Source organism: Lissotriton vulgaris, chromosome 1_1 (assembly GCF_964263255.1).
Source record: "Lissotriton vulgaris chromosome 1_1, aLisVul1.2, whole genome shotgun sequence".
Classification (NCBI taxonomy): domain Eukaryota; kingdom Metazoa; phylum Chordata; class Amphibia; order Caudata; family Salamandridae; genus Lissotriton; species Lissotriton vulgaris.
The window spans coordinates 1248804228-1248876316 of NC_141685.1; positions in this window are offsets into that span (position 1 = coordinate 1248804228).

Here is a 72089-nt window from a genome sequence, read left to right on the forward strand (position 1 = left end):
ATAGTAATGTAAGTGATTAGGAGTGGTTAAGAAAATTCATGCCCTAGTACGGTTACACTCCGAAGAATAAAAACGTGTAATACTGAGCTCTGTGTGTGGAGTGACCATTTACACGTATCCAGGCTGGGGAGAACACTACAATCGCTAATGCCTTTTCGGACCATATTATGGTCTCGATAGAAATTCATTCAGGGATTGATTTAAGCTTCAGGTACAGATGGCAGATTGATAGAATATTACTGGCTGATCAGGTCTGGGGAGAAAAATTTGAGTCCTAATCACTGAATTTGTTCAAAGAAATCCGGACACGGTTCCAAATTTCTCAGTTTGTGAGGCCTTTAAAGCCACATTTAGGGTGTGGACGATTTCTGGTGAAGCAAAAAAAAATAGAGATGGCTCAATGAAAATTCAGCAACTCCATGTGCCCTTGCAAAAGGCCTCTGGATCCATAAAGAGCAATAGAGACAACCAAGTTAGACAATGACAGGGTGTTGACAAGGCCTGGCGGAATGGCAAAGATTTTTAATGGCTGAAGAAATATGTAACACCAAAACTTTTCAACAGAAGGTTTATTAAGTAAAACAACAAAGTAGGAGACTCGTGGGGTGGTCCACTGTGTGTAAAACTTTTAATAACAACATCCATACTAATATTGATCCATCTACTAAGATCCAAACAAGCAGTAATGGAGAGATAGCACTGGTGTCTTACCAAAACTTTAATGATTTGTGTGAAAAAGTATACCTAGTCCCCCAGATAGAGTTGAGAAATATCTTAGCTCCTTCATGTTTCCTGAATTATCACAATCAGATCCGCATTCTCATGAAAAAAATATTGTATTCTGAGGTTGAGACATCTTTAAAGGCCATTGCAAATGCAGAGGAATGTGGGAGCGATGGAGTGCCTATAGATGTTTATAAGGAATGTTCTCTGCAACTTCTTCCTTTTTTAACAAAGCTGTTTAATCAAATTATGGAGGATGAAGAGGTTCCTAAATCCTTTACTAAAGCACTGATAGTAGGTTTCCTGAAAAAAGACAGATCCCCTCTTGATGTCAACTCATATAGAGCAATCATTTTTATTAAACTCTGATTATAAGCGTTTTACTAAAGGGATGGCGACACAACTAATGCCTGTGGCACAACACAATAATACAGAAAGATCACAATGGATTTATACTAGGCAGATCAATGGCAGCAAACATAAACTACCTGATTCAGGCAATTGACTATTTTTCCAGCAATAATTTAAAAGTGACTGCAATTTTAATTGACATGAGAAAGCCTTTGGTCTAATTAAGTGGGAAGCATTATTTGCAATTAATTTCCCTAGGAAATTTTAATAATGCTCCAGAATATTTACTGAAGCACCAAGGCTAAAATTATGATAATACCAAAGACAGTGGCGTAATGTCTATTAGAAGGGGTACTCCAAAAGATAGAGAGTGGCCCTACTCACCAAAGGTACAGGACTCAAAAGTGACACTAAGTCAGAAAAAGCTCCCTTTGGGAAACCACAGTTGCATACTCGGACAGTCAATTCTCAATCAAAATTCATTCACATAAAAACTATAGCAGTCGCCAAAGGACAGTACATAAATGCTTTATTCACCAGGTGAATGCTAATCGTTAAAAATTCAATTAATCAATTGAATACCCTAAACAAGGATTAATAAAAAATCATAAGTTAAAATATAATTTGACAATTAGAAATTTCGTACAATGCACATCAAACTGGTTTGTGTACAGAATATTGCACAATTTAATAGGTTAACATTACTATTTCATTCACAGTTAAAAACATGTTATATACATAAAAAACATTTATTCAAAACCATCACTGAAAATTTACATCAATCTGATACAAACGAAGACCAGTAAGCAACGCGTTTCGGTGGCAATGACCGGTCCAAACCACCTTCTTCAGGCTTTATATAAAAACGTGTCCAGGAACTTTAACATCGTGGTTACAGCGTGTGGACATCACACAAAGAGGGAAGCAAATCTCTTTCTCCTTCTTATTCACAACCGGCCAACCGGTCATGGTCTAACATTCAGAAAAAAACTCCTCACTGAATGGATATTCTGGTTTTATCAGTTTGTGGTCAATTTTTGATCCAAAGAAACTGACCTCATTTGCTGATCCTGTTGTCAAGCAGAATTCTTATTCATTTAATTTGCATGTGGACAACGTATGCTACCTCTCGTCAAAATATTTTCTTCTTTATTTGAGGGATTGACGTCGGGATAGAAAATCTCCGTATCTCCAGATAGAATCACCAACCTGTAGTACAAGGTTGGTGATTCTATCTAGGGGGATAAAACCCGAATATCCATTTCGTGAGGAGTTTTTTTCTGAATGTTGGACCGTGATCCTTGCTTAGGGTATACAATTGATTAATTGAATTTTTAACGATTGCCATTCATCTGGTAAATAAAGCATTTATGTCCTGTCCTTTGGCGACTGCTATAGTTTTTATGTGAATGAATTTTGATTGAGAATTGACTGTCCCAGTATGCAACTGTGGTTTCCCAATGGGAGCTTTTTCTGACTTAGTATTAGAAGGGGTACTCCAGGATTGTCCAACATCTCCGCATTTGTTTACTTTCTTTATGGAACCCTTAGCAGTTAAGTTACAAAATGGGCCTCTGATTAATACCCTATTAGAGGTATTGTTGAAAATTAAACTCATTGCAAATGATAATATTATATATATTAAACAGGAAAAAAATAATATGCAAAGAGCGCAAAATATAACTCAGGAATTTATTGCGGTGGTAGGTGTCTATAAAATCAGCCACTAATAATTTAGAAGTCTTGCTGTTTCAGGCAGAAGTGAGTGATATCCCTCAATGTTCACGACGAAAGCCGGCTTTGAATAATCCAGTACGTTATTTGGGTATCTTTGCCACTTCATATTTTACAGATCTGTTCCATTTAAACTATTTAGTTATGCTGAGGAAAGTAAAGAATTTGTTTCATAAATGGGGCTTACTTCCACTATCAACAATATGTCAAGTTTCCCTGATTAAAATGTTGATTCTACCTTTATTTTTGCTATCTTGATAATTTTCCAATTTAATTGAATAGTTCATATTTTCACAAATAAACTCTCTTCTTTAGTAAGTTTATTTGGAAAGATAACACCCGAGAGTTTGTTTGGGAGTACTGCAACTTGTTCAGGAAAAGGGGGGACTAGCACTACCTCACTAGCAGGATCATTACCTTGCTTCTTTCTTAGATATTGTGGTCTGAATAATCCATCCCTACAAGCTTTCTGATTTTCTTCTGATCCAAATGATTAAAGAATGGGAAATATATTCACGGGCCTTTTTGAAAGTCGCTAAGATACTGAACAAAAACTAGATATAAAGCGGTTCATAATATGACCATTTGTGGCAAACTGTTTTTTAAGATATGGAACATACCATGCATTCATAGCATTTAAGGAGTGTAGGTATATGGGATTAAAGATTTCTGGCACTCTTCTAGAAAAATTAAACACCTGAGGTGTTTGCCTGGTTGGTGATTTCTTTGTAAATCGGAGGCTGAAATATTGGGCTGAAGATGAACTAAAGCTACATCTCGGGCAGAAAGCTCAATCCCTTTTCTATTGTTTTTTTACAAGTAAACAGCTTTCTGAAAAACAAATGTTCAATATTAAATGAGGGTACTTGTATGCTGATGAAGATAGTCATTAAGAACAGACTAGTAGGGGTTGGGAATTGGTATAGAGCTTTACAACAGAATTCAAAAGAAATCCTGACTCTTAACATCCTAGAGAGAATCTCCAAAAGAACTGGGTGTAATATTACTTTGGAGGAATGGCTATCAATTGAGAAATGGGGCATAACACTCTTTGAGCAGCAAGCATTTGGAGAATGGCTTTTTTATCTAAATGGCTTGAGTACTGCACTCCTAGCATTCTCCACAAGATAAATCCTGCAGTACCGGTCCAGTGCTTTAGGGGATTGGCCCATATGTTCTTTACCTGTCTAATACTCTACACCTTCTGGCATCGGACTTTCCGTGGATTAAGCAAAATAGTGGGAGTGAATGTTCAGCATGATACCACTTTGGCCCTGTTTGGTTTGTAGAGCAGACTAAACAAGCTCTTGCCTAGCCAATAGGTCTCGCCTTTGGGACCTTATAAGTATTTAGTCATGCAGCACATTATCCTGGGTGCCAGAACAATTACTGTTCTTGAGAGTGAAACCTTTGACACGAATAGACATATTATAACACAGCATTGAAAAGTACTTATTTTGGTCTGCAGCCCCTGTTCCATTACTCAGGTGGCTTAGGGGAGACAATGAATACCATAAAATGGTTGTGCGCTAGGCCTCAGCAAAATTTGAATAATATGTGGAAATTACACAAAATGCAGCAAAATTAAGCGATGTGGTGTAATAGTGCAATATTGGGCATTTCACCTAACAGGCATAGCAAGAAATGGCAGAAGTTACAGGAGGCTACGCTCCCATAAATAGATTTTCGACCAGGTCTGTTGTGCACCCAAATAAAAGAAGAGGGCCTGAAAACTTTTCATACTATTTTTTTAGGATTATAGTCGAGTGTACAGATAGATTTTTTTTGTTATTTTCAAAAGTGTACTGGAAGAGGTTTTATAGAAGTGAACAGAGCAACATTAGGAATAGGGGTGCCAGTTGGAAGATGACAGACAGCAGCAATTTGTGACAGGGCGGTCTGGAAAGAGAAGACAGACAGGGAAAAGGAGCGTGGCCCCCAAAGTAGCGAACGGCCTTAAACTAAGCAGGTGGTAAGTGTCTGGATTATCCACGTGTCTCAGATGTCTGTGATGTATGGCTTCTGCAGATATGGACATGGTGTTAACAGTGGGTGGGGACAGTATCTGACACCTAACGTGAAAAGAAAAGGAGGAGAGGTAAGAATCCTTATGACCTCTGTGTAAAGTTAATTGAGACAACGTTAATCCTTTTCAAGGGAAAAGTGCTGAGCGATACTCTTGCTGAAGGGATGTCCGACTTGCAGAATCATATCTAAGTTTGCGAAGTGAACATGATGTTAAGAAAATATCAGGATGGGAAATTGTACAGATGGTTGGGTCAATTACGGGGGAGTTCAGAAAAAGAAAGAAAACAAGCGCGGCCATGTAGCGCACTCTTGTGGAGGTGGTGTGTGTCCCTTGTCCGGGGTGGAGGAGACGCATCTTCTAATGAAAGCTGCAAGAAAACCTGACCCAAAACAGATGGCTTATGCACGCCGCTGCTGGCTCCTGAGAGCAAAACTTTCTGGGAGTAAACATTTCCTGAAAAGCTGGAACATCCACACGCCTTTGGCCAATTGCGTGCTAAAGCCAGACGCAAAGGCCAATAGCGTGTGAGCACCAGACGCACAAGCTTGTGGAAAAGCTGAATTGATTCCAAGAGGCCGATTTCCTAGAGCAGCACATGCACACTGAGCTAGGCTCGACCTAAAAATTTAATGGGGCAGATCAGAGTTTTATTTTCTACCCATGGCTGTAGCATGCTCTGTAGTACCACAAGGCTGGAAGTCAACAATATCTCCTACAATAGACCATTAGGTCAATACAATGTCTAGGTTTAGAAAGTTTGAATATCAGTATGCTTAACGGAATAAGAGCTTAACTAGATTTTATTCAATTTGGGGAGATTTTGACCTGGACGAATCTTGAGCACTCTAAGTCATAATTAATAAATAGTTGCAATGTAATACGCTCTATATGATCCCTTGCCTTTGAAAGAAGTCATATAAGAAGTGGGAGGTTAATAAAAATAATTGTAAATAATATTTAATATAACCATGATTTGTTTTTAGGCACTCCTTTTTATTACTATGAGCATATCGCACTTTAATAATGCAAGTTGTTTTAAAGGTATTTAATAGCAGGTTGAATGTAAAAAGATATTCTGCATTTGTTAGCTGTATTGCCTGATGTTTTATTACAAATGTATTATTTATTGCTCTGTATCATTGAACGAGTATCAGTAGTGGATTAATGAATTCTGGACACTGAAGTTGATGAGTGACAAATGTTAATGTCCCTGGGGTGGCAGAAATTTAATTTTGTAAATGAATTATTACCGATATATATTGCTCCATAAATTTTTTTTAAAAATGGTACCCTACTCCTCAGAAGCCTGGAAACTCATTTGTGGAGTCCCACAGAGATCCTCCCTCAGCCACCCTTCTTCAATATCAACATGACGTTGCTGGCAGATGTTATCCATGTACACAACATCAACGTACTCATCTTTGCCAATGAGACAGAACCAATGTGATACCTCCAGGACAAACACACAATGATCATGATCGAAGTGGCCACCTCGATGTTCTCCAACTGTCTCAAACTTAACACGGACAACCAGAGGTAATCTTAGGAAAGGATGCCTCACCGTGGTACTCTGACTGGTGGCTCACGAACCTTGGATCCACTCCCCATAAACACTCCCCATAAACAAGCAAGAAACCTCTGGATCAATATATACAACAAGCTGGATATGTCAGCCCAGGTCAACACCATCTCCATGGCCAGCTTCCACACCTGGAAAAAGCTGAAAAAGATATTCAAGTGACTATCCAAGAATACCAGTAAAAGAGTCACCCAAGTACCCAAGTACTCATCACCAGCAGACTGGACTGTTGGAGCACCATCTTCCAAGGAATCACGAACCACCTCACAAAATGGCTTAAGACCATCCAAAACATTGCAGTCAAAGTTGCCCTAAACCTCCTACACTGACTCACATCAATCAATAAATCAGGATTTATAAAGCGCAACAAATCACCTGTGAGGGTCTCAAGGCACACCACACCTAAAAGAACTACACTTCCTCCCAATACATCAGAGTGCACAGTCCACCCTCCTCAACCACACACACAAACAACTACAAAACAGAGGCCCATCCTACCTGAACAATGGTGTGCCGTTCTACCAACCCTCCAGGCACTTCCACTCTGTCGGCTCTCACTAACACATGTTTCATGCACATACAAAAGCAAAGCAGGGGGTCTACCTTCTCATACATCACTCTTAAAGCATGTAACGATCTCCCACACAACAGCAGTGACTCCTCATCACTTCTTGAGTTTCACAAGAAGCTGAAGAACTTGCTGTTCCAGTTAAGCTACTTGAGGCAAGCCCCACAGACCTGCATAGGGGCAGGATACCCTCATGGGTGATACAGCACTATAAAAAATCAACATAACAGAACAGTTATGTCATGTTATTATTTTGGTTAAGCTTCCTGGGGCATCATGGGACTACAACTGCAGTAATGGAGGTAAACACAACTGGCATGTTATATGAAGGGAAAAGATTCAGCTTTCATCTGAGGGATACGCTGATCGTGGTACGTGTCTACTGGGGTCACCTAAGCATTTAAATATTACTTGAGGGTACGTCACAAGGGTCAAAACTCAATGGTCTGCTAAAGCTTACTTGAAAGCCTTGAGAAGCCTTTATGCAGGATGGGCACTATGCTACTTGATTCAGGAGTTGCCCACAATTCGGGTACAAATGTTCAACCACTCAGTAAGAGCAAAGGCATACGCCACTTTTTGTTCACCTTTACACCAATATCTGTGAATCGTAGCTAACTGTCACCATGCTGGGTATCTATACATTGAAGAGGCATGCCGGATATTATACTACTAACACCCGATTCAGTAGATTTTGGAAGTGTGCAAATCTTCTCAAGGGATAACTGGGGTAACAATATAACTTAATTTGTGCAATCTCACTACGAACATTAGATGTCTGACGCAGATAGCATCGTAGTCTATACATCTTCGAGTGGACTCCATGTTTGGTCATGAGTGGATAGCTTATTGGTCTAGTAAACTTTGCTTTGCTTTTTCAAATGGCTAAGCTTCCTATTCTTGGGCAATCCCACCTCCGGAGGATTTAAGTTTTACCCTTCTTTTGACTGATTGAATGTCTCCCTTCATTGCTGACGTCAGGGACTTTTTTTTTGTTTGAGCATCATTTTTATTTTAACACTCCATAGGGTGTATTTTGTAGTCCTATTCTCTCTCTATCTGTCTATATCTCTGACGTTTGCTCTGAGCAGAGAATATGCTTGCACTCCTTCCCTTGCTCCCCGTGGTCTTTCTCCATAACCACATCTTCCCCCTGCATCACCTTTTATCTCCTCCTCCATTCCTGCCTTTCACTCTTTCCCACACCACTCGTTTACGCTGCCTGCCGCTCCTCGTTATTTGCTTTGCCAAAACTGGATGCGTTTCAAACTGTGTCAGCACTGACAAAGTCAGTACTATGGTTGCAATCTTGAAAGTGTATTTTTTTATAGTCCTGGGTGGACCTTGTACAATTTCCTGCTGGAAAAATCAGGATATTCCGAAACAGGTGGAAAAGGCATGTTGCACTACTCACGTTGTGATTTAGCGCTGGTAGCCCATTCCTTGCTGAAAAATCAACGCAAAATAAATTCAAACTAAATGAAAGTAATTTCCTGCACTCTAAAGATGACCAAGTTTCATCTTCTTTGAAAGTATAGAAAATAAACGTCCAAATGGCCAGTCAATACTACTGGTTTACCAATGCTGGTTCCTTGTAACAAGCTGTTGAAGGGGAAAGCCACTGCCTAGGTAGGACAATAGTCACATCAGAGAGCCACTGGGACGTGTCAAGCCCTCTAGGCCAGCCTGCCTTTCACTCTTTCCCACACCACTCGTTTACGCTGACTGCCGCTCCTCGGTATTTGCTTTGCCAAAACTGGATGCTTTTCAAACTGTCAGCCCTAACAAAGTCAGTACTATGGTTGGCAATCTTGTGTATTTTTTATAGTCCTGGGTGGACCTTGTAGAATTTCCTGCTGGAAAATTCTGGATATTCCGAAACAGGTGGAAAAGGCATGTTGCACTATTCACGCTGTGATTTAGCGCTGTAGTCCTTTCCGTGCTGAAAAATCAACGCAAATGGCACACCGCTATTTTCAAGTGGATTTTGCTGCCATCCAAATAGAAAATATACCCTGGAAGCAGTCCTTTGACCACTAAAGCACGCAGCCATTGCAGTAAAAAATCTTGTGGGAACTCCTATCGCACTAGGGAACGCCATAAATAGTTCACCAACTCCCATTCTGAAGCTTTGCGTTGTTCCCATTGTCATTGTGTTCCTTGAATGAGATAGAAATTCTTCCATGCGGTTATTGGTGGAATTTGGCAGGAACTCCGCCTTATAAAAGTAATGCAGAGTCACCAAATTTCTCCCATTCCATAAACGGAATAAAAAATTGGGCTCGGCCTAATTTTTTACTGCCAAGATGGCTGCCAATTTGTGTGATGCAATGTGGCATGACTCAGCAGGGTGAAATAAATTCAAACTAAATGAAAGTAATTTCCTGCACTCTAAAGATGACCAAGTTTCATCTTCTTTGAAAGTGTAGAAAATAAACGTCCAAATGGCCAGCCAATACTACTGGTTTACCAATGCTGGTTCCATGTAACAAGCTGTTGAAGGGGAATGCCACTGCCTAGGTAGGACAATAGTCACATCAGAGAACCACTGGGATGTGTCAAGCCCTCTAGGCCAGAACTTATGGTAGTAGTCTACCAGCAGAGAGACAAGCCTGCCCACCTTCACTTTTACAGCACTTCTTGGGGCTGGTAAAAGGCTTGATGTGCAGAAAAGTGGTGGCCTCTTCATGGTCTACCTGGTAGTGTGGATCGTGACCGTGGTTCCCTCCAACCCCAGAGCCCGAATTAGTAAGAGTACTGTGCCCTGCTGAAAGCGTGGTATTTAACAACAAGGGGTGGTGATGGACAGAGTTTCTGAATTAAGCAGAATACTCTCACCCAGTCAAGAGATCAGGGCTAGATCCAACACCGTTTTTTAGCTCACTGCACCATCCCAGCTCAGAACCTGGCTATATGCAAATTAGTCTGTTCCTGTCCCAGTGCATGATGGGAACAGGGCAAACCAAACTACCAAGCCAATTCTTACACTGGGAAGGAAACAAGCTTCCGGGGACCGGTTTCTGACATTTCAGCCGTCGTCGGCCCGGCTTGCTTGAATCCTGATGGTGCAATGAGCAAGGGACTCACATTTGAGTATACCCTTCCACGCTTAGGGTGGACAAAATATTTAACAACAAGGGGTGGTGATGGACAGAGTTTCTGAATTAAACAGAATACTCTCACCCAGTCAAGAGATCAGGGCTAGATCCAACACCGTTTTTTAGCTCACTGCACCATCCCAGCTCAGAACCTGGCTATATGCAAATTAGTCTGTTCCTGTCCCAGTGCATGATGGGAACAGGGCAAACCAAACTACCAAGCCAATTCTTACACTGGGAAGGAAACAAGCTTCCGGGGACCGGTTTCTGGCATTTCAGCCGTCGTCGGCCCGGCTTGCTTGAATCCTCATGGTGCAATGAGCAAGGGACTCACATCTGAGTATACCCTTCCACGCTTAGGGTGGACAAAATATTTAACAACAAGGGGTGGTGATGGACAGAGTTTCTGAATTAAGCAGAATACTCTCACCCAGTCAAGAGATCAGGGCTAGATCCAACACCGTTTTTTAGCTCACTGCACCATCCCAGCTCAGAACCTGGCTATATGCAAATTAGTCTGTTCCTGTCCCAGTGCATGATGGGAACAGGGCAAACCAAACTACCAAGCCAATTCTTACACTGGGAAGGAAACAAGCTTCCGGGGACCGGTTTCTGGCATTTCAGCCGTCGTCGGCCCGGCTTGCTTGAATCCTGATGGTGCAATGAGCAAGGGACTCACATCTGAGTATACCCTTCCACGCTTAGGGTGGACAAAATATTTAACAACAAGGGGTGGTGATGGACAGAGTTTCTGAATTAAGCAGAATACTCTCACCCAGTCAAGAGATCAGGGCTAGATCCAACACCGTTTTTTAGCTCACTGCACCATCCCAGCTCAGAACCTGGCAATATGCAAATTAGTCTGTTCCTGTCCCAGTGCATGATGGGAACAGGGCAAACCAAACTACCAAGCCAATTCTTACACTGGGAAGGAAACAAGCTTCCGGGGACCGGTTTCTGGCATTTCAGCCGTCGTCGGCCCGGCTTGCTTGAATCCTGATGGTGCAATGAGCAAGGGACTCACATCTGAGTATACCCTTCCACGCTTAGGGTGGACAAAATATTTAACAACAAGGGGTGGTGATGGACAGAGTTTCTGAATTAAGCAGAATACTCTCACCTAGTCAAGAGATCAGGGCTAGATCCAACACCGTTTTTTAGCTCACTGCACCATCCCAGCTCAGAACCTGGCTATATGCAAATTAGTCTGTTCCTGTCCCAGTGCATGATGGGAACAGGGCAAACCAAACTACCAAGCCAATTCTTACACTGGGAAGGAAACAAGCTTCTGGGGACCGGTTTCTGGCATTTCAGCCGTCGTCGGCCCAGCTTGCTTGAATCCTTATGGTGCAATGAGCAAGGGACTCACAGCTGAAAGCGTGGCCGCCAGGGCCTGATGGCAAGAAAGCATTCACTATTAGGAAACTGGGAGGAGACAGTAGCTGTAACTTCAGTGGCTGGGGCTGGAAAGATACAGGCCCAAAACAGTTGATTGTGGGTGATGCTGTGCCACCAAATATGCATTTGTACCCACTGATGTATTCAATCCTGTGGGGAGCGGCACACACCCTAAGCTGAACACACCCAAGGGAACAAGCTAAAAATCTGATTCAGGTCCGAGTGATTAAGGGAGTGGGGAGTTAACCTACACTGGACACTCTAGAGCGGAGAAGGCACATGCCACTGGAGTTTCCCACTTGAGACACTGGGACGGTGTAGGCTGCTGAAGTCTAAAACTTGTGGGGTATAAATATCTGGCTTAGGTAGGATGAAGTCTCTGAGAGTATGACTTCTTCTACAAGACTGGGGGCTTTGACTCTCTAAAGAAAATTATAATTGGAAGAACAGGCCCAAAATAGCCAATTTTATAGCACAATTTCCAGATAAATTGGCTAAAATCCCAGAGGGTCTGAATTAAAAATTCCAACATTTTTGTGGTGCTACAAGCAAGCTTTTCCTTCCCCAGGGATGTTGGCACAAAAAAACCTTGAAACAGTTGTGGCAAAATGGTTGATGTTTCAGCATAATTGCTCTAAAATTGGCTGAAGAGTTGAAGCCAGTTAAAAAAAAATAGGATTGTAATTTTGCATGATTTACCATTTTCCAAAGTGTATACTGCATATTCATTTAATGTTTCCATTTTGCTTCCTCAGTGTAGAGCTCAGTTCTGTGTTACGACTGAGTTTCTTCTTGGAATGGGCAGGATGAAAAGTAATACAAATCTCACAATCACAGGCTAAAAGACACTAGAGCTAAGCAAATCTCGTAGGCTCATAAAGCAATGGCACTATTGAACTACCCAAACCTTACAGGATGAGACCAGTCACATCAATTGTATATATATATATATATATAGTTTGTACAAGCTTTATTCGAGAAGATTTCTCATAAAAGCACAGCATAAAAATTAAGCATGACAAGATAAAAGACATATCATTTAACAATTACAAATTCATATAGACAATTTTGTGCAAGCTCATACAATAGGACATAAAAGGTTACATATATAACAGGTTAAATTTGAATTTGATAAAACAATTAAAAACCTGATTAACTGGGCCCCCCCATAAATCGCCGCCTAATTGCCCAGGCCCACCCCAGGTATTTGGCTACCCCAATGACTATCGACTCCTGGGTTGATGTGCACAAAATTCTCAATGCCACTGCGCTGTCTCGTGTCCCAAGGTTTTTACATACAGGTGTAAGCCATACCCTCCTAGGTGATGAATAGGCTTTACAGACAAATAGAAAGTGGCCTAGGCTTTCCACAGCTGTTTCACATACTGGGCATGACACATAGGTCGACCTCTGCCAACCTGCAGTTAGTTTTTTTTAGAGGAATGGAACCAGATCTTAGCTGGAAGACTAGCTTCCTATCCATTGGGACCGTAATAGTGTCCCAGTAATTTTCTAAGATAGGATAAATTTTAGTCTCCAGGAAACGACCCGCCATAGAGTCAGACCTAGCACCTCTCAGCAGATTGTTGCCAACCCAATCCCAATATTGTGATTTAAGGGCTTCCTTACTTGGGAAGACTTCCCCCAGTGGATTAGTCCAGAGATTGGAAAACCCAATGTTAGTTAACATGGCCGTTAGGTTTATTAGCCACTTTATCTTGTGGAAATTATCTTCCCTGATTATCGAGAGGAAACTGTCAGCATATTGCCTAATCTCAGGAGTTGTCCAAAGACGTCTCCAATAGAGAACAGGGCGCAGTCGCGCTCTATCACTAATTGGCCGTCTACCCAACTCCAGGAATAACGGTATAAGGGGGGTACTCTGTGGGAGGCCTGTGATCCCTCTGAAAAACCTGTTTTCAGATGTCTGTAAAGACGAGAGGTTATCCCAGGCCCATAACTCTGCACCGTACAAGGTCGCGCCTAAGACCTTTGCATCGTAGACTATAAGGGCAGGTTTGATCGGTTTGGTTTTAGATTTTCGATGTTCCCCCCGCAATGCACCTGATAATTGTTGATGTTTTAGGGCCGTTTTTTCCAGATGATGAGACCAACCTGTACCCTCTGCTATCTGGACCCCTAGGTATGTAAACTCCTTGACAGTCTCTAACTTGCTGTTGTTCAGGGATACCTTAGGATACATTTTTCGGCGTGGGGAAAAGGCCATTAGTTTCGTCTTCCCCACATTAACTTCTAGGCCGTGCTCTTTGCAAAAAAACATCAAATATATTTAATGCACGTTGTAGCCCTGCAGGGGTTTTTGACATAATCAAGGTATCGTCAGCGAACATCAGGATAGGGACCCTGATGTCCGCTAACGAAGGAGCATCTACACTTGCCTCTAACATTCGCTCAACAATCCCGTTGATGAATAATGAAAAGAGTAAGGGTGCCATGGCACAGCCTTGTCGGACCCCCCTTTCCACCTGGAAGTCCGGTGTTGACTCACCATTCCCACCCCACTGTACTCTTGCGAAATTAGATTCATGCAAATGCATGATTAGGGTAAGCAGTTCAGCAGGAATCCCCAGTTTTTGCAGGACCAGCCATAACTTAAACCTAGGGACCAAGTCGAATGCCGCCCGCAGGTCGACAAATGCGACATACAGGCAGCCCCTACCAAGTAGAACCGTCTTCCACCGCAGTATGGTAAAGCGGAAGACCTGGTCAATTGTGCTGGTTGCTCACCTGAATCCTGCCTGATATGGGGAAAGAGCGTTGTTGTCGTCCACCCAATCCATAAGCTGATTTGTAACCATTTTCCGCATTACTTTTTGCACGGTTGCTATCAAACTTATGGGCCTGTAGTTAGCGGGGAGAGAACGATCTCCCTTTTTATAAATGGGAATAATGATTGCTCCTTTCCATAGCTCCGGAACCACCCCCCCTTTGGCTATGGCGTTTCCCAACAAAAAAATATACCTCTCCCATCTCTTCGTGTCATGTTTGAAGATATCCGGGGGTATCCCGTCTAACCCTGGTGCTCTCCCACAATGTACAGAGCTAATTGCATTCTCTACTTCTTTAAGGGAGAACATGTTATCAATAGCAAAGACTGGCAGTATACCCTCCCCCATCCTGGGATGCGTAACTTCAGCATATTGTGGTCTGAAGTACTCAACCCAGGCGTCTTCAGCTACGTTATTGTCAGGTCTTGCAGGGCTACCTCCTCTACCCCACTTGATGATTTTCCAAAAGAGCCTAGAATCCTTGCTGCTGCAAGCCCCCTTTAACTCGGCCCAATGGTCTTCATCCCATTTCTTCTTGGCCTGGTAAATGGCGAATTTATACAGTTTCCTAGCCACTCTAATTGCAACACTGTCCCTATTTCTGATTGCTTGGCCCAATTCCAATCGTGCAGATCTACACTGGCAATTGAACCACCTACCAACATCCAGGGTTTTTCTCCCTTTATTGGTTTTAGTCAGAAAACATGGTTTAAGGAGGGAAAATAAATTATTGTGGATATCTGTGATATCCCTAGCCCCGGGGGTTGTGGAATCTACCGCCTCCATGGCGGAAATTGCGTTGTCCACCTCAAGGTTAATGTAGGTCATTGTTTCATCATTTGCCAGTACCCTTGGCCATTTTAGCCTACGTCCATCATTGGCTATGACTGGGATCTGGTCATTCCTTGGATGCACTATTTTGGATCCAACGTTCCACCAACTATGGGTCACACAAAGGGGGTTATGGTCACTTTCTATTCTGGGCTTAATAGCCATATCAATAACCCCCTGCCACAACTGGAGACTACATAATACGTAATCAATTCTACTCCTGCTGTTGCCGTTATCAAAAGTACAACAGCCCTCCTGGTCCCCTGGAGTTCTCCCATTCAGGGCTCTTAAACCGTGCTCCATACAAATAGCGTTTAATAACAGGATGTCCTTTGTCCACCGCGTGACGGGATTTAAACGTAAAGGTGGTACTCCCCATAGAGTGTCCTCATCCTTCCCTATGGGATCATTTGTACAGTCAAGAGGTTAAAAAGTCCTATTAAGGTCCCCAGCTACTATTACCCTGTTATCTTGGGACTTAGCTTCTAAAGAGGCAGACAGCACCTCAAGAGTGGAAGAGTTAGCTGAGTTACTACCTCTTGCGTAAACATTATACAAGTCCATTAAAACCCCCTTTTCTGATGAAATTCTTAACAGTTGTAAATCACTAGTTCCCAAATCCAACATTTTGATAGTGATGTCCAAGTCCTGCTTTATCCATACAGTGAGTCCACCCATTGGTCGACCCCTCCTGCCTTTGGATGCTGGTATAGAGAAGTTTAGATAACCACAAAGAAAGACAGGGTCACAAGCCCAAGTTTCTTGGAAACAACAGACATCGAACCCATTAATGAATTCAACCCAAGATTGGGAGTCTGTCTTGCTACCCAACCCAGCAATATTCCAGGATAGAAACATACAGAGGCTATGCTTGATCCCACTGGAATTATTATTATTGGAACATGGTTGAGAAATCGTTGGGTTTTCAGTGTTGTTGGCGACCTTCGCGAAACCACCTTTGATGTCATCAACCATGTTTGCTATTGGTATAAATGATTCCCCAACACCAGCGTTAGTATTTGCTATTCCACCTCCACCCATCACAATAAGATTCCCCTTTCCAGCATTCCCAACAGTTGTGGTTGTACCAACAATAACATCATGATCTTCACAACTCCCCTTAAGATCATTGGTACTTCCTCCCATACTACTGCACAAGTGTTGTGGGGTTTGTCAACATCCCCATCCTTGATCCTGCCATCCGACAGGAGGATTATAATTCATACATGTAGTATAGTTTTGGTACAGTGGGGGTGGAGCTGGCGGGGGAATAATTTGCCACGGAAGGGTGGGGGGATTTATTGGTTCATTAAGCAAGCTAGTCAGTACACTGGTTGGACGGGGGTAAAAGAAGGTGAGATCGACAATTCCAATACCTCCCTTACTTGCACCCCATCCCTGTCTAGTTATCCATCCAGCCACCCTTGGATCTTGAAAATTAACCACAATACAATCCCCACCCAGACTTTTAGTTGTATACCCTATCCAATCTATTCTCCTTACCCCTAAGATAGCCCATCGACGTCTCCAGGAAGGGGTCAATTCTCCCTTAACCAGTGCATGATCTTGTTTTTAAGCATCTGGAAGGTTTCTCTCTGTCCTCCAGTTAATGGTGGAACATTTATAAGGACTGCCACGTAGGGGAAAGAATCTGGGGTAAGGTTCACTGGGGGTTTCCTATGTGGTGGCTTTATCAAGGGTGGTGGGATTGATTTAGTAGCTATAGGAACAGGGCGCAGTGCAGGTTTATTTGGAGCTAACTGGTTATTAATTGATTGGGTGGGTACTGTAACTTTGCCTGCTAGAGGACAAACACTACCCCCTGGCCCAACAACGGAGGGAGGAGTTGGTATTATTGTCGATTGACACCCCACAGACTGGACTGGATTTGCAGTGTTAGGAGGGTTTGGAGCAAGGGCTGAATGTACTAACTCAGTAGATTTGGGAGTTCTATTTACAATCGTACTACCTGGCTTGGGCGGGTTTGGAGCAGGGGCTGAATGTACTAATTCAGTATATTTGGGAGTTCTATTTACAATCGTACTACCTGGCTTGGGCGGTAATGGGGGATTAGTTTGCGACCTTCTTCCCTTATCCTGAGTAGCATGATTGGTATTACCCTGGTGCTTAATGCTTACATCCGCCCTAGCGTGGGTTTTGATCAATGTTTTTGTAGAATAAAAATTGTCTAACGTTGCCTGCTCGAAACGATCTAGTCGATCAGAGAGTTTAGCAATTCTATCCTCTATCGGGGAGAGAATTAATCTAAGCAATTTTTCTAGCTCAGGGATCAGGTTTACAAGCGGTGATAGCTTGTCATCAGTTGGTGGACCTACCTCAGGAGAAATGTTCTTACCAGGGACAGGGCTATCCAAAACAAGATTGCCATTATGGGCACTTTCTGTGCTACAACTTGCTTCAATGGTAACCTCTCTAGTACACATAGATTTATGCAACTTCCTATGCTTTTGTGGTGGTTTAACAACAAATTTACATTTTCTCGGTATGGTAGTCCTTTTCCTATTATATCCATGCTTGGATTGAGCCAAGACAACCTGAGCACCTGAAGCAGAAAGCAACGTAGAATCAATATGACTCCCACAGGGTGAGATCAGTTCAGTAACATTGTCCTTATTTGTTACATTTAAGGGTACATCGAATAACTCATTTACGGCTGGAAGATTTACTGAGGATAATGGTGTGACCAAGGCAGGATGTATTTGAGTAGGGTACTTGTCCGTAGAGTTTTTAAGTAGTTCGATGGATAATCTGCGCTCAGCGCGCTTCTCTGCCAGTGATATCTCTTTGTCAATGGATAAAGATGAGCGGTTGAAAAAGAATTTATCCAGTGGGCTAATTGCCAACGGTCCGGTCTCGACCGGTGGAGTTGTCAGAATGACACTACTCGTGGAGGCAGACATTGCTCAACTACACGACAACACAATATAGCACTTAGATGTGACTTACAGTAAGATGGTCCGTTAAGCAGATATCAAGGGGGTGGCCCAGCCCGGCCTCCTTCGGCCCCGGACGGCCACAGACGGTCCCGCCCTTGTCCCGGGCTTCTCACGGCGCTCCCGCGCACTCACGCGCAGCGTGGATTGTGGTCAGTATTAAACGCTATTAGTGCTTATTATTGGTTGGTGGACAGGGGGGCGTGGCCAGCGGGGAGAGCAGCCCAGGTGTGGAGAATGGGCGCGCAGGGGCTCCTGGAGACTGGAGTCCCTGCCTGTGCTCGCAGCCCCGCCGGCTCTCCTACCTGCCCGCGCCTCCTGTGCTAGCTTCGACAGACACAGCAGCCTCCGATTGACAAGGCGCTGCGGGACCCGCGAAGCGGGTCCGCCGAGGTCAGCAAAGTTCCGCTGATTTTAGAGCAGGGTTTCCTCTGGGCAGGTCGTTGTCATCCACTGAGCAGCTTGGCGGCAACAAGTGTTTAAAGGGGGTCCAAGGATCTGTGCAAGCAACCGGATTATCAATGGAGAAGCTCAATCCTTTGACAGCAGTAGGGAAAGATTTATTTATGTAGATGATGAAATACATCCACCCTACACCAGTCATGAAATGAAAGCCACAGCAGTAAATGTACCTTGGTACCAAACGAGAAAAAGCTGTAATAAGCCTCTGTATCCCAGCATAAATTATCTTTCAAATACAGCTTACTGTATGTTTTATAAAAGCAAATATTTCGCTTGAAACATCGTCTTGCCAGTTTCAGAAAATATTGATATTACACCATGACATGGCCAGTTTCCATTTTGCATAAATAGACGCAATATCTCCGAGTGGTAGCTTATCATTACTACAGAGAATAACAGCTTATCATTTCCACAACAAATAACATATTTTCCTTTAAATACGGTAAAAATATTTTTTCATTCCCAAACACTAACTTGTCATTTCCACAAGCACTAGTCATGCATAATTAGATTCTTTCATTATTTATTTAATTATCATCTTTGCCAGGGATGCCCATCATATTTCACGGATTTGTCCCAGCCTTATGCATTATTGTATCTTGGCCACCATTATGCAACATGTAGCCACAATTACATCAAAAAGATACACACAGAATGTCAAGGATAGGCATCATCATGCCATCCATGGACAGAAAGTCATCAACAGTGCCCACAAGGAGGGGCATCACAACTCCTCTGATAACCACTACAACTCACCCACCCCCTCAAATCCATAAATTCTACATAAATCTCACAGCCAGGCTCACATAGGTCACGCAGACATACACGTAAATACACACAGTCTTCCGTGCTGGGGTCTGTCCTTTATTTTTCCTGTCATCCTTTCGGTCTTTTTTAAAATTTTTCCCATGGGTCCTCTTTTATGTTATTGTTTTTTTAAATGTATTTGTCTTTATTTTCATTTTCGTTCTCACCTTTTCCCACTGCTGATCCCTTTTTCCTGCTGTCTTGTTTATGTTTTCCTGTCTCATTGCCCCTTGGTCACTTTCTCAGTTTTTCTCCCTGCTCCAATCTGTTTCTGCTAATCTCTTTGCTCATCGTACAGCCCACTCACACCCGCAGTTTACCACAATCTTTTTCACGTCACAAGTCAAATAAAATTAAATCTTTATTGTACCCATCCAAGATAGGCCATGTCAATTTCCAACACAGTAGGAGACACCTTCCCAATTAAAATACTCAATATACGTTAAAATTTCAAGATTTAAAAATACAGATAAGCAACAAATCTTCGTATTGATAAATTTCAAAATAAAACAAGAAATAATCTCAATATTTAAAAAATAATCATAAGCATATTAAAAATGAATTTAATTGGATACAAGCCATTCTAGGACCCCTAGAGTGCGAGAATCGCAAAAAAGTCACAACTCCTATGTGGCTACTCCTTCTCAATCGGAGTTTTCTGAAAGGAAATATGGGCAATATTCTCCAGTCTTATATCGTGGTCTTCCAAGCTGCGTAGATGTAATCTGAAACTGCAGGAAAGATTCTCTTGTCGCCTGTCGTCACACAAAAGCTTCTTTCTTCATTGCACAGTCTGATTTTATGTTCAAGGAAGAGCGGGCGTATATAGAAATTCCGGATCCCTACAGTACACTGACATAGCAACAGAAAGTAGGGGATTGTTTCCTGGCCTCCCAAAGAGAAGTGCAAAAAACACAGTTAATGGACAGAATGCAGAACAATTTATTTTTTGTATTTGTATTTATTTTATTTGTAAAGCGCTAACATTCATCCTGAAAGGACATCACGGCGCTGAATGTCTTACATTCACCCCAGTACAAGGATCTAGGCCTAAATCCATCGTTTTTTTGCTCTCCACACCACCCTAGGTCAGACACTGGCTATATGCAAATCGGCCATGACCCTGTGCCTCATGGGAACAGTCCAGCCCGAACTACCAAGCCATGTCTTTCCTATACCGGAATCAAGCATCCAAGGACCGGTTTCTGGCTATCAGCTTTCTTCAGCCTGGATAGCTTGTCTCCAGTGATGTGGAGAGCCTAGGACTCGCGTCTGAGCATACCCAGCCCACTCGGGGTGAACATTGCAAAAAACACAGTTGATGGACAGAATGCAGAACAATGTCTTACATTCACCCCAGTACAAGGATCCGGGCCTAAATCCATTGTTTCTTTGCTCTCCACACCACCCTAGGTCAGACACTGGCTATATGAAAATCAGCCTTGACCCTGTGCCTCATGGGAACAGTCCAGCCTGAACTACCAAGCCATGTCTTTCCTAGACCGGAATCAAGCATCCAAGGACCGGTTTCTGGCTATCAGCCTTCTTCAGCCTGGATAGCTTGACTCCAGTGATGTGGAGAGCCTGGGCCTCACGTCTGAGCATACCCAGCCCACTCGGGGTGAAAATTGCAAAAAAAAACAGTTGCTGGACAGAATGTAGAACAATGTCTTACATTCTCCCCTGTACAAGGATCTGGGCCTAAATCCATCGTTTTTTTGCTCTCCACACCACCCTAGGTCAGACACTGGCTATATGCAAATCAGCCTTGACCCTGTGCCTCATGGGAACAGTCCAGCCCGAACTACCAAGCCATGTCTTTCCTATACCGGAATCCAGCATCCAAGGACCGGTTTCCGGCTATCAGCCTTCCTCAGCCTGGATAGCTTGACTCCAGTGATGTGGAGAGTCTGGGACTCACGTCTGAGCAAACCCAGCCCACTCGGGGTGAAAATTGCAAAAAACACAGTTGATGGAGGGAATGCAGAACAATGTCTTACATTCACCCCAGTACAAGGATCTGGGCCTAAATCCATCGTTTTTTTGCTCTCCCTCACCCTAGGTCAGACACTGGCTATATGCAAATCACCCTTCACCCTGTGCCTCATGGGAACAGTCCAGCCCGAACTACCAAGCCATGTCTTTCCTAGACCGGAATCAAGCATCCAAGGACCGGTTTCTGGCTATCAGCCTTCTTCAGCCTGGATAGCTTGACTCCAGTGATGTGGAGAGCCTGGGACTCAGGTCTGAGCATACCCAGCCCACTCGGGGTGAAAATTGCAAAAAACACAGTTGATGGACAGGATGCAGAACAATGTCTTACATTCACCCCAGTACAAGGATCTGGGCCTAAATCCATCGTTTTTTTGCTCTCCACACCACCCTAGGTCAGACACTGGCTATATGCAAATCAGCCTTCACCCTGTGCCTCATGGGAACAGTCCAGCCCGAACTACCAAGCCATGTCTTTCCTAGACCGGAATCAAGCATCCAAATACTGGTTTCTGGCTATCAGCCTTCTTCAGCCTGGATAGCTTGACTCCAGTGATGTGGAGAGCCTGGGACTCACGTCTGAGCATACCCAGCCCACTCGGGGTGAAAATTGCAAAAAACACAGTTGATGGACAGAATGTAAAACAATGTCTTACATTCACCCCAGTACAAGGATCCGGGCCTAAATCCATCGTTTTTTTGCTCTCCACACCACCCTAGGTCAGACACTGGCTATATGCAAATCAGCCTTGACCCTGTGCCTCATGGGAAGAGTCCAGCCCGAAATACCAAGCCATGTCTTTCCTAGACCGGAATCAAGCATCCAAGCACCGGTTTCTGGCTATCAGCCTTCTTCAGCCTGGATAGCTTGACTCCAGTGATGTGGAGAGCTTGGGACTCACGTCTGAGCATACCCGGCCCACTCGGGGTGAAATTTGCAAAAAACACAGTTGATGGACAGAATGCAGAACAATGTCTTACATTCACCCCAGTACAAGGATATGGGCCTAAATCCATCATTTTTATGCTCTCCACACCACCCTAGGTCAGACACTGGCTATATGCAAATCAGCCTTGACCCTGTGCCTCATGGGAACAGTCCAGCCCGAACTACCAAGCCATGTCTTTCCTAGACCGGAATCAAGCATCCAAGGACCGGTTTCTAGCTATCAGCCTTCTTCAGCCTGGATAGCTTGACTCCAGTGATGTGGAGAGCCTGGGACTCACGTCTGAGCATACCCAGCCCACTCGGGGTGAAAATTGCAAAAAACACAGTTGATGGACAGAATGTAAAACAATGTCTTACATTCACCCCAGTACAAGGATCCGGGCCTAAATCCATCGTTTTTTTGCTCTCCACACCACCCTAGGTCAGACACTGGCTATATGCAAATCAGCCTTGACCCTGTGCCTCATGGGAAGAGTCCAGCCCGAAATACCAAGCCACGTCTTTCCTAGACCGGAATCAAGCATCCAAGCACCGGTTTCTGGCTATCAGCCTTCTTCAGCCTGGATAGCTTGACTCCAGTGATGTGGAGAGCTTGGGACTCACGTCTGAGCATACCCGGCCCACTCGGGGTGAAATTTGCAAAAAACACAGTTGATGGACAGAATGCAGAACAATGTCTTACATTCACCCCAGTACAAGGATATGGGCCTAAATCCATCATTTTTATGCTCTCCACACCACCCTAGGTCAGACACTGGCTATATGCAAATCAGCCTTGACCCTGTGCCTCATGGGAACAGTCCAGCCCGAACTACCAAGCCATGTCTTTCCTAGACCGGAATCAAGCATCCAAGGACCGGTTTCTAGCTATCAGCCTTCTTCAGCCTGGATAGCTTGACTCCAGTGATGTGGAGAGCCTGGGACTCACGTCTGAGCATACCCAGCCCACTCGAGGTGAAAATTGCAAAAAACACAGTTGATGGAAAGAATGCAGAACAATGTCTTACATTCACCCCAGTACAAGGATCTGGGCCTAAACCCATCGTTTGTTTGCTCTCCACACCACCCTAGGTCAGACCCTGGCTATTTGCAAATCAGCCTTGACCCTGTGCCTCATGGGAACAGTCCAGCCCGAACTACCAAGCCATGTCTTTCCTAGACCGGAATCAAGCATCCAAGGACCGGTTTCTGTCTATCAGCCTGGATAGCTTGACTCGAGTGATGTGCCAAAAAACGATAGATTTAGGCCCAGATATTTGTACTGGGGTAAACTGGGGTGAATGTAAGACATTCTGTCCATCAACTGTGTTTTTTGCAATTTTCACCCCGAGTGGGCTGGGTATGCTCAAACGTGAGCCCCAGGCTCTCCACACCACTGGAGTCAAGCTATACAGGCTGAAGAAGGCTGATAGCCAGAAACCGGTCCTTGGATGCTTGATTCCAGTCTAGGAAAGACATGGCTTGGAAGTTCGGGCTGGACTGTTTTCATGAGGCACAGGGTCAAGGCTGATTTGCATATAGCCATTGTCTGACCTAGGGTGGTGTGGAGTGCAAAAAAAAATGATGGATTTAGGCCCAGATCTTTGTACTGGGGTGAATGTAAGACATTGTTCTACATTCTGTCCATCAACTGTGTTTTTTTTTAATTTTCACCCAGAGTGGGCTGGGTATGCTCAGACGTGAGTCCCAGGCTCTCCACACCACTGGAGTCAAGCTATCCAGGCTGAAGAAGGCTGATAGCTAGAAACCGGTCCTTGGATGCTTAATCCCGGTCTAGGAAAGACATGGCTTGGTAGTTCGGGCTGGACTGTTCCCATGAGGCACAGGGTCAAGGCTGATTTGAATATAGCCATTGTCTTCCTAGGGTGGTGTGGAGTGGAAAAAAACGATGCATTTAGGCCCAGATCTTTGTACTGGGGTGAATGTAAGACATTGTTCTACATTCTGTCCATCAACTGTGTTTTTTGCAATTTTCACCCCGAGTGGGCTGGGTATGCTCAGACGTGAGTCCCAGGCTCTCCACACCACTGGAGTTAAGCTATCCAGGCTGAAGAAGGCTGATAGCCAGAAACCGGTCCTTGGATGCTTGATTCCGGTCTAGGAAAGACATGGCTTGGTAGTTCGGGCTGGACTGTTCCCATGAGGCACAGGGTCAAGGTTGATTTGCATATATTCATTGTCTGACCTAGGGTGGTGTTGAGTGCAAAAAAACGATGGATTTAGGCCCAGAGTCTTGTACTGGGGTGAATGTAAGACATTGTTCTACATTTTGTCCATCAACTGTGTTTTTTGCAATTTTCACCCTGAGTGGGCTGGGTATGCTCAGATGTGAGTCCCAGCTTCTCCACACCACTGGAGTCAATCTATCCAGGCTGAAGAAGGCTGATAGCCAGAAACCGGTCCTTGGATGCTTGATTCCGGTCTAGGAAAGACATGGCATGGTAGTTCGGGCTGGACTGTTCCCATGAGGCACAGGGTCAAGGCTGATTTGCATATAGCCATTGTCTGACCTAGGGTGGTGTGGAGTGCAAAAAAACGATGGATTTAGGCCCAGATCTTTGTACTGGGGTGAATGTAAGACATTGTTCTACATTCTGTCCATCAACTGTGTTTTTTGCAATTTTCACCCCGAGTGGGCTGGGTATGCTCAGAAGTGAGTCCCAGGCTCTCCACACCACTGGAGTCAAGCTATCCAGGCTGAAGAAGGCTGATAGCCAGAAACCGGTCCTTGGATTCTTGATTCCGGTCTAGGAAAGACATGGCTTGGTAGTTCGGGCTGGACTGTTCCCATGAGGCACAGGGTCAAGGCTGATTTGCATATAGCCATTGTCTGACCTAGGGTGGTGTGGAGTGCAAAAAACGATGGATGTAGGCCCAGATCTTTGCACTGGGGTGAAAGTAAGACATTGTTCTACATTCTGTCCATCAACTGTGTTTTTTGCAATTTTCACCCCGAGTGGGCTGGGTATGCTCAGACGTGAGTTCCAGGCTCTCCACACCACTGGAGTCAAGCTATCCAGGCTGAAGAAGGCTGATAGCCAGAAACCGGTCCTTGGATGCTTGATTCTGGTCTAGGAAAGACATGACTTGGTAGTTCGGGCTGGACTGTTCCCATGAGGCACAGGGTCAAGGCTGATTTGCATATAGCCATTGTCTGACCTAGGGTGGTGTGGAGTGCAAAAAAATGATGGATTTAGGCCCAGATCTTTGTACTGGGGTGAATGTAAGACATTGTTCTACGTACTGTCCATCAACTGTGTTTTTTGCAATTTTTACCCTGAGTGGGCTGGGTATGCTCAGATGTGAGTCCCAGGCTCTCCACACCACTGGAGTCAAGCTATCCAGGCTGAAGAAGGCTGATAGCCAGAAACCGGTCCTTGGATGCTTCATTCCGGTCTAGGAAAGACATGGCTTGGTAGTTCGGGCTGGACTGTTCCCATGAGGCACAGGGTCAAGGCTGATTTGCATATAGCCATTGTCTGACCTAGGGTGGTGTGGAGTGCAAAAAACGATGGATTTAGGCCCAGATCTTTGTACTGGGGTGAATGTAAGACATTGTTCTACATTCTGTCCATCAAATGTGTTTTTTCAATTTTCACCCGAGTGGGCTGGGTATGCTCAGACGTGAGTTCCAGGCTCTCCACACCACTGGAGTCAAGCTATCCAGGCTGAAGAAGGCTGATAGCCAGAAAGCGGTCCTTGGATGCTTGATTCCGGTCTAGGAAAGACATGGCTTGGTAGTTTGGGCTGGACTGTTCCTATGAGGCACAGGGTGAAGGCTGATTTGCATATAGCCATTGTCTGACCTAGGGTGTTGTGGAGTGCAAAAAAACGATAGATTTAGCCCCAGATCTTTGTACAGGGGTTAATGTAAGACATTGTTCTACATTCTGTCCATCAACTGTGTTGTTTGCAATTCCCAAAGAGAAGTGGCACAGATCGTCTCCCTAGACAGTTCTTTGACCATTTTTAATTGTTGATGCTAGCAGTGAGGTAAGGTTCCTAGACGAAATTTCCGACTAAGTAATCTTTTTTTCCGCTTTGAAGATTTCATCCACGAAAGGTTCAAAGCCTCAGTTTTGTTTATACCCCATATTTGTTTAGCATACCTTCAAATGCATGCCTTAGCGATTTACTTTACGAGCTTGTATTCGTTTCACATACTTCTCTCATTCTTGGTCCCCTCCCTCCCTCCCTTCTCACTCATTTCCCCAAGGCCTCTATATTCCACCCAGTAGTTCCACATTTTCTCCCATTTCCTTGAGCATCCTCTACTTTCGTAAACAACTTTTTCGGTTGTACAAAACCAATCTAGGTAGGACTTCCAGGGCGCTGTCTTCGGGGGAGGTTCCCTCCCCATGCTCTGGCTATATGCCTTTTAGCTTCCGTTGCTGCCAACACTAGCCAAATCTTCAGATACCTTTGCCAGGCCTGATCGTCTGTCACGCAGAGGATGTCTCACCTGGCATTTGTTGGGACCTCCTACCCCATGACGTCAGACATCACCTTTATCTCCTTACCCCAGAAATGGTGTTTGACTGGGCAAGCCCAGATAATATAGAAGAATGTGCTTTTCTGATTGCAAACTATGACACACAGGTCTCTCCATGTGTCTCAGGATGTATTCCAGACGGGAATAACTACTGTGCACCACCGAGTAAAAGGTGTATTGCCTCTCTCGGCGATTATGCAGACGCCACAGTTCTGTCAGTCACATGGCCTCTGCAAATTGCCCACAGAGGTTCCACCCCTCTCCCCCTAGTCACCTTCGATGCCCTATCCCTCTCAGGCTCCATGGCCGCATTCATGTCCCCTCCCAGTATTAGGATTCCCCGCGGGAGGTCAACGAGTAAGGTACCTATTACCGCCAGTGTGTCAGCATGCATGGCCGGTGGCACTAAAATCGAGACTACATTCAAAACCTTCCCCTCCCATGTCCCAGTGAGTGTCATGTACCTTCCCAATGGATCATGTTTGATCTCTTGTACTGCTAAGAGGAGGGTGTTCTTCATCAGTATTCCCACCTCTCTTGACCCTAACATGTAACCTGCATACGCCAACAGCTTATAACCATAGGTGTCTAGTGCTTTGTAATGGTTACCCTTCAGAATCATTTGTTGTAGAACACTAAGTCAGGGGAGTGTCTAAGTAAGCACTGCAGTACAATGATATGTTTGATGCGATTGCCCAACCTGTTGACATTCCAGGTCTGGATTTTCCACTTAGTGTCTCCCTAGCATCCTGTGTCCTTCTCAGGCCTTGGAGCTAGGACTTCCCTGTGGGGGTTGGCATCTTCTACTCTGACCATCGTATTGGCTGAGACCCCCCTGCTTGCATTGACCACTGTAAATATTTTGCAACTTGACAATTCTGGTATGTACAATAAACCAACACATTGTGGCTAAAACAACTCCACATTCCCTAACAACATATCCCCCATCCCTGCTACCCTGCTAGGCAGGCTTAACTAACTACCCACCTCACGAACTTGCAGAGCGCCCGTCGCTCCTTTAACTAGAATGTCTAACACGGGGTAGGCCGGTGCCTGGTAGTATAGATAAACATCCATGCCTGCCCCACCCCTTCAAACTTTTAGTCTCTTTGGTTTTTCTGTTGGTAGCAAATTATTTTGAAAGTGTCCCCCCTCCCCCTTTTGCAATGCATCCCCTAGTTGTTAAACTTTCCCCTTATTCATAAAGGATATAACTAGTTGCAATGTTTCAACACATCAACTGATCCTGACAGTTTTGGTTATTATTTGCTCTCTGTGTTCCAGTCTGCTTTGCACTGTCCCTTTAAATCATCTGTGTGCACTCTTCTGGCAGCAAGGTCTGACGTCTGTTCTTTCTGTTTTCCCCATCGCTGGCCTCGCTGAGAGCTGCGTCCCGCCGTCCGCCAGCCCTCTAACCACTCCCATGATTCCTCTGCTGTATTGAAATACCAGGTCTTTCCCTCCACTATGACCCTTCGCTTGGCTGGGAACAGCTTCATGTATTTGATTTCTTTACAGCGTAGCTCCCTCTCAACTGCCTTGAAAGTCCGCCTCTGCCTTTGGACCTGTAACGTGAAATCAGGGAAGAACCGAGTGGTTGCATTTTCGTATTGAAGATCTCCGTGCATCCGCGCCATTTGTAAAATAGCGTCTCTGAAATTGAGGATCCTTGCTATTAATGGTCTGGGTGGGGCACCTGGTTTTGGCCTGGGGATTGGGGCTCTATGTGCCCTCTCAATCGAGAAGTAGGTGGAGATTCTCTTTGGTTTTAGATGTTGTAATATTTGTTCTTTCAAAAACAGGTCCTTCCATACCTTCCAGGAGCCCCACCACTCTGATGTTATTTCTTCGTGCCCTCCCTTCCTGGTCCTCCTGTCATGCGGACAATATTTCTTGCTGTTTCGTAAGGTTCAATACCTGTTCCTCGAGGTGTTTCGTGCTGGTCTGTAGATGTTTTACCTCAGTCTCTGCTGCGTTAACTTTAGCAGAGATTTTGTTTAGGTCCATCCGCAAGAGGTTCACATCTAGCGTTTCCGCATCAAGCTTAGGTTCGATTGACCCTTTGAGATCTGCAATTGCTGCCATAATTGCACTTAAGGAGGATTCAGCAGTTTCGTCCGTTCGTTGCTTTAGCGCATTCATTACTGGTTTCAGGACTGCATACTTGTCAATTTTTTTCGTTTGAGTCCCTGCTTGGCTTTTAGGTTTCATTCGAGAGCCAGGCCACGCAGTAGTTTCTTACGCTCCATTGTTGCAAGATTCCGGGGTTTAGGTGCGCTTTCACCGTCACCATCTTCCCCCAGTAATTGCCTAAGTGAGCCTCTTGTCACGAATGGGGCTGATACTACCCTTTACAGCGGACTAAGCAGGCAGTCCGGTCAATCCGGGACCTAAGATTCTCCTCATTGTGGGCTGCGACTATTGTGGGCTGGCGCCTATTCCTAGGGTGAAGGGGATTCGTATTTACTGGGCGCCTAGGCCCTGCTGTGCCTAACTCTGGGGTACAGCCTCCGCTTCGCCTCTTCTAATGGGCTCCCAGGCAGGCATTCAAGCCTTTCTTTACTTTTCCGTTCAGGGACTTAATGCCTCCGCTCTCCTTCCACCCAGAGGTCCCCAACAAGCTCAATCCTCCTGTGGGCAATTCAGGAACTGCGCATCGCTCCCCTGCTGTCCCACGTAGGCTTTCTTTCCATGCTGTACCCCCTATCATAATAATAATATTAATAATAATAATAATAATAATAATAATAATAATAATAATAATAATAATAATATTAATCTGAGCTTATACAGCGCCTGGTTACACTAGCCAGTGTATCCCCGCGCTAGTCATTGGTCCCAAACCAAACAAACTGTTAAAGCCTCCCCAACCCACCCCAAGTGGACCTAACCCTTAGGGAATAAATAGGTTTTTAGTTCTTTACGGAAAACCACCTCTGAGGCTTGCACACGAAGCCTGTGGGGTAGGGCATTCCACCGACGGGCAGCCAAAAATCGGAAGGATCTCCCTCCCATTCTAGCTCTTCTGATTTTAGGAACCTGCACCAGGCCATCCTCCTGCGATCTCAGAAGTCGAGTCAGAGTCTAAGATGTTAATAGGTTGCGAAGGAAGCGAGGACCTTTCCCCTGCGCAATCCTGTGACTGACACAGAGGGCTTTAAACGAAACGAACAAGCTCCCTGATTAGCAGCCAGTGCAGCGATTCCAGGGCTTTTTTTGAGGCGGCTCTTTTAGGCAGCATCAACACCAGGCGGGCGGCAGCATTCTGGATATATTGTAGTCTCTGGAGGCATTTCACATTTGCTCCCAGATAGGGGACATTCCCATAGTCCAGCCTGGAAGGAACCAAAGCATGGACTAGGGCCTTCCTAGCTGTAACAGGGAGCAAATCCAGCGTCTTTGTAAGACTACAACCAAGAAAAAAAGATGATATACAATAAGGCCAGAAATGCGTACCACTCTTCCTGTATTACGGCCCGTGCCCTATATGTTGCTAACACTATAAATACCGCCGCAAACAAAGCAAAAATATTATTTAACACAGTAAAGGACCTTGCAGGTGCTCAAACAATTGCAACGACTCGTCCTTTAAATAAAAAAAAATGCCAGGACCTTGCCTTCTTTTTCAATGAAAAAATCAAAAAAATCATTCTTAACATCAATTCCATCTCTGATGGAAATGGCCCACAGGAAGACATCCCCGTGATATCGGACAAAATGAACATCTTAGAGCAATGGCCTCCTATAACCATGGACTCTCTAAAATCCTCCCTCAAGACCATCTCATCAGGTTCCCCTCGTGATCCAGTACCCGTTAGCGTCCTAAAACAGCTTGACACCACCTCCCTGACTATTATAGCAGACACTCTAAATTCCTCTCTCCAACTCTCCACAGTCCCATCACACTGGAAACACGCAATGGTAAACCCACTCCTGAAAAAACCCTCAGCTGACCCCGCTATTCTGACAAATTACCGGCCAATATCACTGCTTCCAGCCTTCTCCAAACTCCTGGAAAGGCACATACATTCTGCCCTCACTCTCTTCACCGAGGAAAACGACCTCCTTCATTCCACACAATCCGGCTTCAGAGCAGGATACTCCACGGAGACTGCTCTGCTAGGTGTTACGGAAAACATCAGGTAACTCCTGGATGAAGGTCAAATGGTCGCACTCATTCTATTAGACTTGAGTGCGGCGTTTGACACATTCTCTCATAGTAAACTCCTGGCCACACTCGAGAGGAACGGTATCCGCGGTGATGCACTGAAATGGATCAAGTCCTTCCTAACAGATAGGATTTTCCAGATCAAAACTACCCTCGCCTGCTCTGACACTTTCTATGCCCCACATGGAGTACCGCAGGGCTCCATCTTGAGCCCGCTGTTTTTCAACCTTTATCGCAGACCCTTAGCTGACCTAGCTGACAGCGTAGGACTCACCCTCATGACCTAAGCTGATGACTCCCAAATTATTTTTTCATTGTCAGACTCAAAACCCTCAGCTCCTTCCCTCCTCAAAAACGGGCTCCGTAACATTTTCAGCTGGATGACCACCAACCAGCTGAAACTTAACAGTGATAAAACCGAGATCCTCCTGTTAGGAAAAAATAAAGAACTATGGAACTCCTCTCATTGGCCCCCCGAAGTGGGAAATCTCCCCACTCCAGCAACCCAGGTAAGAAACTTAGGGGTTATCATTGATAATGCCCTGTCAATGAAGCAGCAGGCTAATAAAGTTGCAGGCCTATGCTTCACTATAATAAAGTGGCTGAAAAAAATTATATGGATGCTACCCCCCGCCACCCAAAAGACCGTAGTCAACACACTAATTACATCGCGTCTTGACTACGGCAACATCCTTTACCTGAGCTCAAATCAGGCAGTCATCAAAAGGCTTCAGCTGATTCAAAACTCAGCTGCGAGACTCCTGTGTAGAATACCAAAAACTGCCAGAGTGTCAAAACATCTGAATGATCTACATTGGCTCAGGGTAGAAAACCGTATCAGCTTTAAAACCCAGAGTTACATGTTCTAGATCAAATCCAAAACGGCACCGAACTATCTGCAATCACTAGCCACTCCCTACTTACCAGCGAGAAATCTGCGTTCTCAAACTGCAGCAAATTTCGCTGTTCCTAGGTTCAGATTGACAAGAATGGGTGGAAGATCTTTCTCTGTCAGAGGGCCTATTCTGTGGAACACACTTCCCCAACACATCCGTAAAGAAGAAAACTACGCCAGGTTCCTGAAGAATATTAAAACTTGGCTCTTCCAGAAACAACCATGCTAAAACCATGCTCATCATATACCTTTGTTCATCCATATGCCACTGGCGCCGGGAAAACCTTCTTGGGTAGCTGTGCACCATATAAATGTAAAAAATAAAATAAATAAATAGGGGACATTCCCATAGTCCAGCCTGGAAGTAACCAAAGCATGGACTAGGGCCTTACTAGCTGTAACAGGGAGCAAATGCAGCGTCTTTCTAAGAATACGCAGAATGCCAAAACAAGTACTGGCCACACGTCTGGTGTGATACTCATAGGATATTTTTGAATCGATCCAGATTCCAAGATTCTTAACTTGATCCTTAGGCACGGGTAGAGGACCCAGCGTCTGGGGCCAACAGGCTGAGGTCCAGACTGACAGAGTTTTGCCCACAATCAGCACCTCAGTTTTTTCGCAGTTCAGTCTGAGACAATTGTCGGCCATCCAAACAGCAAGGTCTTGGAGACAGGACGCAAAATTCCTGGCTGCGTGCTCAGCTGGCTGTGCCAGAGCTACAATCAGCTGAGTATCATCTGCGTAAGTCACCCCTTCCACCCCATATTGCTCGGTTATTATAGCCACAGGCGCCACATAGAGATTAAAAAGTTTAGGGCTCAGGCTGGAGCCGTGCGGAACCCCTTGGTCCAAGTTAATAGCCTTAGACCTATGGGGCTGCGCTCGTGGAGAAATGATTCCAGCCAATCCCATGCCTTCCCTACCACTCCACCCTTCCTTAGACACTGCAGCAAGGTGTGATGCGCCACAGTGTCGAACGCGGCACTGAGATCAAGGAGAATCAGTGCCGCGGTATGACCCTCATCCACATGCCTCCGCAAGGCCTGTGTGGAGAAGAGCAAGGCTGACTCCGTAGAGTGGCAGGCACGGAAGCCTGACTGCGACGGGTGTAGGAGCTTATGGGTTTCAATGTGGGCTGTCAGTTGCTGATTAACCAACATTTCAGCTATTTTAGCAAAATATGGGAGGAGAGATATGGGACGCAGATTATTCAGCTGATCAATACTAATGTGCAGCTTTTTCTTTAGTGGAAGAACCACCGCTTCCTTCCAAATTTTCGGCACAATGCCCGAACCAAAAGACAGCTCTAACAAATATCTCACCGGAGCTGGGGGACGAGGGAGTCCTCTTCTGTTGCCGCAACCGCCAGGAGTCACTACATTGCAGGCATAGTGCCGCCGCCCCGGGACTGCAACTCCCGGCTGCCTCAGCAGCGGCGCAGCTTCTACACGCACCGCAAGCGCCAGGAGGCGCCCATATACAGCGCTCTGCTCGGCGGAGCAGGGGGGGCACACTCACCGGAGCTGGGGGACAAGAGGAGTCCTCTTCTGTTGCCGCCACCGCCAGGAGTCATTACATTGCAGGCATAGCGCTGCCGCCCCGGGACCGCAACTCCCGGCTGCCTTAGCGGTGGCGCAGCTTCTATATGCACCGCAAGCGCCAGGAGGCACCCATATACAGCGCTCTGCTTGGCGGAGCAGGGGGGGCACACTCACCGGAGCTGGGGGATGAGGGGAGTCCTCTTCTGTTGCCGCCACCGCCAGGAGTCACTTCATTACAGGCATAGCGCTGCCGCCCCGGGACTGCAACTCCCGGCTGCCTCAGCGGCGGCGCAGCTTCTACACGCACCACAAGCACCAGGAGGCGCCCATATACAGCGCTCTGATCAGCTTCGCGGGACGCCGAGCGAAGCCCGGGCAAAGGGCGGGCCCTCTGTGGCCCTCAGAGGCACAAGGAGGACCTGACGGGCCACCCCATTTGATTTTCGCCTCATGCTCACTGGAAAAGGGAGGTAACATGAACTAACCCATCAAACTGCCTGATTTTCTATACTCTTCAGTATCCCCCTACCCGGCTACCTTCTGACTTCTCCGTTTTTGGCTACTAGAGTACGTGCACTACCTGCATAGGCACCTGTCATTGTCATATATATATTTAGAAAGGTAACCACATCATGACTGACAAAGGGCCCCACATAAATAATATCCTTCAGGGGGGGGGCAAAGGAAGGGGACATTGGACAAGTATCTAATTAGGGCTACATCAGCAATCGAGTCCGTAATAGAGAGAGTAGAACAAAGCTTCCCCGTAGAGCCCACATTTAGCATCCAATCTCCTCTGGTGCTACCAGACCAAACCCAAAATTTTACCTTACTGGAGGAATTAAATCTGCTTTGCAAAACTGTATATACCAACGTTGAAAATGGGAATGAGCAAACAAATGCTCCTGTATGTGCTATAAGAAACACAAGTCCCCAGCATAGCATCACATCTCAACTAACTGTAAGCCATCTCGGTACTCCCCCTCTATTATCACCTACAGACACTACCCAACTGTCAGTAAACGTCCAGGCCCCCATTCTTAATAGAAAGGGCAAAGGTGCTAAACAGAGGGGAAGATTAGCTAAAAAACAAAAATTGTATCTAAGACCCCTTTCGGCCATTAGCAATACCCCAAAAACATCTGAGGTGCGTTCTAATCCGGACTCTCCTGCATCCACTACCTCATCCGATTTACTGGTTCAGATCGAGCTTCTGGTAAAATCTTTAATATCCCCATTGGAAAAAAGAATTGAGGTAATAGGGGAAAAGCTCACAACCATAGAGGAAACCATCAGGGAAAACGTAATATTTACAAAAAGAATGGAAGGACATAAGTAAGTTGAGACCCTAGTCGCTTCTGACATCCCCATCAACTCTGCACAAAGTAATACCGCACAAATTTTTGGACCTGCCCCCAAAACATCCAAAACATTAACCATATCAAACCCCCTAATAGCTCAGAGTCCTGCCATTAGAGAAGGGCCGCCTATACCACTCATGCAGAGAGAGGAGAAATCCTTCAAGTATGGCAACATGCAAGGAAAGATTAAACATATAGATCTACCGCCGGAGGCGGGTCCTTTTGTGTGCATCCTCTCGGGCGTGCCTGAACTCACCAACAGCAAAATTGAAAGACCAGCAGATCTGGCAAATAAGGTGACTTTTTGGCTGACCAGAAATAGACCCCTACCACTCAACTTAGATGGAACGATTTTAAATATCAGAAGGGTAGGGTGGTTAGGATCTATCCCCAAGGACATACCGGGAGACCTGGTCTTGGTCAATTTTAGGGACACCGAGTTATCAAATATCTGAGAAGTTGGCAGCCACAAATGGGCGATGGCCCAATTGGGACTTGGGAACTGTGTGACTTTTATCCTAGAACTACATACCTGCCCCCTGTAAGATCATATGTACAAAACAACTTCAGGAACGGGTAGCAGACGCCCAGGATCTAGTAAGCACATAATATCCACCCAGAATCGATTTGCTTTATTCTCAGGTATAGACCTGCTGCACTGACTTGTTAATCCGATTTCGGAAGGGTTTTGCAAATAATTGAAACTGATAATGACTCACACTAAGCCTGGGGATGGTCTTTACCAAAGTAACCACTTATGTATTTTGCTCTTTTATACTCCCTGAAGCTTTTCTGTCTTGTCTCAAAATGTTTCACCATATAAGACAAACAACCATATTTTTTAAACTTTGTGATATAATTGAAATTGATGTGATCACGCCTTCTAAAATAGCTGCTAGGGTTTGTTTATGATGAATTGTAAAATCAATGTTATTAGTATAATGAATTCTCATTAACCTTGTACAAAAAGTGACCACATAATGAACATAACCTTTGTTTGCTTTTAATGTGTTTTTATCTTGTATGCTTTTATGAATTTTCTACATGAATTCGAATAAAGCTCGTTGATTGATTGATTCAATATCCAGTATAGGGTACTAAGATCTCACTATTTCCTCTCAAGATTTTAGCTGGAGCAGGGTCTTTAGGTGAGCCGGATGTCACACCACTAGCTAGCTTATACAGCATATCATTGTCTGGAACCCTGAACACCTTCAGGCATTCTTCTTCCGTTAACCCACCCATGGGTGTCTCCTCCCTACCAGACTCTAACTTCCATCGGGAAGATAGAGTAAATATCCTTCACTTTGTTGGCAAAGAATTCTGCTATTCGATTGCAAGATTCCGCAGAACAAGCCTCAGGTTCCCCAATAGAGGCCAGTGAGGATAGCTCTTTATATACCTGAAACAGTTCCTTGGCTGAACAATCCGCCTTATCAATCCGCTCTGCGTAGTAAGCGGAGCGAGTTTTCCTAATCAAGGCGTGGTACATCTTGAGATTAGATTTATATACCCTCTCAGGAGTTGGCAGGTATCCATTTCTCCAGCTTTTCTCAAGTCGCTTACAGACTGTCTTTGCCACCCTTAGTTCAGCATTGTACCATGGGGCAGATTTGAATGCGATGGTCCAGGGCCTCGCAGGCTACATCAATCTCTAATCCTAATCCTCCCGGAGGCTCACCCTGAGCCAGGGCACTACGGAAGTTCTCAGAGGAAAAATTAGCCTATTTCTTCTGCATTTTTTTATTGCCTCCAGATTTCCAAGATATAGGTCATTTGGAACGGGACCAAGAAATGGTCCGTCCAAACCATCAGTATTGGGGGTTCAATTTTAAGAGCTTCCCAATTACACATAATTGGATCCAAAAGATGTCCCAACCGGTGCGTAGGAAGTTCAGATTTTAACGATAATTGCCTGCAACGTGCCCGCGGTCGCTGGGGCATGTGAAATTTATGCAGGTTCTCTCCTGCAACTAGACCGCTAACCTGGTAATGCGGAAGTGCCTGACTCTACCTACCACGCCCTCCGCGCAACGGTACTAGCTACCGCGTTGGACCAGGGCGGGTAGGACAGGTCACCGAGAACAGGCCTTCGTTCCTCCCCAGGTAAGTGCTAACTGAGCCCCGTTAATAAATTCAGCGCGTGTGTAGCAGGCTAAGTATTCACTGCCAAATAGCAGAATGCCCTCATTCACTTGTTTAAAACACAGAGTGCTCTAAAACAATTTAAAAGCAAATCAAGGTCAGGGTAAAAGGAGGCATAAAGTAAAGTAACCAGAGGCCAACAAACGATTCAGGAGGGAGCTGACACCATCCCCCTTTCTTGCAGTGCTGCCTCCGGTCCAAGTGGAATTTATGCAGGATCTCCCCTGCAACTAGACCGCTAACCTGGTAATGCGGAAGTGCCTAACTCTACCTACCACGCCCTCCACGCAACGGTACTAGCTACCACGTCGGACCAGGGCAGGTAGGACAGGTCACCAAGAACAGGCTTTCGTTCCTCCCCTGGTAAGTGCTAACTGAGCCCCGTTAATAAATTCAGCACTTGTGTAGCAGACTAAGTATTCACCGCTAAATACCAGAATGTCCCCTTCACTCGTTTAAAACACAGAGTGCGCTAAAACAATTTAAAAGCAAATCAAGGTCAGGGTAAAAGGAGTCGTAAGTAAAGTAACCAGAGGCCAACAAACGGTTCAGGAGGGAGCTGCCACCATCCCCCTTCCTCGCAGCACCGCCGCCGGTCCAAGTGAAATTTATGCAGGATATCTCCTGCAACTAGACCGCTAACCTGGTAATGCGGAAGTGCTTGACTCTACCTACCACGCCCTCCGCGCAACGGTACTAGCTACCGCGTCGGACCAGGGCGGGTAGGAAAGGTCACCAAGAACAGGCCTCCTCGGGAGGGGAGTGCTTGCAGCCAGTGATCCTCTGCTCACTCACCACTTTTCTTCAGGGGCAGGTAGGGACTTGTCCCTGTTATCTTTTGTGCTCGTCACCCCGGATCCTGAGCTGGGCAGCGAGCGGGGCAAGTAGGCCCTCTTCCCTCAACGCTGCTGCTCAGTGTTTCGTCGGCCCTCTGGAGCCGTTTTACAGTTTTTCACCAGGCTCAGCACTATCCTGCACAATGTTCCTTTATGTCGGTGCCAACACGAGCAGATATTGGAGCGGATATTGGGGTGTTATGGCAGGTGAGGGCCGGAGCTCCACTTCTACGCTGCCGTCTTGGTTGGCTCTGTAGCCATGCCTCTGCAATCCTCAATTTTTGAGATCCCCAAATCTGTTTGCAGTTCATCTATTGGTGTTCCTCGACCCACCCAGATGCAGCAATTGTCGTAGAAAGTAATTCTCGTTAACTTGAGTTGATCATAGTTTTCTGAAGTTCCAGTTCTTAGAACAATAAATACAGGCAGCCTGAGCTTCCATTTTATATGCAAATATGGCCAAGCTTATTAAATGGTTTTCACAGGATTTTGTGATCTTAGCACCACACCGTCTTGCTGGGCCAAAGCAGTATTACTATTAGATGCCTGGGAAACCCACAACAGTTTGCTGTCCAAGCGGAGGACCATATAATCATAGGTGGTCACATGGTCCATTAGCTTGTTAAACACCCTGAAGGGCAATCAATCAATATTTCAGCTTCATAAAATAAAATCATATATGCAGTAAAAATCAAAACGTCAATCAAAGAGCCATATAAAATTAGGAACTAACCAATGCTGAGTATCATAAACCAAGCACATAAAAAACAGAACTGCATGTGAGCATTTGTAAAAAAAATATAAGCAGGACGCACTTGCCTAAAATTAGCTTTTTTCAGCATCGGAATAATAAAGGGCTTTCTGGACAGGTCATAAAAACTGGAGAACATCACAAAATGGAGCATGTCCTTTGGAAACTTTCGCTGCAGCCACAAAGCAACAAGCTTCGCCCTTTGCGCTGCCCTCTGGGATGGGCGAGGAGAAGATGAAAATGGTGAAACCGAAAACTAGTCAATAGAAAACGATTATATGAGTTCACAAATCCTAATAGGTACGGTTCCACTGTCTGTATGGTTCTTAACATAATATAGCAACGGACGCTAAGCTTTAATAGCTCCTTTTTAACCCTAGCCATGGACTGCTCCTTAAAAAAAGCCACCTTAATATCAACCAAATCCCTCTTGTTCCACACAAAAAGGTCTGCTCTCCCTAGGCTCAGGAGGCGATCCTTAATGTATTTGAGCCACGGATATGGGAAGCATGGTCAAAAACCATACAGTCCCTTTTAATAGTTGTATTTAAAGAGGTCCCCTTACGAGTCCAAATTTTTACCCACAGTGACACCTCGGGTGGTAGGCTAACAGATCTGTTAGATAAGTCATGGCAAGCTCTTTATGTATAGTAAAAGTGGGGGTGCCCTTAGGGACTTGTAGGAGCCATCTCAAAAAAATATTTTCAACAATTTGGAGTTCATCTAAAGCAGTGTAGCCCCAGATCTCACTACTATACAAAGCTTTTGTGACACACTTAGCCCTATTGAGCTTAAGCATATCCCCAACCGATATTTTTCCCAGTCTCACAGCAAATTTGAAGATTGCTGCAGTCGCCCTAGTAAGGTTGTTCTTGTTATGGGTTTTTAGGAGCTCCCAGTTTATCTTGGCATCCAACAAGACCCCAAGTATGAGAAAGCGCTCGTGTTTGGGATCAAAGTAGACCCAACCGTCAAGGTATAGGGCCTGCTTGAGCAAGCACCTACTTGCAACACGTAAGATTTTGAGTTATTAACCAGCAGGTCCTGATCTTTCATGAATTGAACGAAAGAGTTTAACAGCGTTTGCAGGCCCCTCTCACTCCTGGTCATCAAGACGGCATCGTAGGCGTACAAGACCGGGAGGCCAAGCTGACCCACCTGAGGATAGTCCACCTTGGTCTCCAGTAACAACTTCTCTAAATTATTTATATACATTAAACAAAAAAGGATCCCTCTCTGAATAGGGAATGAGCACAAAACTTTAGGAATACTGGAGTATCTAACTACGGCCTTCGTATCTCGTTAGAGATCTTGTAAAAAAAGAACAATGTCCCTGTCCACCCCCAAAGATGACAAGGTCTGCCACAACTTGCATCTATTCACACAATCGAACGCGGAGGACAGGTCCATGAAGGCCTGGTAGACGGTACCAGGACAAGCTACTGTGTACTTATTTAAAATCATAAATATGTTCAAGCATTGATCTATGGTAGAACGACCAGGCCGAAAGCCGTATTGGACTTCTGAAAGGATGCTGTTCTCCTGGGCCCAGTTCGATGATCTATCTAATAAGATACGTCCAACCACTTTGACCACAGAGTCCAACAGAGAGATGACCCTGTAGCAGTGCATGTTGTCTCAGTCCCCTTTTTTGAAAACTGGAACAATTATAGAGGTGTCCTCGGAAGCCGGGAGTCCAACTCTGTCTATCTAGTCCTGGGGCCTTATTACGGGTCAACCCAACTATGCCCAACATGACTTTCCACTCACTTTCCCCTCAGATACTGTTAGGGCAGATTTAAACCCTCCCACTCCACAAGGGTCGCTCTGAGGCCTCTGGAACATTACCTCAAATGAACTTTTGATATTTGATATTTGAGGGGGTATTTCTAAAGCGCGGCATTCACTCCGGAGGGAGCATCATGGCACTGAGTATCCTGAATGCCCGGTCAAAGGAGGCTAGATGGCGGCTCTGGTCCAGTCGTCGGGAAGGTTAAAAATCCAAGTTTTGAGAAGTTTTCTGAAAGGCTTCTCTAGGGTCTGTTTTCTCAGATGTTTGGGCATGCCGTTCCAGGCCTTGATGGCCAGGGAGCTTAAAGTTTTTCCCCCTTTTGACTTCAAGTTGTACCTGGCGGAGGACATGAGGTTGTCTTGGGCAGAACGAAGGGAACGACTAGGTTTGTAGTGTGGGAAGCGTCTGGTTAAATATTTAGGACCAATTTTGTTAAAAGCCCGAAAGGCAACGGTAAGTATTTTAAAAAGTATTCTTTTATGAAGGGGTAGCCAATGCAGGGTCTTAAGGGCTGCAGAAATTGAAGATTTGCAGGGTAATTTTAGGACCAAGCGGGCAGCCGTGTGAAGGATGCTTTGGAGTTTGGACAGAGTGGACTTTTTTGTCCCAGCCAGGAGGCCGTTACAGTAGTCAATGCGCGAGATTATGAGGGCTACTGTAACAGTTTTTCTGGCCTCAAGAGGGAGAAAGTCGAAAAACTTTCCAAGAGATTTAATTATGCCGAAGCATCTGCCGGCAACAGTCCTGGCGTGCTGGTCAAATGATAAATCCGAATCAAATAGTACACCCAGGTTTCTGGCTGTAGTGACGGTCTGGGGAGGGGCAACAGAGTTATCCGGCCACCAGAGGGCTGGGCAAAATGAGGTGTTCTTTCCGATGGGGATGATCTCTGTTTTGCTTGAATTACATCGAAGGTGGTTGGTGTCCATCCATTGGAAGACTGCAGTTAAGCAGTTTTTAAGATTAAGCTCAGCTGTGTTTGAGTTGTCCTCTAGGGGTACGATCAACTGAGTATCATCGGCATACGAGGTGACAGGTATGCCGAATGATTCAATCAAAGCAAGGAGTGGGATGAGGTAAATATTAAAAAGGAGGGGACTCAGGATGGACCCTTGGGGTACTCCAGAGGAGACCTTTTTCTCCTTAGATTGAAAGGGGCCGAGGGCGAAAGTTTGGAACCTGTCGCTGAGGAATGATCTTATCCATGATAGGGCTGTGTCTGAGATCCCTATGTCCATCAGTCTGTTAATCAGGATAGAGTGGGATATGGTGTCGAACGCTGCCGTGAGGTCGAGAAGCATCAAGATCGCTTTCTTCCTCTGATCTTGCAGTGTTTTGATTGTGTCAGTCAGTTCGATCAGAGCTGTTTCAGTTGAGTGTTTAGGCCGGAAACCAGATTGTTGAGGGTGAAGTATATTGTGGGTTTCTAGGTAGATTTTGAGTTCTTTGTAAACTAACTGTTCGGTTATTTTTCCCAATGCAGGGAGAAGGGTGATTGGGCGAAGATTGGTCAAGTCCGTTGGGGATTTGTTAGCCTTCTTCATGAGTGGTTTGACAACACCTTTTTTCCATATGCAAGGGACAGATCCGGAACTGAGTGACAAGTTGACAATGTCATTGATGGTAGGGTTCACCACATCTATGATTTGGTGGAGAATCTTGGGGGGGCAGGGGTCAGAAGGGGAACCTGATTTGCAGGATAAAATAGCTTCTCTGGTTTGGGCCAGAGTGACAGTGGTGAAGTTTTTGAGACTACCAACTGGAAAGTCAGGTTGGTCAGGGCTAGGAGGCCCTTGGGGGGTTTGAGGAGGGGGAAAATTCCTTTGGATCGAGGCGATTTTTTCGTCGAAGTAATCTGAGATCTTGTCGCATAGATCTTGAGATGGGGGGATTTCCGGTTGAAGAGCTTTGGGCTGAGTAAAAGTTTTTACTATAGAGAACAACATTTTTTGTTTTTGACTAGCTTCTTTGATGGCTTTTACGTAGAAGGTTCTCTTGGCCGATTTAATGTTTGAGAGGTAGTTTTTCCTCTGTTGGATATAGGCGAGACGGTCGTCATTCTCCTAAGTTCAACGCCATTTACGCTCAGCTTTCCTGCAGAGTAGGTGAGCGGTAGCTAAGTCAGGAGTGAACCAGGGAGCGTTTTTGTTTTCTTGTGAGTTCTGCCAGAGCGATTGGGGCTTCGGTTTTTAATTTCTTGTGTAATCCAGTTATGGAAGCGGTCTGCATCCCTTTCAATGTTACCAGATAGAGAGGGGAGCTGGGATTGAAGAATGGAATTAATAGAGAGGTTTTCCTGGACAGTTTTCCAATTGACAGAGTAGTCACGGTGAGGATTAATTTTATTGATGGTTTGAGGGTGGTTATTTGTGTTGTGGAATGGGATCAGGCTATGATCTGTCCATATCTGGGGAAGAGGGGGCAGGGTGGTGAGAGAGGGGAAATTAGAGCAGACACCATCAAGAGTGTGTCCTTGTAAATGGGTGGGCAAGGTGACGCTTTGTTGGAGATGGAAGATTTCAAGTGTCTGAAGGAAGTTATTGGTTTGTGAGTCAGATGAGGCCTCAAGGTGCAGATTAAAGTCCCCTAGAAGAGTGAAGTGTGGATAACGAAGTAGGAAGTGACCCAGAAAGTCATTAAGGGAGTCGAGAAATTTGGAAGCATCGAGAGCATTTGCTGCAGCCGATGCCAACAAGGGGTTATTAACAATGCTCCAGAACTTCGTGCTGCTCTTGATGGTACTCGCCTCCATGAGCTTGCTCCAGGCATCCTTCTTCAGGGCCACCTTACGCCTACTCAGAGATTCTTTTTACAGCTTTCTGCAGGTTTTAACTCTAAGAGTATTTCTGGGAGTAATACTTAATGCTTCTTTTAGCTTCTGGGCCCCACCTGAGCAGGCACAATGAAACCATCTTGGGACCCTATCTGGGTGCCCTTTGGAGACTGGGGCCCTCAGTAAGTCTGCTATAGAGAGAGAGATAACTGCAAAGGCATTAAAAGCAAGCTCTCCTGGCAACCGCTATGGGGTCAAACAGGTCTGTATCTCATTGTGCCATGTAACTAGGAGGGCCTCACGGAGGGATTATGGGATGATTTAAGCCCAATTAAGCCTTCTACCCCCATCTTTAGCATGCAGTACGCCCTCCTTCCTTCCTCCCCTGTTCTGACCTGGGGGGGCAGCAAGCTTTAAGGCACAGGGGATTATGATCACTAAAAATGCTCTCTTTGATGGAGAAATCCGAGATTAGGTCAAGAAGGGGCATGGAAAGAAAAATAAAATCTATGAAAGAGTCACAGCTATTCTTTTAAACGTTGGTGTGATATCACTTTGACTTAAATCTAGTTTTCCCATTGCTGGTAACAGGCCAAATTCGCTTACCAGCACGTTTAGGTTTTCACCCTGACCACTGTGTTCTAGGTGCTTTCCATAAAGACGGGGACATGGTGAACCCCCTGCACTGCACATTCTTGGGTCTCCGCATAGATGAAAATTGAATTCACCAGTCAATACAACGTGAACCATTTCACGTTTGGGAACATTGAGATTCTTAAAAAAAAGCACCCAACCGGGATATGTTACAGACCTCTGGTAGAGACGAGGTAGCTTTATAGAAATTTAGAAGCGAAAGTTTTCCAAACCCACTTGAGAGTAACAGTGCTTGTGAGCATAGGTTATCATTGGACAATACTTCAATACTACATTATACCTGAGCTAGACATATATAATCAACCCACCCTTAGCTCGACCAGCCCTCAAAGGCGATGCAGGTAGAAAAAAGACTTATACCCCTCAAAATAACACGAGTTTTTGATGGCCCACCTCTCATACAAACATATAACATCAAACTTTTTTACAAAACTGCAGAAACTTGGATCCATTAGCTTGCTAGCCAGACCCGCTATATTCCATGAGATGAGTCTACAGTGTTTACTATCCTCCAATAAATTGCCTCCCGGAGTGCCTTTATCAAATAGATCAGGATGATGTGTGGGCTCAGGGTTCAAGATGGGTTCCATTGTATTTAACAATGCTGGGGGTAAGAGTCAATCACAGTTTTTAAAAAACCCAGGAGAATCATAAATGTTTAAGGCTTGAACGTGTGGAGTTACCGCTGGCCACTCCTGGTTAGCCCGACTGTAAAAGGGTAGGTAGACAACCAGTGACCAAAGACCCTTTTGTGTTGCCCGGCGGTGTCGCCTCTATTACCCACAAAATATTAATTAATGAAGAAACAGGCGCTGGAGACTGAAAGGCAGGAAACGAGGGTTTATTCTCTCCGGAGGAGAACACATCAATTCGGACAGCAAGTATCGTCACGAGGTGCTCTAACCGCATCTCTGAGGCCTGGCCTCTTATACACAGGTTTATTGCTTTATTACATGAAACACATATTTGTCAATACTTTGATGTTCGGAAAGGCATCCTAGGAATCCCCGCTTCAAGCCCGTTCCCACACGTTTACAGTTGAAATCCCCACCCCGGTCACAACAGGTGATGATTATCGCGCAGCTGGACATTCCGCCGATTCAAGGAATGTGTGGAGTTGATCGGATCTCATGGGGTGAAGGGTGTTCGATCGACTCGAGGGTCCTTTGATAGGGGGAAGCTTCCTACTGTACGGGGGTGTGATAAACAGTATCCGCAGGGCCAGGTGGCGGCCTGGGAACAAGGGAGACAAACGGGCACACAGGAAAAGGGGGTTTGTATCAAAGGACTTGGGACCATGAAAGGGATGAAGGGAGGTGTCGCGCTGGGAACAGGATGGGATTCCGAGGCAGAGCTGCGCTGAAGAGGGGTTTATAACCCGAGGCATATGAGAGCGAGGGGGGTTGTCAGCATGCGGGGGATGCCTGCGGGGCTAAGAGAGAGCGAGAGACGCGCTGGCTATCAGCTAGGGGCAGAGGGGCCATGGTGCTCAAAATGGCTGCCGCTTACACGCAAGGCATGTGAGAGCGGGGGTGATCAGTGCGTGGGGGTGCTTGTGAGGGTGAAGAGCCGTGCTGGGGGTCAGGGGGGTGCAGAGGGTGGTTCCGATCAAGGCAGCTAAAGTGGAGGGGGTGTGCGACAAAGAGTGTGGCATCGGGGCAAAGGGAAGATGGCGCAGATAATGTTCACCAAACCGTATTAATTTTCCACAGTCCTCCCTTTAACATTTCTAAGACATCTTGCTGGCCTATTTCCTATCTATGTCTACTGCGGTGGTCATAAGTAAGGAAGTGAAAAACCCAGGCGAAGGAACTGTACATAAACATCGCATTTTAAAATCTTTTCATCTTAGTGGCGGGCTCATCGTTAAGCTCGTTGCAGGAAAGTCATAGTAATGCAATATCAGACAAAAATTATGTAGTGAGAGCGTTGGGTACAGATCATAGATGCTTATAGTCATAGGAATCAATAGGTTACCACGTAAGTAAGTTCTTTTTGTACTCGGTTGGAGCATAGTCAATTCAATGGCGGTTGGGAGAGAAATGAGACATAGTAAAAACAATAATCAGGGTTTCCAGTGTCTTGTGGTCGTGGACCACTATTAGTGAGTTCTCAGCATTCTTTGTCATCTTCTGTTAGCACTGTTGAGCACCTGCATTACAATTCGTTCTTTAGTAGGAATGTCCATGTGGGTTGAGCCGTTGGAGGTCTGCGGGCAGGGGTGTGTCTTTGTTTTGTTTCGCCAGACCTCGTGGGAGAAATATGTTACGGTTTTTGGAGCAGGTGCATTTTCTTCCATAATCCAGAGTGTGGCCATTAGAAGGAGACAGAAAAGGATTTGTGATGAAGGGTGCAATTGTCTTTGAGTTGTGGAGTCTGTCTGTTCTTGGGTCTTTGTGGTGGGTATTTCCTGTTGCTTCCATCATCTTCTAGGTGCTCGGTAGCGGGCAGAACCACATACTTCATTTAGCTTCTCTTTGGGGTGACCCTTGGTGGTGTTTAGGTCACCGTTCTGAGATTTAACACAGTTCGTGGTCTACTTAGTCGGAGCTCCCTCCCTTTTGACGCAGGAAATACCCTTCTCTGGATGGCACAGTAGGATTAGAGGATGTTGAAAGTTCAGGTGGAGGGAGGGGGGTGTGCGAGTAGTCCTTATGGTAGGTCGGAGGAGGAGGGGATGGAGCAGGGCCAGATCGGGAACAGACCAGGGGGACGGAAAATTTAGACAGGCGGGTCCATAACCAGGTTCAGAGAGCGGGGACTTTTCGGCACATGTCGATCATAAAGCAGGGGCCTCAGGTCAGCCCTTTCCTTTCATTCTGTCAGAAACAGTGCCTCGTCCTGCGACTCCTTACTGCTGCGGTCTCGCCTTGGCCAATGTCGCTGATGTTCCACGATCTGCAGTCAGGCCGCGTGCTCCCACATCCGGTCTCTTTCTCCTCCGACAGTGGTACCCTTAAATGAGTTTGGAAAGACAGTCTTTAGAGATTCTGCAGAGGAAGGTAATCACATAAATCTATTTCTCTCCGAACACTAAGCAACTGGGTAAGCATCCGTTACATTGAGGTTTTTGCAGCCAACGTATAAATAATTGATGGTAGGTTTGCTCGGTTCCCTACAGCTCTCCTTCGTTACTATTTCTTTGGCGTTTTGTAGGTATTACATTCATTGTCGTGGAACGAAGTCTGATACTTATTCATTGCATTTTATCACAGTCACGTCAATTCTTCTGGCAGAGACCCACTTTCCTAGTACGAGTCCTACGAAGCTTATGCCCTTCTTCAGGGCTTTGTATTTTACGAAAAAGTGCAACGTGCTATTCACCATGGTCTGATAGGTATCTTTCTGAGGAAAGAACATAGGCTAAACGATTTTTCATTATATCAATGCATCCTATCTTTCGGCTAAACAGTTTACTTTCAACAGGGTTTATTTGCAACAAGTTCTTTCATTTTTGACTTAATTCTAACTTCGCAAACATTATTCTAAATTCTACATAGTTTCTTACAACCTGGCTACTTTATTAAAAAATTCGGGGCTTGCGATGACTATTCGACTCATCCTTGGGGTGAGCGAGGTCTAATGGAAAACAACTAGGAATATAGCGAACTGGGGCAAGGGACATTTTTCAAACTCTCGTCCAGGGCAGCTGATACAAAACTGGGGGCATTTTGGGAAAACGGGGATGTCTCGATCACTTTTACTGTTTGGGTATTGAGATAGTTTCGGGACGGGGAAGGTCGCGTTTACCAGAGACATTTTTATCATGGATGCCACTGACAAGTAGTTCCCTCAATATGGGTCAGATTAGGGAACCTTAGTCGTCTTACCTGTCCCTTTCTTTTCGGCCAATCTAGGTTTCATCAATATTTAGCAGAAAAGGAGAGGTAGTAACGTGGTATCGATGCAATTTTTATTTAGGACAAATTTGTGCAAATACTTGTGGTATTTTGGAGCCAATCAGGTGGTGCACCAGGGGTAGTGGTTCGCCAATTAGGTGCCAGTCGCTAGGAAGAGTGAAAGTGTGGAGGAGAGAGAGAGAGAGAGAGAGAGAGACAGATAGAGAGACAGATAGAGAGAGAGAGAGAGAGAGAGAGAGAGAGAGAGAGAGAGATCAACAATAGGCTAAATAGTACACGTGTGACATGGAGAGTGGCTGTGTACTATTTAGGCTATTCAGTGCATTACCCAACATGAGACATTTTGGGTTTGTGTTAGAATGTAGAAAGCATGCAGTTTGGGACGGAAGAGCATTAGGCCGGGTACATTAAGGACATGCATGGAGATGGGTGTCTTTAGGTGCCATCTTGCAGTGTAGGTCCGTTTCATGTATCAGACATGGCGTGGCTCCAGATCTTTACTATACCCTAGTCGTGATTCCAATGTAACCTGTAGAGGGAGAAAAAGGAAGAAAGGGAGGGGGAACAACATTCGAGCATATCAGATGTACGGGCACGAAAGTTCTTTACTTACCACATACTCGTCTTATCTCCTCGGGATATAATACCTAGGGTCTTGGTTTCTGAAGTTAAGGGGGGCGGGCAGTGTGATAGGTTGTTCATGGGGGGTCCGAGGGTGGTATTATAGATCGTGTGTAGGGAAACGCTAAAAAGAAATCAGAGGCGCCTAGCGCGAGGTATCTGGTTTGTAGATGTATCTAGCTATCGGGATCCTTAAATCATTCCCAACGCTGTGATGTTCTAAGGCATATCAGTTCTTCGGCCAACCCTGTCCCTTAGTACCTTCGAGCATCATACCTTTATCACACCGCTTCACTTTACCCGTACTCAGAAGTCGAGGTCCTTCTTCATGCGTTAGTTCCTGAGCCTAGTCGCATATTTGGAGGCAGCGTATCATACCTTAGATTCGATCATCAATCTGGGGCCAAACAACCATTTTCTAATAACCTTAAAAAGAGAGCAAAACGGTTGCGCACAGAATAGCCCTCCTGCCAATTCCCACATTTACAAAAGTATGCGATACCTGTTCACAGTTTGGAAAACTTTTATTTGCATAATCGTTCAGTAAGTAAATATGTGAGTGCAATCGTATTTGGCCGGACACGGCGATGGCTGAAGCACATACAGTAGGGGGGCTATTTTGCAGCATTTTTTAAAAAACATTGGACAACGTCTACTTAGTTATTTGCAAGAAACTAAAAATGTCTATTAATAATTGAGGGATCAGAGGGTATTTATTTCATAAATTGAAACACAGTCAGACTAATTGCAATCACATTTCCTAGATGTATACCGTGGGCATGCGTCATAAGCTACGTTATGTATCGGTTACAATAAATATCATAATAAATCGTACATTGAAATCAACATTTTAACGGGATCCTTTCAAATGTTCGCCAAGTGAACCCTCCTCCCTTTTTCGTCAAGTGTACAAAGGTTCACATACATATCTCAGAACATCAAGTCTTGTTAGCTAAAGAACACCACGCGGTGCCGGGTTGGTTGCACCAGAGTCCCTTTCGGCAGTTCAAAAACCTGTGCTAACAGAGGGGCTGGTAATGTGGACCGTCAATCAAAAAGGGGGGAGGGAGGTAGAATCTTCCTTACCGGGTCACGTTGAGGTTCAGCCGGAACTTACTCGAATCCGTTAGCCCACAATATTTTTGGATGATTCAGACTGAAGCTGGTGCTGACACGAGAGCACCACCATCTTGTGGCTATGTCGTGGTCATTTCATTAGTGATCAAGGCAGTTGTTCCCCACCAGAAGCCTGTAGGGGCCGAGGGCTCCTAGGACTCTGGTAGAATCTTCAAAACTGTGGGGATGTTGTCGGAGGTGGGGGCTCGTGCCCAGGCAGGCAAGCGCCCGAGTTGCAATACCGGACAAAGTTACTCCAGCGGCCTAGACCCGCCTTCCAGGGGGCCCAGACGCCATTTTGAGACCCTGCAGCAGCCGCCCTTCGTCGTGTCTTCAAGAGTGGTAGAGACTTCTCTGGGGCGAGAAAAAATGGAGCACCGTGCCGTTGGAGCAGGACATTGGCTCGGGGCGCTAGGATGCAGCTGTGGCGCCTCTACCTGCGGAGGTGAGGGAGGCTCGTTCGCGCCGCCTCCCTCTCCCAGTGCACCCCACGCCGTTCCTTCGAATCAGGGGTGTACATGATGACCACCCTACACCCCTGACTCGGCGAGTACTCTGGAGGACCATTGTATGTCCGGTGCTGCGCAAGTATGCCCGTCGGACATTGTATGTTCTGTGCTACGGAAATAGGTCCGTCGGACATTGGATGTTCTGTGCTGCGGAAATAGGTCCGTTGGGCATTGTATGTTCTGTGCTGCGCAGGTATATCCGTTGCCCGGCTGGAGGATTTCGGCGCCGGGCCGGGGCTGGGAAACCTCCTACCTGTGGAGGTGGAAGAGGCTCTTCCGCGTCGCCTCTTCCTCCCAGCCCACCCTGCACCAGTTCAGCGGAGGAATTTGCGATGGCCGGACCAGGAGATACGAGGGAGGGGGTCATCTGCATCCGCCCCCTCCCTACTCGTGGCCCGGGGGACGCCGCCCCAGGAAGGAGAGGATGGGAAGACCATTTCACGCCGGGCCCGTAGAGCCTCCTGTACATTCTCGCCGGCGACCTATTTGGTCTATGGCTGCCGGCAGGCCCCGCCCCACACGTGCTGTGTGTTTCACCTTCTGGATGGGCGGGACTGTTGACCTGTTACATTTTGGGAACTTCCGGAGTGAGCGTAATATGTTTTGTATTGCTCCTATTAGTACAGTTTTACTTTAAAGAATGTTTTACTAGTTTTTCTATTTATCGTTGGTTGTGTGTTATCTTTACCATAATTAAATCTTAAATTATATAACAGAGACTTGGCTTCCTTGAGTCCTTTTTCTAACGGGGCATTGTCTACGCAGGCCTGTAATTGCTTTTGTTTTTCAGAGTGGGGGGGGGGGCATAGAGTAATCAGTCCCAAAACTCAAACATGTCGTTGAAATCGGCCTGACGAAATCTGTGCCATCGGGCATAATCAAACATGGTGGTTCTATCTGTCCTGTCCGTGTTAGTATGATTCGTCTTTGTCTCGCGCCTTTTCCCTTTCTGCCGGCCTGTTATTTCTGTCGGCCCTCCGCTCTTACCTATGTTCCGTAGAGTCGGGCATTGGGCTTTCCAGTGCCCGAGTCTTTTACAAAAAGCACATTGGTTTTGCCTTAAGTCTGTCCGTCCTGCGCGTAGCGTCGGGGGGGTTACTTTCGGGTCATTGTGTCTCGGGGTTGTCCTGTCGGTACGTCCCTTTACACTGTTCCCTTTTTGTGTCTAATCCTTGGAACTGTGTCGTCGTTGCCCCTTCCTTTTGCCTACCAGATGCTTGGAAGGTCGTCTGTCGCGTTTCTTTACCTACTCTGACTTCGTCTCTTTCCTTTCGTTGCATTGCTTCTTTGCGCCACATACCGAGACTGTCGAGCATAATAGGCGTGGTCTTGCTACTACGAAGGCTATTTCTAACGTTTCTATTTTGTCAAGATCGAGGGATCCTACCAGTGGCCACTGTTTCTCTTGATTTGCTTTGGTATACTTGTGCCATAGCTTACTATAGGCTATGGTAATTAATCCATACTTTGTGAACATTTCTTTATTAGGGGTGCCTTCTAGCGGAGCTAGATGGTCCACCTCTAATAAACGGTCCGGGCTGAACCAGCTACCGATCAGTGGGGAGAAGACAGGCATGACGGGTCACAATGGGGACAATAGTCAGCACTACCTATCTTATCACTGTGTGCAAAGACTAGACAGAATATTTCTATTCTACGTTGTTTGCAGGTAGTGAATACCTCAAGAACCAATATCAATCAAAAAAATGGTCAATGGGGAGAATAAGTAGGCCCGCAAAAAGGTCTGCGTCACCTACCCTTTCACTATCTGCAAAGAGGGAACCTATTCTTTCCTGTTTGCAGACAGAGAATCTCCAGAAAATAATCCGTAACAGTTAATCAATGGGGGGGGGGGGGCAATTAATCAGTGGGGGAGAAAGATAGGTACGACGGGTGCGTTACCTATCCTTCACTGTTTGCAAAGGGAGAGCCGGTCGTTTCTCCGTTTGCCGACATCGAAACTCCAAATAAATTAACAAAGAGTAATACTAGTATTTTTTTTCAATCAATCAAACAATTTCTTAATTCGTCGTGTCTACACGACCTTACCCGGACAGTTTCTTGTCTTCCGAATCCAGCGCCCGATCGTCCTCTTTTCTTCGTAATCCTCGCGGCACTCCTGATGGTTCCCAGTCAGGACCGTAGATCACTCGAGAGAGGTCTGTTCGGAACCAGTGAAGTTCGGATGATCGGCTGTCAGACGAGGGTCTATCGGACAGGCTACCTCCCGATCATTGCAGTCGTTCACTCTGTCGTCAGGACCTCTCCCACTGGATCCACGAGTCGCTGATGGGCCCCACGTTTGGGACGCCAATTGTAAAAGGGTAGCTAGACAACCAGTGACCAAAGACCCTTTTGTGTTGCCCGGCGGTGTCGCCTCTATTACCCACAAAATATTAATTAATGAAGAAACAGGCGCTGGAGACTGAAAGGCAGGAAACGAGGGTTTATTCTCTCCGGAGGAGAACACATCAATTCGGACAGCAAGTATCATCACGAGGTGCTCTAACCGCATCTCTGAGGCCTGGCCTCTTATACACAGGTTTATTGCTTTATTACATGAAACACATATTTGTCAATACTTTGATGTTCGGAAAGGCATCCTAGGAATCCCCGCTTCAAGCCCGTTCCCACACGTTTACAGTTGAAATCCCCACCCCGGTCACAACAGGTGATGATTATCGCACAGCTGGACATTCCGCCGATTCACGGAATGTGTGGAGTTGATCGGATCTCATGGGGTGAAGGGTGTTCGATCGACTCGAGGGTCCTTTGATGGGGGGAAGCTTCCTACTGTACGGGGGTGTGATAAACAGTATCCACAGGGCCAGGTGGCGGCCTGGGAACAAGGGAGACAAACGGGCACACAGGAAAAGGGGGTTTGTATCAAAGGACTTGGGACCATGAAAGGGATGAAGGGAGGTGTCGCGCTGGGAACAGGATGGGATTCCGAGGCAGAGCTGCGCTGAAGAGGGCTTTATGACCCTAGGCATATGAGAGCGAGGGGGGTTGTCAGCATGCGGGGGATGCCTACGGGGCTAAGAGAGAGCGAGAGACGCGCTGGCTATCAGCTAGGGGCAGAGGGGCCATGGTGCTCAAAATGGCTGCCGCTTACGCGCAAGGCATGTGAGAGCGGGGGTGATCAGTGCGTGGGGGTGCTTGTGAGGGTGAAGAGCCGTGCTGGGGGTCAGGGGGGTGCAGAGGGTGGTTCCGATCAAGGCAGCTAAAGTGGAGGGGGTGTGCGACAAAGAGTGTGGCATCGGGGCAAAGGGAAGATGGCGCAGATAATGTTCACCAAACCGTATTAATTTTCCACACGACAGGAGGCCTCCTCGAGTGCCATGATCTCGAGGATGTTACAAGGAACGGGGGTCTATAGAAGAATCCCAAGGGGAGAGCCACGATGGAGGTGGTGGAGCCACAAATAGTGCAAGAAGTGGATGCATTTAGAATTCTCTCTGCCAGGTGCAGTCAGTTAAAATTAATTATAACACAGTCACCCCCATAACACTTACTAGACCCTCCAACCCATGCAACTCTCCTCACCATGTTAGTGAATCTCTCCACTCAAAGCCCCAAGGTTGTGTTATTATTCAACCAATGCAGAACTTTATTCTTTATTCTTTAGCTGCTGGAAGTCTTCCGTAGCACGAGAGAACCCCTGTGAGAAGTGGGTTTGAAACACATAGACCTTTTATTGTGTACCAATCAATTGAACCTTTAAAAAGTGTTGTCTGTGTCGTGCATTTCTAAACAACACTTGATTCTATTGAGAATAGATGTTGTGCACAACCAATTTTTAATGCAAATTAATTTTTTGTTTGGTGTAGGTTCCTTGGTTCATTGAGTTGAAAATAGGTATTTAGGGAACCAAGGAGTGGGCCTGTGATTGCATGTAGGATGTGATTCGTCGTTGAATGGGGAATGGTGTTTGAATGATCAGGTATGAATGCGAGGGGTGAAACAAGCTAAATTGCTGGCTGGCCATTGTGTGATTTTTCCTAAGAATTTTTTTTTTATATATTTTCGCGGTGTTCTGTGCATCTTTGTACATAAAGCATTGTGTTGTAAGAAAGAAAAAAGTGAACTAAAGGATGTTCTAAGAATAAATACTATTGATTAGCGACAGTGTGCATTGATCTATTGTTCTTGCACCGCGTTGAATTGAATTTGGAATTGACCATCAGTATTGGCAGGTGTTTTTGTTCTTCATTTATTTTTGGCACATCTAAATCAAGGTTCATTAACATGTTATAGCAACTGAATAGAGTTAGTGCTAACACGCAACCTTGCTTGACAACCCGTTCTATTGGGATCTTGGCTGTGAGTTCACCCCTTGTGCTACATGTCACCCGAGTAGTAGTATCAGAGTGTATTCCAACTTGAAGGGTTAGTAGCTTGTGGGGGCACCATGTTGCTTGAGATTTTGCCAGAGAATTGATTGGTTGGTGCTGTTGAATGTTGTTTGACGACAATAAAAACCAAGTATAAGGAGGGCCTTGAAAGGAAAATATATTTGTGCTGATAAGGTTTATCACATCACTTGATCCACTGTGCTCTTGCCTCTCATGAAGTCTGCTTGCTATGGAGAAAGCAGGTCTTTCTCAACCAACCACTGACCTGAATGGGATAACAACAGTTGCCCAAAGATGTTTTCCATTCTGTAGAGCAGTTAAATTGGCCTATAGTTTTCTGGGTGATCTCCTAGCCTCTTTTTATATAATGGAACAACTATGGATTTTTTCCAGGAAGCTGGAATCTCTTCATGAGAGCAAACATTGTTAAAGAACCTAGTCAGTAAAGTTGATCATAGATTTCAGGGTTTCTGGAAAATGTCTGTTGGAATTTTATCCGGGCCAGCTGCTTTACGCACTTTATGGGCTCAAATCACTTAGATGACTTCTTTTCAGTAAATTGGTCGGGTCTTCTCAAATTAGAATAATATCAAGGAGCGCCTGGTGGATCATCTGGCGAATTTCTGGAATTTGGCCCATTAACTGTGGTTTTCGAATTGTTCATTTTTTGGTAGACCAATTTCCAAATCACACTCATATTTGCATTCCTGCTTACCATTTGGTCAACATTTTTGGAGTTACATTTTGATTCCTTTGATAAGTTCGAATAATGTTGCTTTTTTAAAGATCCTGATTGTTTGTAACAGGACAGTTAATTGTTTATAGCGATGCTGCGCCTATGTTCTGATAAAGGGTGCACAATAGTTAAACCAGGTTTGTGGGTTAATGTTCAGCTATAGGTTCCTCGAAGGACCCTCGCAGTCCCATCTTATAATTTCCCAAAATTTTCCACAATTTCTAGATGTAATCGAGTCGTGTAGCGCTCATCAAATTTTCTGGCTCTGATTTTTCTTTTCAAATTGTATTAACCGTTTGTACCTCTTTCGAGAATCAGTGAAGTGCTTCTTGCAATTAACAGATAGGTGTCGTGTTTTCAAAGTTAATGTCAAAACTCTTTTTACTTTTATTCACTTTGTACCATACTACTCCAGGCAATCTGTTGATTATTTTATAGGTAGAGCTTGCATGTTAGCTTTTCTTACTGCATCCATCTCTGCCAATACATTTTCAAATGCTTCCAAGTTTGATTTTGTCGTTGTTGAACTTAAATTGAAAGCTAAGGCATGCAGTGCCACCCATTTAGAACTGGAAGTGAATATCCTTTGATTACATATTTAGATTGGACAGACAATGTTCTTTCTATTTGGTTTTGGAGTTATGTTTTGGTATAATGGGTGATCAGAAAGGCTTTGGTGCAAATGTGCTATGATCAGAAATAGAGGCGATTCTTTTGAGCAATTTCATATAGCCAACCAGGTGCCATCCTTTGATGTTGATTGCTATATAATTGATGACACGTTGTCTGTTTCCAAATCTAAATGTAAGTTTAGGAGGGTATTTAGACGGTGTGCGACCATTCAGTGGAATGAATCCCCCTCTACTAAGATTTCAAAAACAGCTCCATCTTTCCTCATATCTTATCTTTATTCCTTAATCATTGAGTCCAGCAATAGAGGATGCAATTCATAATTAAAATCACCACATACTAACGGGCATTTTTTTTTGGTGGCCCAGCTCTTTCCGTTAGTATTTTTTGAGAGGATCTTTCGAGGCTCTGTGTGCCATAGCACCATAATTTGTTCTTTGAATAGCCATATGTGTGATTTAACTTGAGCTTAGCTTCCTCAAGGGGAACTATACATTCAAGATTTTTAGAGACTCCTCCAGGTTCCTTAGCTCCACAGATTGTACGTTCTCGTTCGCTATTGTGTACGTTACTTCTGCATAGAAGACCAAGGCAGTTCTTACCCGGGTGATCAAGCAGCTAGTGGATCTACCTTTTTGCTATTTTTTATGGTACACTTGATAACCATCCAAGTCAATAATATCAATAGCCCAAGTTTCTTGCAAGCAACAAATATCCTGTTGTTTCATGAAAGCCAGCTAGTCTTATCGCCCAATTTAGGCCTTAATCCTGCAACATTACTATTTAATATTTTTAGGCATTTTACTGTACTGATTTCCAAGGTGAAGAGGATGATATCCTAGAGGCGATTGCTTAATTGAAACAATAGTGACGATCTGTTCAATGGTAAGAGCTTACAGGTTTGATTTGTGAAGACGGTTTGCTCTTCTATTCCCACTATTGAAGATGCTAAATATTTATCGACAGTACTGTTGCAAGACATTTCGGTCATGTTGGCTCGCCTCGGGAATGGTTGAGTAGAGGCAACTGCTGCTTTCAGAGTCGGTTTTATTCTTTGATTTGGCCATTGATCACTTACTAGAGAATTTGATCTTGGTCGGTCTAGAAAGATGCTTGTTACAAGACATCACATCTCACACCAGTGCTCGCACAAAGACACCCACTGCATCCCACAGGTAGTGGGTAAACAACTGCTGCTAAGCAGATGTGCTCTGAGGATTCCCTACCTCTAGAAGTCCCAGCCCTGCAACAATCAGCAACTCGATTTCCCAGAAAACCGCTGCCTAACTGTGGAGAAGTGTGGCTCAGGGGTTAGAGGCGGCATACCCGGAAGCTGAGATCGGCCCTGGACCAGGGTTCAATTCCCCACCTCGGCGGGTCTTGGGCTAAAAATTCCACGGATTCGATAATTCTCGCTCCGGTGCCTTCTCGACTCACGGGTTCCCACTCTGCGACTCTGGGCAATAGCTTGCTTAATCTCCACAACGGCCCCTCGCGGTGGGATGCCTGGCTTTCACCTTGTGGATACCCTGCTGGGGCTATCTCACAGGGGAATACCAGGACGGGTTCCCTAAACAAGCGCCGGGAAACCCACTGCAGGTAGCTGTGCGCTATATAAGCTCAAATACATACATACATAACTGTGGCAAGTAACCTATTGCCAAGCACGTCCCTGAATAGTAGTGAGAACACTTTATTATACTGTGCATGTTTATGTAAGGTAACTCATTTTCTGCATGCTTCATTTAAAATCTTAAAAGACTTCATACTTCATTCTGTAAAAAAAAATATTTTTGTACAGAGCTCCATTGCTTTGCATCTAGGACTATGATCTATAATTCACCTACAAACATAATGGCTGCTATCCTGGACTGTCCAGCAAGCAACCCATCCGGATTTCGCTGTCATAGTAACGTTGTGAGATCAGAGCATTTGACCCAGAATGTTATTCTTTGTTTCTCAAAAAACTTTTATTGAGCTATTATGAAGCATGACAAAACCCCTACCCTCCCTCCCACTAACATCTAGTCTACCCATGCCCAACATTTGCTTATTCCTCACTATTCACATGGTGTAGCTCCCCTATACCATGCTTCTGCAGCAAGTCAAAATTACGCTATCACTCTGCAGTTGTGATATTAAAAACACCTCCCTTCAAGTCGATAGGTGAAGTGAGTGCAATGATGTAGAGCAACCCCGACCTGGGCCGGCATCTGCTAAATATCCAACCAGAACCTGCCAGTGAGAATCAAAGGTGTGGCCCTTTTCGTAGAGTCCCCAAGTAAGTTTGTCCCTGTCTAACATGACCCATAACCTGCTCTCCCATTCATGTATTGTGGGTATCTTTGGTGTTTTCCATGCCTGTGCTAGCATCTCTTTTGCTGCCAGCAGCATATTGAATATTATTCTCCACCCCACTTTAGTCATGAGTTTATAGCCCTCCGGACAAAGGCCTAGTATTATAATTGCACTGTCAGGTCTTAAGGGGTAGGCCATCACACCTCTAATGTGGCATAAGACTTATTTCCACAACAGAGCTAACCTGGGGCAAGCTCAGCAGACACGAATCAAATCCGGCTCATGACCACACTCTCTCCAGCACTAACCATGAGACTGACCATATATGTGCTTTAAATGTCTCAGTGCAATGCACCACAGCATCATTATTTTGTATTGGGATTCCCTTTTGTTGAACGCTTTTACATAGGGACAGTATGTCTTCCCATAGTTTTTGCCCGGGTTCTGGAGGGATTGTGTGGCCCAACTTTCAAAACCATTGCTTTATGTATGACCATTCTGGATCTGCAGGCACCTCTGGGATCTGTGTTTAGTGGTACATGATTTTTCCCAGTTTAACAGCGAGCGATTAACTGCCAACTTATTAGTAAGGGAGAGGGCACAATCATGTAGCAAGAAATATCACAGTCATTCAGCCTCTTTCACACTCCAAAGGCTGCTTCACACTGCTGAAAATTATTGTTCGAATCCTCTCGTAGTAAGTCTTGTAACATCCTACAACACCCCTCAGATCCCCTCAAGAAGTCCTCCCTCTTCAACCCCAGGGTAACATATATGCTGCCTTGCAGGGGTGTAAAGGGGGATGAAAACATTGTCAATGTAGAAGTCCTGGTAATGGAGTCTCAAATTCCAAATGAGGCATTACTTATTTCAGACACATAGCAAACTGTTGGTTATGCTTGTTTCGGGATCGACAGAACCACCCAGGATGCCCGTCCCATAACCGCTGCATCCATGTGTAACCTGACATTTTATATTTCGTAAAGGGACCATTCATAGGATATTTGGAGCTGGGAAGCTTGATAATACTTTCAGATATCTGGAAGTGCCAGACACCCTTACTTCTGGAAGCTAGCAATACCGTCCTTGATACTCGTTTACCCCCAGATAAAGTGGTCATTGAATTTCTACAGGAGTTTTACTTCACACTTTGGTATTTTTACTGGTAGCACCTGAAAAAGGTAGAGCATGTGGGGCATGATATTCTGCCATGCCATGTTCCTATAGGTAAAGGTATCCCTCTTGATCTTTCCCCATTAACCAGTCTTTGGGAACTAGGAATCACCAGTTGGCTGCTATCCAATGTTATCATGTGCAGTCCCAGTCCAATGGCTTCCAGAACTTTGAAAAAGTAGTTCCTGTTGATTTGGTCAAATACCTCTTTGGAATCTAGGAGCAGTATCACCAGGGGAACGGATCCGTAGTAGGGTTTCTCTACTAGGTGTAGCACACTCCTAATGTTGTCCGCTACTTGTCTGATTAGTTTCAGTCTCTCAAGTATGGCATATAGTGTAAGAGTCCATTTGCCAGAATCTTTGGAAATATCTTTGTGTCTGAGATTAACAACCTGATGGGCTGAAATGAGCCACATTAAAGAACTAGTTTACCTGGTTTTGGCACTTAGGTTAGGTGAGCCTCGGCCATGGAAGGTGTCTCTTATCGAGATGAGAGAAATGAGTTAAACAGGGCTGTTAAGTGGTGAATCGGGGTGCCCTTATAATGTTTGTAAAACCGGTTTGTGAGACCATCTGGGTAATGTAATTATTTAGGATGGAGAGCAAGGATTGTAGAAGAGACCTCCTCATCAGTAATTAACTCCTATAGCTTTTATTAAGGCATGGAAGCTGTGCCTCTTAATTGTAGGTCTGTGCTGATATCGAATCTCTAGGTTCTTCTCTGTATAACTCAGCATAAAAGTCCTCAAAGGTACTGAGTTCCTCCAGAGTGTTATCTAGAGTAGTGTTCCCCAGTCCCTGAAGGACTAGGACATGCCTGGAAAGAGATTGGTTTCTGAGATTATGTGCCGGTAGCGTGCCTGTCTTATTAGCCTGCTCATAAAATGTTTGTTTGAGGCGTAACAGTGCCTTCTCTGATTATCCCGTTGTGAATAGGTCTAGCTTCCCGTTTATAGTGATATTCTCCCGCAGATCTTTTAAGGAGCCCATATCTCTGTGGCGTCCGAGGTGGCTTTGTACACCACCTCTAATGCAGCTTTATGGTCCCCATAGATTTGACACTGTTGGGTTCTCTCTGCTTTGCACTGGCCTCAGAGAACCAAATTGAAAGTATCCCATATTATAGACCTGACTGTTTGGTGAGGCGAACTCGGAACCTGCATGTAAGGAACTCTCCTAATGTGCTCCTGACGCATGCATGATTAAGGGTGTATTTTTATTGTGCACTGGTTTTTACTCATAAAAATATTTTATTTCAACTGTATTCATTGCTTTGACTCCCCAGGTCCACCACTGCTTGCAGTTGTTGAGGAGGGGAGCCAATACCGGCAAGTCCACTCACTTCCGGATTTAGAGTACGATGGTTAGCAGGCTAGTCTGCCGCTCCATAAGTACATAAGCACGACTCTTCCTGCAGCTCGCCCTGGATAGACCTGACTGTTTGGTGATGCTAACTCGGAACCTGCATGTAAGGAACTCTCCTAATGTGCTCCTGACGCATGCATGATTGAGGGTGTATTTTTATTGTGCACTGGTTTTTACTCGTAAAAATATTTTATTTCAACTGTATTCATTGCTTTGACTACCCCGGTCCACCGCTGCTTGCAGTTTGTTGTGGAGGGGAGCCAATACCGGCAAGTCCACTCACTTCCGGTTTAGAGTACGATGGTTAGTAGGCTAGTCTGCCACTCCATCAGTACATAAACACCATGCAACCCGTCACGCGCAGCGGACGCGTGCAGCGGTCGCACCGCCGGCACGTCAAAGGCGCGCCAAAGGCAAGCCCGTCTGCGCCCGTCCGCGCCTGGACCGGGCCTACGGCCGCCCCCCACACTTGTTTTATACAAGAACCCCATTCTCTCACCTTAGCATATAATTTTCAACAACTCGAAGCTATGAATAGGCCTCTGCATAAATGTAGGAGAATTGATTTAAATCTACCTAGACACTCCTCTTTCACCTGCCCTACCTGCCCTTTATTTTTAAAGAAACATCCCTACCCACGGACCTTCAACACACATGGAAAAAATACATCATCTAAAATTGTTCGCTCAGCCCTCATTAATGGAAGATTTCTACCAAAACATAAATACGAAATTGCTAACATTATTGAAAGTTGGAACTTAGATATTCTGTTCCTAACTGAGACTTGGGGCGATCCTTCCTGTGGGCCAGATTTTACCACAGCATCCCCTGAGGGCTTCACACACATTAGGTTCGATAGACCTCTAAAAAAGGGAGGAGGCATTGCCATTATTCACCTCAAGAATTTTTCACTGCGGAGAGAAGTCATATCCATGACTTCTTGTGAAGCAATTAATTTCACCTTCTCTACCCCTTACTCCAACTCATTTAGAGGCATTCTTCTCTACCACCCCCCGGTCCTCAAACCACGTTCTTGGCCTCCTTGGGATGCCTTCTAGAACCCACAGCAGGGGAAAACAATTTTACCATACTGGGAGACTTTAATTTCCATCTGGAGGCTCTCGATAAACCCCGATACTTTGTCCCTTCTATCGGAAACAGAAGCAGTAGGCCTTACACAATTTGTTCATTCTCCTACACACTCTGCGGGCCACACTTTAGATGGCCTTTTCTCCAATCTCAACTCACTCTCTATAGAAGACACCCTCCCACTAACTTGGACGGATCATTCCGCGATTCTTTTTTACATTAAAACTATCACCAGTTCTCCCTTATCCACCAATCCCCCTATCCTTACAAATTTTAAAGCTTGGAAAAGTGTTGATGTGGCCGAATTCACTTATAGATTACATGATTTACAGATAACTAACGTCTCTGACCCCGAGATGGCAGCCTCCACATACACTAATTGGCTTCATGATCTAGTTGATGCCACAGTTCCCACAAAGCATAGATCCACTAATAGGATCTCTAGTTCTGCCCCCTGGTTTAATCAGACCCTCAGGCTTGAAAAACAGACGCCAAGAACGAAAATGGCGACAACACTATGACCCTGATGAGAAATTAAATTATAAACAAAAACTTACCAAATGCAAACACATGGTCATCCTTGAAAAAAGCAAATTCTGCAGCAGTCAAATTGATTCGGCACACAACTCAGTTAAACGCCTCTATCAGGTTGTCACACACCTATCGGGACAAAATAAACCAGTCCCGGTAGATACCACTCAATCAATGTGTGACTCCCTAGCAACGTACTTTCAAGAAAAAGTTTGCGCAATCCACTCAAATTTTAGGAAACATACCCCCACTCCAACACATATCACTTCGACACCACCAGTTCCTAAACTTACTCAGGAATTTGCAAATGTTTCTGCTGATATCAAAAATACCTCTATTTTCCACGACTTCAGCCAGGTATCCCCAGAATTAGTTTCACACCAGATCACTACCGTTAATTCAGGCTCCCCGAATGATCCTTGCCCCCCTTCCATATTCAAACTTTCGCCTGAAATTACTGGTCAAAAGCTCACTGAAATTTTTTACGCCATGTTTGATTCAGGTGTTTTTCCTTCCATTTGGTAGAAAACTGTTATCAAACCACTCTTCAAAAAAAGTACTCTAGACCCCACCAATGTCACCAGCTACAGGCCTATAGCATGTCTTCCATTTCCAGCAAAAATGGTGGAAAAGATAATGAATGTACAGATTTCCGATTACATTGATCATAACCATTATCTAGACGACTCCCAATTTGGATTTAGGAAGGGACACGGCATTGAAACCGCTCTAATCAAAGCCTCGGATGAAATCAGGATGATTATGGATGTTGGGGGGGGGGGGCGCAGTGCTTATACTGCTTGTCCTCTCAGTGGCATTTGACTCTGTCGATCATGGTATTCTGATCGACCGTGTCATGGCAACAGGAATATCAAAAAATGCTATTTCCCTTCTCTCCTCCTTTCTCACCAACCGGGAGCAGTCCGTGGCGTTTAGTAATTTTCATCATCACCATTTGTTCTACCTTGTGGCGTTCCCCAGGGATTCTCGCTAAGTCTGACACTTTTTAAAATCTATGTGTCTGACTTGGCGAGAATCATTAAAGCTCATCATCTAGCTTTAACATCAAACGCAGATGATACTCAGCTTATCCTGGCGGTTAATAATCACGGACAGTTAGTGGCCCGCAACTTCCAACTTGGAATGCTTGCAATAAGTGAGTGGATGACCGAGAATTGCCTTAAAATAAACTCGGATAAAACGGAGGTAATGGTTTTTGGCAATCTCTCTCCGGCCTGGTCCCCGACTTGGTGGGCCATAGATCTCGAACCCCCCACCCCGTTCACCAAGGTTAGAAAACTAGGGGTGATTTTTGACAGCAAATTGTCATTCATGTATCATGCTAATGCAGTGGTCTCCTCCTCGTTCTTTACTATAAGATTGATCAGGAAACTTCTCCCTTATCTCCCCACAAGCATGGTAAAAACCTTAGTCAGCACTCTGGTGATGGCGCGCATTGACTATTGTAATGGACTCTTGGTTAATGCCCAGGAGAGAGTAATAAACAAACTTGCCGGGACACGTGGGAGGGTTGTTGCTGTGACGGATCCCGCCGTTTCTTTTGCCTTGCCGGCCACTTCACCACCTCTCGCGGCCCCCGCTTCGCGGGAGCCGCTCGTGGGATATTGAATCTTCCTGTGGCTGTGGGACTCTGTCTGGACCCCAAGGACTGTGGAGCAGCTAGGAATCACCAGCCCTACAGCCAGGACAGAGGCGGGACTGCGAGGACCAGCCTGCTCAGTGGCGCTGATCGGCCGCAGCTGGTCCTCTTCCCGCCCCCTCCTGCATAAAAAAGACCTTGCAGAGAGTGTTCCTTGGAGGAGCCTTACCGGGACACGTGGGAGGGTTGTTGCTGTGACGGATCCCGCCGTTTCTTTTGCCTTGCCGGCCACTTCGCCACCTCTCGTGGCCCCCGCTTCGCGGGAGCCGCTCGTGGGATATTGAATCTTCCTGTGGCTGTGGGACTCTGTCTGGACCCCAAGGACTGTGGAGCAGCTAGGAATCACCCGCCCTACAGCCAGGACAGAGGCGGGACTGCGAGGACCAGCCTGCTCAGCGGCGCTGATCGGCCGCAGCTGGTCCTCTTCCCGCCCCCTCCTGCATAAAAAAGACCTTGCAGAGAGTGTTCCTTGGAGGAGCCTTACCGGGACACGTGGGAGGGTTGTTGCTGTGACGGATCCCGCCGTTTCTTTTGCCTTGCCGGCCACTTCGCCACCTCTCGCGGCCCCTGCTTCGCGGGAGCCGCTCGTGGGATATTGAATCTTCCTGTGGCTGTGGGACTCTGTCTGGACCCCAAGGACTGTGGAGCAGCTAGGAATCACCCGCCCTACAGCCAGGACAGAGGCGGGACTGCGAGGACCAGCCTGCTCAGCGGCGCTGATCGGCCGCAGCTGGTCCTCTTCCCGCCCCCTCCTGCATAAAAAAGACCTTGCAGGGAGTGTTCCTTGGAGGAGCCTTACCGGGACACGTAGGAGGGTTGTTGCTGTGACGGATCCCGCCGTTTCTTTTGCCTTGCCGGCCATTTCGCCACCTCTCGCGGCCCCCGCTTCGCGGGAGCCGCTCGTGGGATATTGAATCTTCCTGTGGCTGTGGGACTCTGTCTGGACCCCAAGGACTGTGGAGCAGCTAGGAATCACCCGCCCTACAGCCAGGACAGAGGCGGGACTGCGAGGACCAGCCTGCTCAGCGGCGCTGATCGGCCGCAGCTGGTCCTCTTCCCGCCCCCTCCTGTGTCTTCCCCTTTAAACTTCGGGTAACACCAACGCGCACGCGGAACGCGCGCGTGACTCAGCGCGGGCTAAGGGCGGGCCCTCTGTGGCCAGAGGAGGCCAGAGGAGGCCGGGACGGGCTACCCCCCTTGGTCTTCTACGAGGAGGTAAAGCCACTGATTGCCCACTCCACTGACTATTACACCTTGCTTGACTCTGTTATCCATACCTATAAGGGAATGCCTACTTAATATATCCCCCTGGTTGAACTTATGCCCAAAATTACTAGACGGGCATACTATCGTCATTGTGGTACGATTGATTAAATAGTACAGTTGTTTGTTTTGTTTTCTATTACTTTGCCTACCTTAAACATACCCCTACCAGCATGGATCCCCCTATTAAAACGTCTAGTACAGCATCTAATCCCCCTTGGCTAGACGACCTAAACAGTATGTGTAATATCAGGTACACCCTTGTTACATCACCCTACCTGGTATCTAACGCCAGTCCGCTAGCTCACAGCGTTAGTACACAGGGGCTTCTACCGACTACCATAATATTAATTGCAAAAAATACAACTCCCGTTAAGGCCACATCTGGTAAAAGGAATCTTGACGGGGTTGGAGAAAGTGGGTCCCAAACCAAAACATCAAAATTGCAGGGTGTGCCATCAGATTTAAACCCGCCTGTTAACATGGCTCTGTTAACTCCTGAGAAGGGCAAAAAACTAGATGACCCAGCATCCTCTCCCCAATTGGTTTTACTGACCATGATGGAACAGTTGATCAAAACTATTATCCACCCCCTGATCGACAAAATTAACATCTTGGGGGACAGACTAACGGGGATTGAGGAAATTGTTAAACTCAATCAGGCATACACAGTTACATCTAAGTGTCCACCCCAGGCTGGTCTTCCCAATTTGCCCAAACAAACTATGCAAAACACAGTTCCCCCAACACAAGTAACTGTCTCCACTACTGTGTGCCCACTTGTCCCTAAAATACTACCCATACCTACCTCAGATTGCAATATTGAGCCTAGATTAAAAAGTACTAAGACTCCTCGTATTAATCTTCCCCCAGAGGCCGCTCCATTTGTGTCCATCCTGTCGGGGGTTCTTCCCCTGAAACATGGAAAAACTGAAAGAACCAGCGATTTGCTAAATAAAGTTAAGTTCTGGCTATCGAAAAATAGACCCTTACCCGATAACCTTGATGGCAGGATAGTCAGCGTGAGGAGAGTGGGATGGTTGGGTCCCCTTCGAAAAGATATCTGCGGGGATCTGATTCTAATCAGATTTAGGAGCAGACAAGTTGTCCCCTATCTTCAGTCGTGGCAGCGCCAAGAAGGTGATGGTCCTATAACAACTTGGGACCTACATGACTTTTATCCAAGTGCATCATATAACCCCTTTTGGAAACAGACTGCCAATCACAACACTAAGATGGGCTATAGATCCTGGCCACCAAATGAGCGCAGTTTCCCCTCTTTTAACTCTTTTCCGCATAGACTTTTTAAGTATAGCAACCTACCTCAATTCAACCCTTTCACCCCATATAACAACTGTCAATATTAGGCGGGTGCATATCATGTAAATTTCATAGTCATTAATAACAACTGGGTCAGCTAATTTTATTTAACCTATTGAGATTACGATCCTTTTAAAATGTATGTTGTTTGTTAAATCATGACTGTATATTTTTTAAATTGTATGCTTTTATGGTTTGAAACAAAATCGAATAAAGCTTAATAAAATGTGAAATGTAATAAACAAACTACAGCTGGTGCAGAATGCAGCTGCCAGACTGATCACAGGGACACCCAAGTTTAAAGCTATCTTTAAAGTAATCAAGCAGCTCCATTGGCTACCCGTAAGACTTAGAACTAAATTCAAAGCCTTATGTATAGCCTATAAGACTATCCATGCATCAGGACCTGCTTTCTTGAAACAATCTCTATGTCCCTACAGACCAGCACGAACACTGCGATCTTCTACAGCAAGCCTCCTAGAGGTTCCAAAAACTAAGAAAGTATCTTGGAGTGATAGATCTTTAACAATCACGACTGCTAAACTGTAGAACACCCTGCCACACAAAATCAAAATCAATACATCCTTAATAACTTTTCGTAAGCAGCTAAAGACCTGTTTTTTAAATCAATAATCACCAACTATACAGTCATTCTATCCTTACGCGCCGAGACACCTATGGGTATTTGTGCGCTCAATAAATTGCATAACTAAATAAATAGATAAATACATAAATAAATAAATAAATAATGTTAGGCTGTACCTCCCCATTGATATTCTCATCAAAGTAATGCATCATTGTGTCACTCAGGGCTTGCCGGGTAAGCCTACCTCTAAGTAGTGATCTATTGAGTTTCCAGTTAGTGTTTTTTCCTTTCTGTGTTACTTCCCCTCCCTCCCAGAGTACCAGTGCATGGTCTGATACTGCTATCACATTGTGTATTACAGTCTTTGTATTTTCCACAAGACATGGGGTCTCCCATATAAGCTCAATATGGGAGTATAACCTAATGCATGTGGGAGAAGAAGGTATATTCCCGCATACCTGGGTCTGTGTGTGTCTCAAGGGGTCAACCATGCCTAAGTCTTGTAGGCTTTGTAGGACTGCTGGTGACATAGCATCCTAAGAATATTGATTGTGTGGGCGTCTGTCCAGTTGGGCATCATGTACTGCATTGAAATACCCAACCCACAATAAGGAGGCGCGTGCCCATTCTCCCAGCAATTTAATAATCTGGGTCAAGTAAGTATCCTGCCCATGATTAAGGAAATAAACATTGAGTATATTGCATGGTTTCCCCCGGTGAAGACCTTCAAGATAATTATTGTCATCCTCAGTGTTATCTTTGGTAATTTGTGATTCTTTGTATGGGAAATCTTTGTGCATTGTAATCATGACCCCGCGCATGTTAGCGCTGGCAGAGGCAAACATTTGGGAGGGGTAAGATTTGTTTCTCATTAATAGAGTGTTTTGGGTCCTAAGATGCGTCTCCTGAAGGCAGACAGTCACTCCGAAATCTTTATTCGGCTGTGTGCCAGCCATAAAAGAGAACATCATAAAAACATTTCATAAAATAAAATGCAGACAATTCATGATAAAATAAAATGAAATGCAAACAATTAATGATAAATCTATAGCGATAATGGTTACAAGTAACCGGATACCAATCTTTTGCAGGGAACCGATTGCTGAAAGCTGTAATGCCGGGATAAAACAGCATTTCAATCTGACTGTTACCAAACATATAGAAAACATAGGTATACAAATTCTGTATGAATATTAGCTGCACTTCCTAAAATTAAACAATATCATATTATATATCCACACAAGAAGTCTTAAATCATATTCATGGTGATGTAGTCAGTATACAAGATAATCATTTTCCAACAATATTCCGTGTGCCTAACAGCCGTGGAAATATACTTATACGCCATTAACCAAATTAATTTGTTTAACAGTTGAAGAAAATGTAACGCAGCCCAACACTTCTGAATGTTTAAAAATCGTAAGAGCGGTTTCAAAAAGGCGCATCTTGATTCTGTATAAAGTTTACAAAAAATCATAAAATGCAAGGTGCGCTAAACTGACTTTGAGAAGGATGGGCACAGTTCCAAATTAGCATCACAATGTGCATCACTTGGGTATGAGACCAGAAAGTGAGAAGTACCCATCCTAAATCTTATCAGATAAAACATTTTAGTGTGACTAAAATAAAAGGAGAGATACAGCGCAATAGCTGGTGTGCAAATTAATAGTAAATGGCCAGCGACCCTTTTTTTACCCCTCTCCAAGTTATCTTATAAAAGATGCCTCATAAACTTGTTCTCTGCCCTCTGTAGGCCCTTAATATTACTGGAGCCCCAGACTCCAGCACCATACAGAGTAACAGCACACGTCCGGGCTTTATAGATATCAGTAATCACTTTGATGGGCCTAGAGCCTCATTTTTTTGTGAATCTAAAGATAGCCTCCACATTTTTGTTACAGCCCCTAATCTTGGCTTCAACTAAATGTTGCCAAGAACTTTTTTAGTTGCACAAAATCCCTAAATAAGAAAAGGTCGGCACATAGAACAATGTTTCACTTATAATATAGCATGTCTTTAAAACCTATGGGGATTTGCTCACCACCATAATGTGTGACTTTGCTACATTTGTTTTTAGGCCAAGATCGTTCATGAAGCTATTATAACTATTTGAAAGCCACTGCAGCCCCACCCTGGTTCTGGACAGCAAAACTCAGTCGTCCTCATATAGCAGTACTGTTAGTGACCTACAACCTACCAGCGGCGCGTCCACGTTCCCTTTCTTGATTTGGCTTTCTAGGTCATTTATATATAAACAAAATAAAAAGGGTGCAAGGACGTAGCCCTGCAGAACTCCACGATCCATCCTTAGCGGAGCAGTAAGTTCACCACCTGCTCCATACCGTACTCTCCCCTTCACTTCCTGATTCATAGCTGCCAGAACAAAGCACAAAGGGTAGATCAATGCCCATAGTCAACATTTTCTCTCAGAACCTTCCTCTCTGCACCCAGTCCAAGGCAGACGTCAAGTCCATGAATCCAAGATATAGAGATCCAGGCTTGGCTAAGGTATGTGTGTGACCAGGTGCAGATTGGGGCTCTGTTCGACTGTGCCCAGACCACTCCTGAAACTAGATTGGATGTCAGAAAAATTCCCATTTTCTGACACACAATGGGGACTATAGTCACTATTCTCCACGATTCTCCACGATTCGGTGGGAAACTTGGGCCGCATATCATTTGAAAATGTTTGTTAACAATGCGAGCCACAGGGGAATATTTGCCAGGAAAAGGTCTGCGGGGATACCATCAGGGCCAGAGGCCTTTTTCTTCACAGTCTAAGATAAAGCCCTATCCACTTCTTCTATTGTCGGTGGTGCAAGAGTTAATGCCCCACATTGAAGATCAATACTAATGCATGGGTCACTACAAATTGTATAAAGGCCAGAGAAATGTTTTACCCAAGTGTCAAGCATGACTGCGGCATCAATATTTCCATTGCTGGTGCCATTAAATTAGTCTTGGTTTACAGTTAGCCAGAATCGTTTAGAGTCCTTACTCCTGCATGCTATGTGGAGTTGCTCCCAGGCATCTTGCCGAATTTCTCGCTTTCGTTTTTCTAGTGCCTGCTTGTATTCTATTCCCGACTTTTTTACCTCAAGTGCATTTCAGGGTCTGACTTTTAAGGTCTTAATAAAATTATTGTGTAGGTGTGTGCATTGACTGTCAAACCATCTTTTTTTCCCCTGTGGTCCTTTTCTTTTTTTCTTGGTCAATGCCACCTTTATTGTCTCCGTTATAGCCTCGAATGATGTTATCAAAGCTTGATGATTTATACTGTCGTTTAGGCAAGTTAAATCTTGATTTAAATTAGTTTTTATAATCTGATTTAGAACCAAAACCGGATCTTAAGTACACCACTTCCGAAATAACCCCTTATTTTTATCATGAATTAATGGAGGCAAACTTTCGGGGGTGGTTAAATCATCTGATTGGCTCTCAAGCGCCAAAGTTAAAGGAAAATTATCACTTCAACGGATTTTATGTATGATAAAAGTCACAGACTGTATTAAAATAGTCAGACAGAGAAAGAAAATCAAGTAAGGTGCCTTTGCCTTTCCCAACAAAGGATACTAAATCATGGCCTTCAGCTTCAATGAGATCAACGGTTAAAAAAAGTGAGTGTTTTGACAAGAATGAGTTAAAAATATTGGCACAGGGGTTGTGATAGAAATGACAGCCATCATCAATATCCCGGACTACTAAGCGACATGCTGATTATTTCGAAAGGGGACATAATATACAATTAAAATCACCTTCCCACAGTATCACAAATTAAATCCGTGTTTATCTCCTCGATATGTTTTGAAAGTGCAACTTCCAGTTCTTGTGTGATTCCAGTGTTTGTGTTAATAAAGTTGTTATAATAAAAGTTTACAAGAACCAGAGTCAAATTTGTTCTTGGCAAAATATTAATCATCTGAAAATGGGGTGAATCAAGCAGTGCTTTTCCTAGTTTGCCATTCAATGTTGTGGAAATCAAAGTTAATAGGCCCCCTTTGTTTTGGCCACCCAAGGAAACTTTAGCTAGCGAATGGAGAGAATAGAAACCATTTATGTGTGCAGTGTCTTGCTTCCAGGTTTCCTGTAAGGTCCTGTGCTGACTTGTTTAGGTACCCTTGTTGCTTTAAATATAATCCAGGTTTCCTTTAAGGACACAATGCTATATTTTCCAATAATATCAACCCATTCTTTAGACTCCAATTTAGTCTGCAGACCGGCAATGTTCCAAAAAAGGCTACCATACATTAGCGTGTTATTTGGGCTGCCATGCCTTCTCTTTGTACAAGTGTCCACCCTAGCAGTTGGTGGTACAATGGGATCCAGCCCACAGGGCAAAAATACGTTGCATTGCGCTAAAGGAGTGTATGGAGGATCAGGCTGATTCAGGCTGACTGTCTCGTGCCTATTAGGAAGGATTGAATTATCCTGATCACACACTTGAACAGAAAGTATCACACCTTCCAGGTCTGCATTCGAGGTTGGAGGGAGATTCACGTGGGTGTCAGGAAAACTAACACTACCCAACCTGAGAATAGGTAGAGATGATAAAGTGTCCACCCCACATTTCTCAACCTGAGAGGATATGAATTTTGAATTTAATTCATTTGCACCAAGTGCACCCAATACCTGAGGGTTCAGTCAGTTCACATAGTCTAAAGGGGGAAAAGTAATTAAAAGTCGGGATTGCAAATACAGGCGGTAATTTAGCAGATTGGGGAACAAGCCTGAATCGTTTATTTGACTGGGGTTTATAAAAGTACCCGAATGGTACTGCTTCAGTTGGGCCCATTGCAGTAATAATCCACGGGAGCTTGTCCATGAACCAGCGTACTAATGATCTGTCCCTAAAGTTAACAACGATACAATCACCTGTTTCAATTGTTGCTTGTGAACCCACCAATGAAACACGTTCAACATTAATTATATTATAATACAAATCGTCACTAATTTTCCAATCTACTGCTTTAACCAGCCAATGTACTGTTTTATTTTTGAGCTGCTTCCAGTCCTCTTCCTTGTTGGTTGGTAAAGGACAATAACGAATGAAGTTGCTTCCGGAGGGAGGTGGAATATTCTCTTTGCGTTTTTCCGCCTACCCGGAGTATTTCTGTCATGCTGATTGTCAATAGGATTTAGCACACCAGGCTCCCTTTGCAAGGTTATTGCGCATATCTTAACAGAGCCTATCGTGTTGCTGTAGTAGTGCAGATTGTTGTGTGACTAGTTGTGTTACGGTCTGAAACGTCTGAGAGGTATTACTGGGGGGATTATGTAATGGGGGCACCAGAGGGAGATGT